Below are 60039 nucleotides of genomic sequence, written 5' to 3' on the forward strand. Positions count from 1 at the left end.
CAGAACTATTTTCATATTTTAAAAATTACCCACACATATATGAATATTCATTATAGTGCTGACAAGTACAATTCCATTTTCTCACACCAAGTCAGCCAGCACCGTACAGAAGAGAGAGCGCCACCTACCCTATGCTTTCTTCCTTACTGTGTTCCTGTTCGAATGATGCCTGCTAGTCCATTTACACCGCTGCGGTCTCTCGTTGCGCCGGTTTTGTGATCCAGTGTACAGCTTGGACACGTGACGAGGGACAGTGCCTAGGTGCCACAAAGGCACCACAACACTACTGCATTAAGAGAACAAATGTTATGCCCGAGTAGCCTTCCAAGAAAGGATCAACAAGCAGTCACATGAAGGGCATCACAAAAGCCATTGCGGCCAGGAAGGATCCACCAGTAATATCAATTACAGCTCAAAGAAACTACAGCTGAAGGATGTCGAGAATTAAAAATGGTAGAGTAAGTAAACCTCAATTTCCCCTACCTCACCTTCCCCCTTTGTGTCCCTTGCGGTTTCTCCTCTCCTCCGACGCTGGGTGCTCTTCCTATGCACATTCACTCCCTGGAGAAGCAAACCCAGTCTTGTGGCTTTACTGACCCTCCATCCAAACTCGTCCCTCAAATCAACTGGGCATGGACTTGCATTCCTAACAGATACCTGTAACTTAGTATGTCCGCAATCCAATTCCTGATCTCCCTCCCCTAAGCTGCTCCACCCACAGCTTCATCCTGGTGCTGCAGCAAGTCATACCCGACTCCCCCCCTTTTCCTCACACCTCTCGGAAACCCAGCTTGCTCTAAACTAGAAACAATCCCTGAAACTAACCAACTATCACCAAGCCCATTACTACTACCCTGGCCTAAGTCCCCATCACCTCTCACTCCTTTGCAGTCACACTGGTCTCCTCTCGTGGTTTCAACACATCACACATGTGCTGGCCTCTGCTCATGCCATTTCCTCCACCTAGAACACTCTTCCACAGATACCCACTTAGCTAACTTCCTCACCTCCGCCTAGTCTATGTTCAAATCTCTTGTCAATAAGCCCTACCCTGATCACATATTTAATTCTGCAACTGCACTCCCTAATCCCAACACCCTTACTCTTTTCCCCCCGGAAGTCACCATCTTCTAACATACTATATAGAATTCATTTACTCCTATACCTTGTACAGTTAGTTTATTGCATACTTCTGATAGAATGTCAGCTCCTTATTAGTTAGTTATTCACTGTCATTCACTGTTACTCAGTGATGTATATGTACCAAGCAACGGACTAATCTGAGAGTAGACAATCAATAAATATGTTACATGAATGAATGTACATTGTTGAGAATTTACCTCCACAAAAATCTTAACAGCCTTACATATATAGCATCAATGTACCCAAATTATCTCACTACCCAGATCCCTTTTTTTCATTTCTTTTTATTATTTCTTTTTATTTATTTATTTTGGCTGCATGGGGTCTTGGTTGAGGCATGCAGGCTCTTCATTGCTGTGTGCATGTTTTCTTTTCTAGTCATGGCGCACAGGCTCCAGGGTGCGTGGGCTCTGTAGTTTGCAGCATGCAGCCTCTCTAGTTGAGGCGCACAAGCTCAGTAGTTGTGGCACATGGGCTCAGCGGCCCCACAGCATACGGGAACCTAGTTCCCCGACCAGGGATCAAACTTGCGTCCTCTGCATTGGAAGGTGGATTCTTTACCACTGTACCACCAGGGAAGTCCCTAGATCCCATTTCTGACCCTCAAACATCCCTCTGCACTAAGGCTTCAAAAATCCCAAACCTGAAGCCTCAACATCTACTTACATCAAAACATACTAATATACTCATCTATGCCCAAAAAGAATTTACTTTTACAAATTAACCTCAAATATCGCCACCTATTTAGTATTCTTGCCAAAAAACATTTAAATGAGAATCTAACCATAAGGAAGCAATCCGACAAACCTGGACTATAGGACATTCTGTAACACAGCTTAATTTATGTGGACTTAAATATCAAAATCATGAAACACACACAAGCGGGAATGGGGAATATTCTGGATTAACAAAGCAATGACAGCCAAATATAATACGTGATCCTTGATTTGATCATGAAGAGACGGTTAATTATTAAAAATAAAAAAGCTAGGAAGAAAAATTAACCTCAAAAAAGACACCACCACATACTCAAAACTTTGTTGTCTGGATTAGGAGTGGAATACCCTGAAACTAGAAAAGTCTTTGCAACAAGTTTGTAATTTAACTCTGGATTTGTCTAAAACAAGAAACAGTAAGCAATTACTACCGTTCTCTAGGTAGAGCCAGGTGCGGGGGAAATCTGACCCAGGCCACAGGACATGGCCTGAGCCATGGGCACGTGCACCCTGGTGACTGCCACCACAACCTCGGGTGGTGGGAGCGCGGCCCTGCCAGGCGGGGCAAGAAACAACCACTAGCTCCTAACAAAGTTCTTGGTTCCTTCACTTTGTTACAAATGCTAGATTATCCAAAAAGCCTTGAAAGCATTTATCTATTAATGCTAGTGGAGTAAGATGATTTTTTTAAAACCTTCACACCACAAGCACAAACCTGTGGCTGTGTTCCCCTACATATACCACAAGACAAGCACTGGGTAAAGATGAATATTTATTCACTTTACAAAGAGAATGGTATTAAATTGCCATAAACAGCTCCATTTATAGACAAATATAACTATACATTACACCAGTCGCTGACTCTAACTTTCCCAAGATGCTCTATATGGCTCCAGCTCTATTAGTTGAGCACAGAAATCTGTCTGCCACCGATATCAGAAGTCCCTCAGAGATAATGGTTTTATGTTTTACATATTCACACGTGGGAAAAATAAACCCATCTCCCCAGCCCTTTCTTAGAGTTGAGCTTCCATCTGCATGTTCCCTAGAGAGCACTAAGCAAATACTGGCTCATTCTTTTAAAAAAACAAACAAACAAAAAAAAATTACTGATAATTTGAGAAGGCTTTTGTAGCACACCAAAATATTTCTTTACACATACATAAAAAATCTTGAGTCGGATTTGTTTTAAGGTAAACATACCCTAACACTGCCAAGAGTGGGTAATGAAAAGGAACACATTAAATTATGGAATTATAAAAATATTTTCTTTGGAAAAAAATTCCAACAAGGTTATCATTAATATCTAAAACCAAAGAGAAAAAATAAACAACTGTTCTTTGACCCATTAGTAATTTAAATAAAAATGAAAACCTCTTCAAAAGCAGCTGTAACTGAATCTTTTAAAAAGTTGCAGGTAACGAGCACTTCTACATCTATACACTGATGATTCTTTACAGGCAACTTGCAGTCAAGAAAAATCCTCAATATGGCTAATTCTTTAGTTTTTAAATTATCATAATTTTTCTGTGTTTTAAAAAAATACTTCACATGACAGCTTAAAAAATAAGTGGTTGTTTTGGGGAAGCACTCCAAATATTCAATCTGACTCAAATCAGATTACCAGTCAATAGAGAAGCTAGGGATACTGGTGATTTTATTTTTTTTAGTCACAATCATTTTTACTCCAGTCTTTAGTTTATCCCTTCACATTTTATGAAAATGTACCAAATTAAAATTTTTTCACTAGTGCTGCTTCATACCAGGATGTGATGAAAGATACCAACCTGAGATAAGAGCTGACTCCTTCACAAAAGTCCAGTTCTTGACCCTTACATGGGAAATGTCTTTATCTTCACTTACATCAATTCTTGGCATAACCAATCATACCAGGATATTACATTATAAAAATATACCATATATTGGACACTCATGTCAGTACACTGCAGAAAATGTATCTATTTGCTGTGTAAAGTTTATTAACATTTGAATGAAACTCTTATTTACACAGTTAAGTCTGGGGTGCTCAAGACAGCAAAGTGGCATGGGAGCCACCATTAGGAATTTGGAAATGTGCAGCGGTCCTTGGCATCTGTCACGGAGACAACCCTCCATAGGAGAACTCGGCAGCAGTGGGTAAGGTGAGCCAGTTTCCATAGTTCATTTGACTTGTTCCTCTGTTCATTCTTCTTCACTTTCATTTTCAGGATCTAAATCAGAATCTCCATTTAATTCCTTTTCACTTGCCACGTCTCTGTCCTCACCATTTTCTTCATCTTTTTCTTCAGCATCCTCTTCTTCCTCTTCGTCAACATCCTCATCTTTTTCACCTCCTTTCTCTTCCTCATCTTCATCCCAATTATCCTGGTAGAGATATTAAGCAAGGAAAGCATGATTGAAGGCCTCGTTCTTACAGGGTACAAAGATATGAGGCAGATTCATGTACCAGGAAACAAATTACTCACATCAGAATCCTTATCTGCTATTTCATCATCAGACTCCTCTTCAGAAGATTCTGCAAGAAGGGGGAAACAAGCTTTAACTTTGTGATCAAAGCAGAGGACAGAGCCCAGAAAGCTAAGAAGAATCAGATTCCTGAATTTATTTTTAGAAATATATTCAGCTATCAACCAAGAAGGAACATTGTTTATATTCTTATCTGCATAAAAGTACATGTATTATACTATTCCATCAAGATCTCATTGATCAGGACAAAGTATCAAAACCCTAACAAAATCCCATCTAAAACACTAAGTCGCTGTACATTAACTATACTTCAATTAAAAAAATAATTAAAAAAAAAAAACAAAAAACTAAGCCGAGGATGTGGAGAAAAGGAATCCCTGTGCACTGCTGATGGGAATGTAAACTGGTTCAGCCACCATGGAAAACAGTATGAAGACTCCCCAAGAAATTAAAAATAGAATTACCATATGATCCACCAAGTCCACTTCTAAAAATATACCAAAGGAAACGAAATCAGGATCTCAGATATAACTGCACTCCCATGTTCGCTGCAGCATTATTTACAATAGTCAAGACAGGGAAACAACCCAAATGTCCATTGATGGAAGAATGGATAAAGAAAATGTCACACACACACAAAATAGATTATTATTCAGCCATGCAATAATAGGAACTCCTGCCCTTTGCAACAACATGGATGGACCTTGAGGGCTTTGTGCTAAGTGAAATAAGTCAGATAGAAAAAGGTAAATACTGTATGATCTCACTCACATATAGAATCTACAAAAACAAGATTCAATGATACAGGGAACAGATTGGTGGTTGCCAGAGGTGTCAGATAGGGGTGGAGGAAATGGGTGAAGGTCAAAAGACACAAACTTTCAATTATAAGATAAGTCAGTCCTGGGTAGATAATGTACACCACGGTGACCACAGTTAGCAATACTGTAACGTTTATTTGAGAGCTGCTAAGAGAGTCAACCTTAAAAGCTCTCATCACAGGAACAAAAGATTTATAACTGTGTGGTGATGGATGTTAACTAAACATTGTGATGATCATTTCACAATATATACATATAGGATCATTATGTTGTACCCCCCTAAAACGAGCACAGTGTTACATGTCAATTATATCTCAATAAAACCGGGGGGGGGGATCACAAAAAGTATAATTAATTAATTCAGGTATGCTTTTATGTCCTTCAGTTATATTTTATAGTTTTCTCTATAAAGGTTTTGTTTCATTTTTTAGAGGTATTTCTAGGTACTTCATAGTTTTGGTTGCTGCTGTGAATAAGATCTTTTTTCCTAAGACATTTCTAACCGGGACATTATGGACATACAATACATTATTGAGACATAATAATGCTACTGATTCCTTTTTGCTAGATCTTGGTATCCAGTAAACTTGCTTATCTGAATATTTCAATGGTGTGACTAGATTATCAAATAATGAGATGTACTAAGACAGAATTTCATTGAATTATTTTTCTATATCTATTAAAATAATAGACAGTGCTCATGATAACCTGTTAACATGGTAATAACTACATTAACAGATTTCTTGATGCTAAATCATCTTACAATCTTTAAATAAATTCTACTTGGTAATGACATATTATTTTACTTAAGCACTTCTGTAATCAATCTGCTACTTAGGATATTTGAGGATGGCCTGAGATGTTATTTTCTTGACTATACTTGTCCGATTTTGACTCATAAAATGTCTAAATTGTTTGTACGTGACAAAAATGACTTGTTCCTTAAAGACTGGTAAAAGTCACTTATAAAACCTGTGTCTGGTACCCTACGGGGAAAGGTTTTGACTAAATCAATTTAAAGCTATTAGCTTGTTCTAGGTTTCTATTTCTTTTTAAGTCAATTTTGGTCATTAAAGTTTCCCAAGAAATTACCTACACCATCTAGGTTTTTTGTATTGACATAGTTTGTTCATAGTGTTCTTCAAATCTCTTCCATACCTAACGCCCTTTTTTGTTTCTGTATTATATTTGTGCCTTCGCTTTTTTTAATTTGATCACATTTTTGCCAGTTTTGCCACAAGCTTGCCCGTTTTATTAGGGAAGGTGTGTGTCAAAGCATGATCTCACACTGATGTTTTTACAAAGTCACAGAACTGAGTCAATGTGAAAAACTAAATGTTCAGCCTATGCCCCAAGCTTTACCTTCTTCATACACCACCTTTGCCTTCTGTGCAGGACAAGTCGGTCCCTTCGTTTTTTCTGATGCTGTAACCTGAAAGATAATCAAGTGCTATTGTGAAGCAGAGTGTAAGTTTATCTCAAGTATCACAACGTTCCCCAACAGTAAACTCATCCGCAACCACTATAACAGATGACCTTAACACGATGTAGATCAAATACAGGGCAAAAGGCATATTCGTCAAATACAAGAAAGAGTTACTCCGTAAAGGCTGAAAATACTTTTAAGGTAATCCAATTTCTTTCTGCGACAAAAAGCTGTAGAAATACCCTGTGACTCGTTGCTCATAGCACCACAACCACTCTAACTGTATTAACAACTGAAATATGACGGTGAGAACCTCCGAGTTAAAGCTGACACAGGCAGAACTAAGTAAACTTACTGTCAAATATATAACATTTCCTAGTCAAAAACTAGGTCCTGATTTACCAATTTTTTGCTGAAACAGGGTGCTTTCAACATTCAGGTAAACAATCCTTATTCCTCTCTCCATTCCCATCGCATTCAAAAGTTTAGCACAAAACAATCTGATTTACTCACTTGCGTGATTAGAAGGATGAGCTTTCCGTGAAGGTGGGAGAGTTTCTGAAAAGTTTTTACTCTGCTTTCCATTAACTGGTACAGTGTCCCCAGCTGGGGTACCAGGTCAGGCAACTAAGGAACAACAGCAACAAAAAAATGATACTTTGATACTATTATAATAAAACATGGATGACAAATATATAAATCATGCTCAGATATGCCTGAGTATTCAGCCCCCACAAATGCTTGCACTTCCAGTGGCAGTGGCAGTGTACACACAGCCTAGCAACGTCTCAAATTTTCAGAGGTCTTTACTGTCCTAACAGCAAAAAAATAATACATTAAAAAAATAATGATGCAAGGTCCGAAGGAGAAACTGCAAGAAGAGACAAACTGCAGGGTGGGACTTCTTTGTGTTGATCTTATTATTTCAGAGAAGATCAATATAAAGGAGACACTAAGTAAAGAGTAACCCCAAGCACATACCTCTGGGCTAAAAAGGGCTTCACTCTGAAACTTCCTCTCTGATGATATCACACTATCTACCTCCATTAGGTCCCAGCAGCTGGAGGAAGCTTTCACAGCTTCCAGAGACCAGCAGGACAAAGTGACAGAATACAAAGCTGACCTTATGGTATTTCAAACATACTTCCTGTTAATTAACCCTCTGAGTTATACTTCAGAAATTAAAGCAGGAAATTTTCTTTGTCCCTCCAGAGCTTCAGAAAAAGGGACCCCACTCTTTGCCCTTTAATTAGCCTTTACTTGCCCTCCTATCTCTGACACGAGAGTAAATAAGAGTGTTTCATTCAAATGTTAAACTTTAAACAGTAAAAATGAGAGTGTCTGTACATTACTAAAGCCCCCATGCCTAGCACAGTCCTTGACTTAGAGAAGGTACTTAAAGATATCTGATAAGGAAGGAAGAAATGAAGGAAAGGTGGGGGAAGAGCACTGTTTTCTGAGGAGAGAAAACTGTTTTGGACTGGAGTCCACCCTGTACCATACTTCCATGGTCTATTTTGCCCTGACCTAGAATGTTATACGACTACTACTCCAGTAGTTATAACTTAGGGGTTGATTCCAGAAGGGATTTCACTACAAGTCCACCTAGGGCTCTTTTTGCTTCTAAGCAATTCAATGAAGTCACAAAATGAGTGTCATCCTATGCTTGTGGTAATCTTTCCATGCCCATCACCACGCCACTCAGACACTGCCCCCAATCCAACTCCCAAGATTTCTGTAAGCAGGGAAACCCAATATGCATTCTTACTGTTTCCTATCTCTTCCCCACATTTTAACATCCTGACAGAGATCTCCACAGACATACAAAGAACGAACTGCCGAACTCAAAACAGGTTAACCAATGGTTTTTCCTATCTCAGACTACTGAAGGAAAAGGATCCTGAGACAGAGAACAAGGGACAGTGATCAGGCAAGAATTGGGTGAAACTGTTAAGAAGGATAGAGCTATAGTTTAAGGAGTAATTAAAAATTTTCAACTATCCACTAAAATCTTTCAAGAAAACCTATTGTAAGGTTCTAGATAACCAAATAAAAGAAGAATGAGTCAACTGCATAATTTTATTTCTAGCTTAAACTATAATTAAATTGATGATGTGGCAATAACCCAGCTCATATTGTGACATATAAAACTGGGGTTTTTTTGGTGTTGCTTTATGATTTTATGCTCCCTCCCTTCCATCTGTATAGGTAATCAAGAGCTGACAGCCCCAGCAAAATGTCAGGTATTAAGATATTTATTTCATTTTTATCACAAGGTAATATAGATACGTTAGCATAGATATAAACTTTAAAAAGCTACTAAGCTTTTAGAAGAGGATGGGAGAGATACATACAATGTAAAGATAATTTTGCTAAACAGGTATGTATATAGAAAAACACCTGAGGACTAGTATGTAACTTTTGTCCTTTCTGTATTTTTCAAGCTTCTCTACAGAATATATATTACTTTTAAAATCTGGGCCAAAAAAGGGCCAGTTTATAAAAGGTAACAATGATGACAACATGACATTGCACCTGCGGAAAAAACAAATTCTTTAAAAGCAGCAGCTGATGGTTAAAGGGTAGATGGAGAGAAAATGGTTTTGTTAAGCCATCAGTTGATGATCCTTATCAAAGCCAAACTGTTCAGCAACTACAGGTGAAAAGACTTACTGTGGATAAGTAGGATGCATGGATCGTTAGCACGCATTTTAGCCACTGAACCATTATAACAGCACTGAAAAAAAAAAGAACAAATCAACTGATATTCACAAATTCAAAATTAAATACAACGGAGTTATAAAGATCTAGAAAATGACTCTAATAAATAACCACTGTGAATATGACAGTCGTTCATTCTTTCACTGGGTCTATTTGAGGTCTGTGTAATATACTCATCTTTTGAGGAAGGGAGGGGGTAGTAGGATGGACTAGATAACAGGACAAAAATCCCTTCCTCTAAAATAATTCAATTCCAGATATAAAACCTATGCTTTACTTCGTAATTAGCTGATACCAAGGCAGTAAACTGGGCTCAGCTGACTTTGCATTTTATGCTCATATCTGAGCCCATCATCTACTCATCATCAGGTACAAACAGCAAAAGATTTCCACACCAACATTAAAAGACAAATATAGACCAAAAATGTAAGCCGGGCCTAATTAATGAAATCTTTAGATTTCCTCTGTGAGTTCCAAAGGCTAATGGAGCCTATCACGAAAAAAAATTTAGAAAAGAAAAACTATATTATAGACTCTGATAATACTATAGTGCAAGCTGAGATCTTTGAGATATCAACACCTTATATAAATATTTAATCATCAAATTAGCAAAAAAGACCCACAAAATTTAGTTATATAAAATCTTTCCTTGTAGCGTCTTAAGCAACTACCAGAGGCTGAGCAAGTTCTACAGATGTCCAGTTTTACACATCGTGATTAGGCCTGAATTATTAAATCAGACTAACCCATTAAATGACCTGATATATAAAGCTGAAAAACCTCCAATTTTCTGAAGGAAGGAAAAACTATAATACAGTCTGAGAAATAAGAATCATTCAATTTAAAATAAGTGCAGAGAGCAATATCTGACACTTTGAGTTTTATTAGTTAGAATCTGAGGCTACCTACTATGTAATCTCATGCTGCCAGACACTGCTGTTTTTAAACAATCACATTTAAAATATTTATAAAATCAAAGCAATTTAAGTCGCCTAAACATCTTACCTATTAGGATGTCCTTGTAATCTCTTTGTAAGCTGAGGAGGAGAAAAACAGTATTAGCAACAGTACTTCAGAGGCAGCCAATCTCCATGAATTCCCATGATAACACATCCGTAAGAACAAGGGAAAGAAAGACTGTATTAGGAAATCATTATTCTTAAATTTGCTAACTCCTAAATGTTCAACCAATTTAACATAATCTAGGAATACATTCCCAAAATAAAAATAATTATCTGATAAAAATCTAGGCTAGGATTTATATGAATGAATGTCCAGAACACACACAAAGACAGAAAATAGATTAGTGGTTGCCAGAAACTGGGGCTAAGGACAAATGGGGAGTGATTAGCGGGTACTGGATTTCTTTTTGATGTGGCAATTGCACAATCTGTAATATATTATAAAACACTGAACTGACACCTTAGAGGTATGTAAATTATATCTCAATTTTTAAAATACATAGAAAAAAATCTAGATTAGGCAAATTTTGTCTGAGTAGATCTAGTGATCATCTATCATCGACTCTAAATACCCTGCTTGCTTACATACAGCAAATCCATTTCTCTGAATACTGGATTTTGTCTTTGAGTCATAGCATTAGGACCTTAAAATGAGAAGCGTACTCAGTTACCTCTTGCAACAATGGAATGACAGCATGCAGGGGCATCCTTAGTACAGTTCTCTTTATTAGGTTTAAGTTTCTAGTTTGAAGTACTTTCTGTGAGAAAAAAAAAAAAAATGTAAATAAGCATACTCAGAAACTAAGGACACTACAGGGAATACTGTCACTAAAAATTATCTTAAAAACCAAGCAATACTCAACTGTAGCAAATAAAGATTAGGAATAAATGGAGAATGTTATATTATGTCTTATGGCTATCAGACAAGTACAGGCTTCAAGTATCAGGACATTTACTCCATTAAACAAGTTTCTGCTCCACAAATTCTAAATTCTTATAAGCTAATTTTTGATATAAAACAGAAAAGAACACCTCTCGACATCTAAATACAGGTATATACACCACTTTAGAGAAGTTCTCAAACCTTTGTTTTATGAAACATATCTTGTCATATCAACACAAGAATGAGCAAAACACACTAAAATCACATTACAAGGAAACATACCTTTTAAATGTTTTTGATAAAATTTTAAGCCAATCAAAAGATCATATAATGAGTGCTTGAGTCAAAAACTTTAAGGGTGAAACGCAGTCTCCACCCCACGTTGTATGGATAGAAAAGGAGATAGAGCAGATTAGTCCAAATTCTGGCAGGCCTTTCTGTTTCTCCAAACCCCACCCAGATGCTTCATCTATAGGAGAGGGTGGGAAATGAGTCCTTTCAGGTTTCAAAATCCAGATACCACCCCCTTCCTCTTTAATACTTTTAAATATTTATCTTTCAAAAGAGTTTACAACTAGAGGAACTTCCCTAATGGTTGGTGCATGCTATGTTTTGGCTGTTGTTGCTATAAAGATCATGTTCAGGATATGATCAGTAGAGGTATTACAGGGCAAAAACGCGGAAAGTTCATTTTCAACCTACTTTAATGGTCTTAACATACCCTTTCAAAATTCCCTATGGATTTTATTTGCTTGTAAAAATATCTTTATACCAAACCCTTCTTAAATCTATCAAGTACTATTTAACAACTATCACTGACATAATTACAAAGTTTATTATGCAAAAGAAAGATTATGTATTTTTATACATAATCACTGGGGAACTGACGGATGGACTGTCCTAATATTGTCATTTTCAAATAATCAGAACACAAGGTTCAAAGCAAAGTATGCTGAGAAGTTAAACAATAATTCACAAGGTGTCTGATGATACTAAACATCCCTCAAATCAAGTCTTTGTTATAGATCAGCTATCACAAAGTTCCAATGATGTACAAGTTACAGGGAACATTGTCTGAACTAGTCTACAAATACTTTTTTTTTTAAATGAAGTACAGTTGCTTTACAGTGTTGTGTTAGTTTCTGCTGTACAAGGAAGTGAATCAGCTATATGTATACATATATCCCCTCCGTCTTTGACCTCCCTCCCACCCATCTAGGTCATCACAGAGCACTGAGCTGAGCTCCCTGTGCTATACAGCAGGTTCCCACTATCAATTTTATACATGGTAGTGGGTATATGTCAATCCTAATCTCCCAATTCATCCCACTCCCCCTTCCCCCTGTGCCCACATGTCCATTTTCTATGTCTGCATCTCTTTTTGTTAAGGTACTCAATTTTCACAGCATGTTCACCAAACTACCAGGCTTCGCTGTCTTAAATGGCCAAGTAGAATAGTAACACTTTAGGTCAAGGAATACAATCTTGAACTTGCTGCTGCACATTATTTATACCAAAAGCTTGGTTAAGAAACATAATGTAGGGCTGAAGGTTTGAAAAATACATGGTTTGTGAAATCCTCTAGTGCTCTAAATGTTAAGTGATCAGATAATTTGTTGTCCAAACTGGGACACTTCTGTGAATGAAAGGAGTCACTATTAGTAATTACACCAAGTTAAGAGGTGTAAACCAAAACTGTCACAGGCAAATAATGGTATGTATGGCCTAGCTATTTAGAAGTTATTCCAAACTGCAGGACAGAAAAATGTAACAAGCTCTCAGATAATCCTTGTGCTCACTAAAGACAGAGGCTCTATGATAACAATTTTCAAATTAAAAATACACAAAAAAAATAAGTTATCCCAAGCCAAGCAAAATGATAATGAATAGAGGAGTTAGCATTATTAACTTCTGCCAAGACTATAAACCACAGCTACAAGTAGCAAGAAGATGATACTGAAGATGGGATTTTTTTTTAAACTTTACTGTATTATAACTGAAACATAACAGTGCACAATTTAAAGTGTACTATTTGATCAGTTTGACATACATTTACCCATGAAACAAACACTGTAATAAACATTCTATCACCCTCAAGTCTCCTTGGACCCTTTACATTCTATCCTTCCCTTCCACCCCACCGTCCTCAGGCAACCACTGAACTACATGCTGGTTTGCATTTTCTAGAATTGTTCTATAAATGAAATCAAACTGTATGTACTTTTTTGTCTGGCTTCTTTCTCACAGCCTAAGTTTGAGATTCATTCATGTTGCTGATGAAGCAATATACATTCTTTACATTGTTAGATAACAATTTATCCCTTCATGTGTTCAAGGTTCTTTCCAGTTTGGGGCTATTAAAAATAAGGCTGCCATGACCATTCATGTACAAGTCTTTGTATGAACATTTGTTTTCAATTCTCTTGGTAAACACCTAAGAGTAGAACGGCAGGATCTTATGGTAGATGTGTCCTTCACTTTTAAGAAATGGCCCAACTGTTCTCCAAAGTAGGCGTACCATTTTACATTCCCCCAGCAAGATATGAGAGTTCCAGTTACTCCACATCCTCCCCAATAGATGGTACTGGTCTTTTAAACTTTAATCAGTCTATAATGGGTATGTAGTGTTGTCTCACTGTGGTTTTAATTTGCATTTGTGATGATTAATGATGTATAATACCTTTACATGCACTCACTGGCCACTGGAATTCTTTTACGAAATGTGTGTTCACGCATTTACCAATTGTTTTTTATTTGAGTTGAGTCTCACTACTGAGTTAAGAGTTCTTTATCAATTCTGGATATAAATCCTTTGATGTATAAGTTGGTTTTTTTTCCCCAGGCTGCGGCCTGCCTTTTCATTCTCCTAACAGTGTCATTTCAAGAGAAAAGTTTTTAATTTTTATTAAATCCAAATGACCAATTTTTCCTTAAGTGTTTCATGCTTTTTGTGATGAACCTAAGAAGGCTTTTTCCATGCAAATCTGCATAACATTTTCTCCTATTTTCTTCTAGAAGTTTTGAGGGTTGGTTTATACATTTATGTCTGTGACCTATTTTTGTGTAGACTTTTGTGTAAGATGTGAGGAAAGAGTTGAGATGCATTTTTTTCCATATAGATATTCAATTGATTCAACTGCAACTGTTGAAAAGACTTTGCTTTCCCAATTGACTCAACTTAGAAGCACCTTTACTGAAAACCAATTGCATGTGGTCTATTTCTGGACTATTTTTGTTCCTTAATCTATATTTATGTTTTCACTAATACCAAACAATCTTGATTACTACAGCTTTTTCTTGAAATCAGGTAGGGTAAGCTCCCTAGTTTTGCTCTTCATTTTATAATTACTTTGGTTATTTCATGTCCTTTGAATTTCTAAAAGGTAGCTGTGCTGGAATTTAATTGGGAATGTATTGGATACATAGAATAATTTGGGGGGAATTGCTCATCTTAACAATATTGAATCTTCCAAGCATGAACATAGGCCTTGGTTAATTTCTCCCAATTTTTGTAATTTTCAATGTAGAGGTAGAAACATCTTTTGTAGATTTATCCTAGGCATTTTTTGGTACTACTGTAAATGGGAACTTCTAAGAAATACTTAATTTAAATAAAAATTTTAAAATATTTAAAAATCTATAACTCCTATGGGTGCCATGAATTATATAAATGACTAAGCCTATCTTTTTTGCATAAGCTATAGACTATTTCTTTAGGTCAAATTGCCACTTTCCTAAAAAGCCACAAACTTTAATGTCAAGTGTTCTACAGCAGGGATTTTTAACCACACCTTTGGTCCTATGTTGCATACCTGACACTGCTCACTTTCTTCTTTCTTTCTTTTTTTTTTAATATTTATTTTGGCTGCACTGGGTCTTAGTTGCGGGATCTTTTAGTTGCGGCATGTGGACTCCTTAGTTGTAGCATGCACATGGGATCTAGTTGCCTGACCAAGGATCGAATCCAGGTCCCCTGTATTGGGAGTGCGGAGTCTTACCCACTGGACCACCAGGGAAGTTCCCTTTCATTCCTATTTTTAATGACCTCCTATTATATTTCACATATCCTCAGAAGGTTATCTTTGGAAATGAGGAACACACTTTCCAGGGGAAAAAGTATTTGGTTTATTTTTTTACTTGCCTCTTTCTCTTTAGAATGCATGATATCCCAGGTAATACAGTATGGGAATACTCCTATATTCTAGTTTTTCTTTCTTTTTTTTTTTTTAAAGGTTATTGACTTCTACTTAAACAATATGACGTATCACCTCAAAATCCTGAATAATGAAAAGATCTTACACGTACAATTCTTTACAATTTAAGAAGTGCTTTCACAAACATCATTTCCTTTACTCTCCCAACAACTCTATGACACCTAACAAAAGTACACACTGTCACATCTGAAGTGCCAGATGATTCTAATCTGAATCTCTTCAAGCTTCTAGATCCAACTACCACTGTACAGGAATATGATGGACAAGAAGTATATTAAATGATACTTGTTGGGTTAAATGACCCAGTAAAATGGATTTGCAGGAGGCAAAATCCAGAATGTGAAATCTCTTTAGAGCAAATAACCTAGCTTCCCCAAATTGCAAAAGACAGAAAAGCAAATCCACCAAATAGTGTGGACTTCGTTGGGATCCAGTTTTGAAGAAAGCAAAGAAAAAGAAACTTTACAAGACAATCAGCGAAAGATAAATACTAACTGGATATTTGATGATTTTAAGGAATCACTGTTCACCTTTTTAGGTGTGATAATGAATTGTGGTTATGTTTTTTAAAGGAATTTCTATTGTTACAGTTGAACAGGGATATATTTGTGGATGAAATAAATAATAGTTCTGAAATTTGCTTCACTGTAACCTGGGTAGGGGGTGAGCAAACAGATAAAACAATAATAGATAGACTGGCTAGTGCTAATAATTTTTGAAACTGGGTGATGGGTTCATGGTGGCCCACTGTACTGTTAAATGTTTTGAAATGTTTCTTAGAAACAAAACAAAACAATAACTGGTTCACTTGTACTACTGAAGAAGTTTTCAAAGCACAGTTAAGTAAGCAATGATGGCAGATAAGTTATATTTTAAAAACACTGTCAATTGTTTTCTATAGCTTATTTCTCAGCAAATCCTCACCTAGGTTTGTATGCCATGTTAAACTAAAATTGACCTCCCAAAATACATACACTCACAAACTATTTTAAAGGTAAGTTCAGGTTTTTAGATATGCCTGGTTTCCCCCCTGCTGTTTTGCAAAATCCCCTTAAACACAAATATAAGATATTCCCATTTAGATCAAAATACAAGTCAGAGAGACCTTATTCATAGGCTGCATATTAAAGTCACATCTACACTAAGTGGCACCATAATATCACTACGAGTCACTAGGAATAAATGCACTTAGCAAATATAAACTGCTTTAATCTGATCACGCAGTGCTTAAGTCCAATTTTTTACACTTAAATTTTCTCTACAGACCACTTTCAAATTCTGGAATTTAAGAGGACTAAATTAAGCAACATCGTACAAGCAGTCACCAACTTACAAACACAGAAATCGTTAAGTGCCTCCCTTTTATATACCCCCAACCCTCTTGAATTTTTCCCCCAAACCTCCTATCCATTGCCAAGGTTCCACCTCACCGCCCCCTCTCACGGCCAGGGGGAATTAAGTTTCTGGAATCCAGAGTAAAAACTCAGGAACGCATTTTCCTACAGAAAAAAATATAAATTGTGATCTAGAATGCTGAGTATTATAATTCAGCTACACAATGTTTATAAAGGCTTTTGTGAACTAAAGCCTAAGAGCCTAGTAACAATTCACAACAATATTTCTATGAGAAAATGCATTCCAGGTTCAAAATAATTTAATACAATCCCTTTGTAGGTTGGTGACTGTCTGTATAGTGCCACCAAGTGATATATATTTGACTAAACTCACAAAACATTAAATTCAAGACAGCTACATAACATGACTATTCATTCTGTAAATGTGCTGTCAATCACTTTCTAAGAAAAATTAACCATCTTAATTCATTTAAAAACTGCTATAATACTTACATTTAGCATTTCAAAATCATTACTTTCTAAACCCTGTGTGAGGAGAACTGGAAAACTGTTTGTCTGTGGAAGGGTGTCCTTTTCTTTTTTCGCATCTATATCCAGTGCTCCCAGGCGTTCTTCAATGCTAACCTACAGAACAGAAATGACCAGTTAATGTTATATGAGACAACACCTAAAGCAGTTTGGTCAAATTACTTTGTGCTTATGTCTCAGAAGACAAAAGCCACTGACTGATTCACACCTCAACACTGAAAAACACAAATACGCTCTTCCTCATTCCAATAGAATCTCATCACCATAAGGCCAATGTCGTAGACAAGTGTAATACCTGCAATCCAAGTTTCCAGACTCCAGTGAAAAAAAATGAAAACCATGATTTGAAGATGTAATTCATAAAATCCCCTCTATATGAAGATTCAAAAAAGACAAGGATCAGGCAACTGATTACTAAAGCACAAGAAAAGACCTATAATCACAAAAGCTTCCCCTTCTGTAATTATCCCTTGCCATCAACCTCGGATCTTTTGCTAACAAATATTATCAAAAGAGCATAAAGACAGTTACGTTCCCCCCAAAATTTATAAGATGTCTTCCTATTTTTCTGTTTGTTTGCTATACAAAAACTCACTTGTACATAACTAATCCCTTATGAAAGCAAATCTAACAACTACGTTCTGCCAGCCCCTTGGAAGCTCAATCAAAATACGAACGTTCTATTACTACCAAAGCAAACAGAGAGGCTTTGGTAAAGCCTCCTGTTTGGGTTATGTTTTATGAAAAACACTAAAAAGGTAGGAAAAAATTAAAGGGTAGGATCTAGGCCAAACTAGAGGAAGTTGACACCTTATTTTTAAATCAGATATCATGTTATTGAGAAACAATTTTTAAGAACAGCAATGTTATTCCCCAACCCCCCACCCCCAATAAAGCAAGACATTTAAAATCAGGTAAAGAAACACTCTTTCTCTAATGATAAAACAGTTAAAATTCTAGATTACTTAGACAAGAGTGACAAGTGAATGGAAGACAAAAAAGAGGATTTTTCACAGACAAGTACAGTAATCACAAGAGGGTTTTAAGAGTTGAGAAAAAATGAAATTTATAAGCACTTTAAGAGGTTATAATGACGATCACTTTTAAAGGCTAACTAGCATTAAACCAGCCAGGAATGCTCAGACAGCCAAGAGACAAGGCATCACTGGAACTCAGCAACATGCGAAACCCAATGAAAATCATCACAGCAAGTCCTGGCTTAATCTACAATTACCTTATCCAGCTAACAATGACCAAATGGCCAGAAGAGCACCCTCTTCAGTTAATAAGAGTTTTGTCCTCTCCATTTTCTGAAGTTTCAGCTTTGGCTCCATCCAATATAATTCTTAGAATCTCCCAAGTAATCTTAAATTTCAAACTCAAAAATGGTCAGAATGAGTGGATTACCTCCTTTTCCCCTAATTTCCTCTTGCTCTCTATTTCCTCAGTCTGTGGAGAAGCAGGCTTGATAGCTGCATGATGACCAGGTATCCCAGGCACCAGAACTTTTGCTTCAGAATTCATCACTGGTGTTCTCACCTGTTAAACAGGAATAGTAGGGGTGTGACAAAGGAAACTGTCTTACTCTTTGCAAGATTTATCCCCAATGAGAAAACTAACAGCTTTTAAAAGGTTTTCCTACTGAAAAACTTAATGTAACTAACTCAATAGGATATGAATTAAAGATATATTTTAATTGAATACTGGCATTTAAGTATAATCTGAACATTCATTGTTTTAAAGCCTGCAACATGTAAGAGTAAGAACCAAGAAAAACAAAATCTACAGATCACGCAATGACACACTGACTTAAAAATTCAGGGGACAGGGGTTCGATCCCTGGTCCGGGAAGATCCCACATGCTGCAGAGAAACTAAGCCCATGTGCCACAACTACTGAGCCTGAGCTCTAGAGCCCACAAGCCACAACTACTGAGCCCACGTGCCACAACTACTGAAGCCCGTGCTCCGCAACAAGGGAAGCCACCACAATGAGAAGCCCGCGCACTGCAACGAAGAGTAGCACCCGCTCGACGCAACTAGAGAAAGCCCACGCGCAGCAACAAAAACCCAAAGCAACCAAAAATAAATAAATAATTTTAAAAAAACGTTAAAGAGTGAAGCTGTACATTTTATGACTACCTCCAATAATTGATCTTTGCCAGAAATGCTCAGACAGCCAAGAGAAAGGTGTCATCTCTGAAACTCAGCCAGAAGCGAAACCATTTGAATGTCATCATAGCATGTCTTGGCTTTCCTTTTTTTCATTAGACTGCCAAACACATGTCTCCATGTAGATGCCACATTATATTCAAAATAAAGCATGACAATAATGTTCTTATATCTGGTATTTAATTCCAGCCCCATCATGGATTTAGGTTTTATTCCACCCTGAAATACAGCATTCCTCTCAACAAAGTTTTGCCCCTTTAAGTATATAAATTGATGAAATAATTTGATAAATTTGATACTGATATTTACTCAGTGATCCTGCACTGGGGGTGGGGTAGAGGAGGAAGAATTAAATAAATCCAAGGTCTTCAACTTCTAGTCACCTATTCACTCATTCGTTCAACAAATCAAGAGCACAGAAATGAAAAAAGTTTTACAGTCTTAATATCTAAAACCTAATCCCACAAAATTTGTTAAGACAAGATCATAAAGAGGATTTTAAGAGTTTAAACATAGTATTACATAACAATTCAATTCACTCAAATATCTTTTTTCTTAACTTCTAATATGAAATGCACTCACCTTTGTTATAGCTGTTTCTACTTTTGGGGCCCAGCAGATTGAAATATCTCTTACTAAACACATATGAGGTTCTTTGGAATTTAAAGCCTGGGAATAGAATTTTAAAGAGGGAAAGGGGGTGGAAGGTAAAAAAAAAAAAGTGTCAAACAAAGTAACTGAGAGTAAGAATAAAGTGAAAAAGAAATGCATTTTTATAAAAATACAAAAAAGTATAGAAGGCTTCCACAGAAAACTCCTGGTCACTCAGACTGATCACCATTCAGATTGATGCCATATGAGGAAAATGGGTAAACTCTGAAGATACCAGGCATAATGTTTACTTTCTTCAGTTATGTACTGCTCAAATCTTTCACATACGCAGTTTTAAAAGACTGACATTTAAAACGTAACAGATTTTAAAGAAAACATTATTAGCTCATCATCTTATAATCTATCCTAAAAAAGACTGATCCTACCCTAAATTTCCTACTGCTATCCTTCCACAAGCTAGTCAAAGACAAGCAATGCTGATTAATAAAATGCTCTAAGGTGAATCTCTATGTCCTGATATGGTATTAAACAGGAGGGGAAGTGAGATGCAGCTAAGTACATATGTACCTACAAGGCTTTAAAGTTATAGGTAATTCTCTATACCCACCTAATCAATATCTGGAAAGACACAAAGCACACAGGAAACAGGCTGCATCTGGAGAGTGAGGTTATGAGATCCACGTATGGCAAGGAGACGTATGTTTACAGTTTAACACTTCTCTCCCTTTTTTGTCACACCATAACCATGTATTACATTTTTTTAAAGTAAGAAGTATTTTTAAATAGACTCAACAAGAGATTGCTTAAGCAAGAGATATTCCTCTCACAGTCTCTCACCTATTGGACATGCTCATAGTAACTCACCAAAAGTCTCCAAAGAAACTTCTGTAATCAAAAAACCTAAACCACTGCCCCACCCATTACATTTCCACTTAGAATACTCAATGCATGCTATTACTACAGGATCTCTTATTAAGATTTACCTGTGGCTACTGAGCACCTGAAATGTGGCTAGTCCAAACTGAGATGGGCTTGTAAGTGAAAAACATACACCAGATTTTAAAGACATAATACCAAATAAAGGAAGAAGGGGGGCAGAATATCTCAAATAACGTTTTATACTAAACATTAAAACGATATTTTGGATATACTGGGTTAAGTAAAATTACATAGTTGACCCTTGAACGATGCAGGGGTTAGGGGCGCCGACCCTCTGTGCAGTCAAAAATCCACTTATAACTTGTTCATAGTTATAACGTATCCATAGTTCCGCATCTGTGGTTTCAACAACCTTGGATGGTGAGGTACTGTAGTATTTACTATTGGAAAAAATCCATGCATAAGTGGACCCACACAGTTCAAAACTGTGTTGTTCAAGGACCAACTATAAACAGAGTTCTCACAAGTTAAAATAAACCATCCACTGAAAAGTCCTTCAGTTAAGTGGAAACATATGACATCTTCTTAAGTATTCCAATAAGCAGACCAATATATCATTTTTAAATCATTCTCTTCCACAGACATGTTGATGTTGCACTGCTTTACTCCAGAGGAGCAGCTACGTACCACTCGCTCAATGGTGGGCTGAAACCAACTGCCATATACAAGCAACAATGACATTTTGTCGGAGCAGAAACCAGCTGCTAGAATAGGGACGGGTTTTGGTGTTGATTTCTTGCCTTTCCCAGGCGTTGCTATCTGAATTGTGCAGTTTGAAGTCAAAGGCTTTTTGCAGTATCTGGGAATGGAAAAAAATGAGATTAGAAAATGTGAAAACAGCATCTCACACTAATTCTTTGAAGTTGGTGTCACGAAATGTGACCCTCCCCCGGCCTCCACATCATCAGGAGTGACCAGTGTCCCAGAGCACTAGTGTTCCTGTCAAGACTTCATCTATCCCCACCCTGCCAACATTCAAGACCTCACCACCAAACCCTGCCTTGAGGCACAGCTGCTCTTCTATCCCACTCTGTCAACCCTTACAAATGGCCCCAAGCTCCCAAGTGCTCTCTCACCACCCCTCTGAGCTTCAGCCCCAAATGGCTCTGTTCTTGCCCTACTCTAATCAGCCCCATCTCTAATTGCTTCCAACCCCTGAATCCTCACCATGACCTCTGCATCAGAGTTCCAGGAGCAAAATGATCAGCAAAATATAAACAAAATTAGATCCTCAACTTCTCTAAGAGCTCTCCTCACCTTGCTTGCCTCGGCAGCCTTCCCCACACCCTTAGTGCCACGACCCTTGGCAATGATTCAAGTACGCTTCTTGTTCTTCACTAACACTTCAAGACAAGTAGTCTCTCCCTCCACCACCTCCAAAACCTTTGAAATTGCCGTCACCAGCTACCAGCTACATTCCCCTCCTGCCGTCATCCAATGGCCTCTGGGTCACTCAGCATCTCTTAAAGATGTGAGTGGCTGTCACTCTGTCCAACAATTCCACTGAGGAATCCCTTTCTTAGTGATTTCCATATACAGCATGCAGTCTGACGATCCTTCTGACACCCTGCCCTCTCAGTTCCTTTAGCCTTCTACCTCTATCAACCTTGTCCTTCCCTGTACCTTAGCCACACGCTCCTCACACCACAGACATCTTATCACCACTAAGTACACACCCTCCATAATCCCAACTGTAAGCACCCCACTATCTTTCCAACTCACTCTTCCTAGTTTCCCAACTCCACATCCATCTCTATCCAGGATTTTTGGCCTCTGCTTTGGGCTTTACCCTTCTGTGGTCTATTCTCTTCACATCAGATAGAACGACTTAAAACTTAATGTCTTAAAACTTAGGTCAAACCTCATCAATCCTCAGTTTAAAATCCTTCAACAGCTTACTACTGCCCAAAGAGAAATGCCCAAGCCCTTACCATGGCCCACCACTTCTGGGCCCTCAACTATACATTCCATGCATACATATGACTATATAAATAAAGGCCTCAAGTGCTACACATCAAAATGTTAAGTTACCTCTAGGGAGTGGAACTCAATGGAGGGAGACTTGAGTTTTATAATCAATTGTCTATGCATCCTGAATGTTTTAAAATAAGTGTATATTACTTTCATAATCCCTATATAGAACTGTAAAAGGAAGAGCACCAACTGACAATAAAAAGTTGAAACCATTTTAAAGTTTAACATAATTCTGCACATGACTGAGTCTCAGACCATGTTTATAGCACATGCAAGAGTTGGCAAACTTTTCTATAAAGGGCCAGATAGTAAATATTTTTGTTTGGGGGGCAGGGTGGGGTACATGTGGTCTTTACTGGATGTGGCCTGCAGGCCATAATTTACTGACCCCTGGTCTATGACTACTACACATCATATCAGCAACTCCCCTCTGTCCAACAAAACACAAGCATTCACTGATACACAAATGTGTGACAAATGTGTGACACTATCAAAGTTAGAAATTAAGGCTTCACCAAAGTTCACAAGCAAAGCTTTCCTACTGAACCAATTTCTTTTAAAATAAAACTTGAGTTCTCACTGGGAATGTATGTAGTCATATGGACAAAGAATTAAGAAGGCTTTCAGAACAATCTAAATGAAAAGTAACATAAAGCAAAGAATATTGAGGTGGGAGTATAAATAAGTAGCAAGTCAGGGAAGGAAAATAAATTTCTGACTTGAGAAACTTCTTACTTACCCATTTAATATGTGTTCAAAAAGATGAACTTGACCATCTCTGCAAACAACAGCTAACTTGACAGGCTAAAAGAAAAATGTAACATTAATAGGTAATATACTTCGGTCTACTCTAATAATTACTTATGAAAATCCAACTACCCTCTCCACCCTTCAAATAACAAGAGATAAATCAAAACAGTAAGGATGTTCAACTCTTGAATTTAAAAATAATCACTGCCACCAAAATAACAATTCAAGTAGTTGTTGTCAAGCCTATAAATAAAAGTTTAGGCTAAGAAGACAGCACAGTCCATGAGAACGCAGCATGGAAGTTAGAGGAGCTAAGTCAACAACCAAGTGCACTGGCTGACAACAGGGAACCAACCGGCAGGCCCACATGTCAGGATTACTGAAAACGCCACTGCGCCCTGTCCTCTCCCCTCATGAGCACTCAATACAGAATCCAATGATTACTTCGAATAGTCTAAGATTTTTATTTTGTTCTCTCTTTCCTGAATCATCGAATCATCAAAACCCTGATTTTAAAAAATAGTATTTGTGAAGTCCAAAAACAAATTCTCTAAGAAACAAGCTATTTACCTCTTCTTTATTTTCTGACAAAGTCAAGTCAATATAGACAGGTTCGTCTGTAACTGTAAAAGACATCACTGCATTCTTCTCTTTGTTTTCTGAACGGACCTGCCTAGATAACAAAACCGATGATTAGATAATGAGACATTTAAAAAAAAAAAAAAGGCAAACACCTAAAGGGAGTTACAGCAATCAGCTCCCAACAGCATTTTCATCTTTTGAAAGCTAAATAAGGTAATTAAAGATCAAAATAAGGGAAGCATTTGTGTCACTACCATGTGACATGGTTATATGGGAAAAGAGAAAGCACTAATGCATTTGTGGCAGACTTAAACAATGAGCAACGTTCTTTTCCATTAACCTATTTGTCTATCTTGATGGCAATGCCAACTGTCTGGATCACTGCAGCTTTGCAAGTTTTGAAGTGAGTTTTCCAACTTCTTTTTCAAAGTCATTTGGCTATTCTATGTGCTTTGCATTTCCAATTGAATTTTAAAATCAGATTGCTGGGATTTTGACTGGATTCACTTTGAATCTATAGATTAATTTGAGGAGGATTATCACAGCAATACTGAGAAAACAGAGTCCAGAAATAGATAAATAGATAGATAGATAAATGATCCTCACTATTGGCTGATTCTTTGAGAATCTGCCTACTTGCTAAAATTGATTTGTAGACCCCGAAATCACTATTTGTGGTGATTTCATGGTCTTTAACAGGTATACATAGAGCAGTGAGGCATATGAGCAGCCCAATGCTCATGAGGTTTAACAAGGCTATGCTCTGCCTTTTTACTTCAGCTTTCATACTAAGTATTCTTTTTCCAGCCTATTTAGCGCCACACTTTTTGCTTCTATGCTTTTGGTTGGTGATTTCACTATTTAAAATGGCCCCCAAGTATAACGCTGAAGTGCGGTCTAGTGTCCCTAAGAGTAAAAAGGCTGTGATATGCTTATGGAGAAAATGTTTAAGTTCGATAAACTCTGTTCTGACGTAAGTTAATCAGCTATGTGTTTGTGTGTATGTATATAAATAAACTAAGGTATCTTTAAACAGAAATACACATAAAACAAGGTTATGTATTAATTAGATGACAAAAATGTTATAACCAGAGGCTTGCAGAAACCAAACCCTGGTGTTTCCCCAAGGAGTAAGAGTTCAGTATCACTGAATCAGTGCTCCTGAGGACTTCATACAACATAACTACTGCAAATAGCAGGCAATTGACTCAACGTGTATATATGCAGCACCAATTCACTGGAGATAGCACTGGGAGTACTGGGACCACTGGATATCCAAAAAACAAAAACAAACCCATGAACCCCAATCCGTTCCTTGAACCATATACACGAATTAACTCAAAACAGATCACAGAACCAAATAAACACAGGACCTAAAACTAAAAAACTTCCAGGAGAACACTTTTGTGACCTTGGGTTAAACAAAGACTTCAAAACATGATCTGTACTTCATCAAAATTAAAAACTGCTTCGTTTCAAAAAAAAAAATCACAAGCCACAGACTAGGAGAAAATATTTGTAAAGCATATACCTAATAATTTATTTATATTCAGAACATACACAGAACTCTCAAAACTCAGTGAGAATACAAACAACCCAGCAGAAAATAGGCCAAAATATTTGAACACACACTTTGTCAAGGAACATATCCAGATAGCAAATAAGTACTTAAAAGATTCTCAACATCAATAGTAATTAGGAAAATGCAACTTAAAACCGCACTGAGATACCACTACACACTTATCAGAATGGTTGAAATTAAATGACCATATAAAGTGTTGGTGAAGATGTGAAGGAATTAGCACTCTTACGCACAGCTGGTGGGAACGTAAAATGGTACAACCACTCTGGAAAAAATTTGGCAGTTTTTTTTTTTTATTCTTATTTATTTATTTTTGGCTCAGTAGTTGTGGCATGTGGGCTTAGTCGCTCCACAGCATGTGGGATCTTCCTGGACCAGGGTTCAAACCCATGTCCCCTGCGTTGGCAGGCGGAGTCTTAACCACTGCACCATCAGGGAAGCCCCTGGCAGTTTTTTAAAAAGTTAAATATACACCTATCGTAAGATGCAGCCATTATACTCCTAGGTAGTTACCCAAGAAAAATGAATCATATGTCTGTAAAAAGACTTGTACACAAGTGTCCTTAACAACTTTATCTGTAATATGCCAAACATGTCAACAAGCCTGTAGACTGAGGTGGGGAGGGGGATTACAAAGGGATACGAGGAAACTCTTGGGAGCAATGCAGGTGGCCACTGTCTTGATTGTGGTAATAATCTCACATTTGTATACATATGTAAAAACTTAATTATGCTTTTGCTTTAAGTACATATAATTTATTATGTCAATTATACCTCAGTGAAGCTGTTTAAAAAATCTGGGCACAAATTTTAAAAATTAAAATAAAGACTGAGTAACAGAGTAACAAGCGTGGCTTACAAACATGATTCAAGATCAGTTTCTTTTTATTAACTACTGAGACTTTATACATTTACCAGTAAACAGTCTTTCAGTATTTTTGTGTCTAGAAGAAAACTAAGAGTTGATTTGATAAATTCTAAATATTTCATGCATAATAACTTCGTAATAAAACAAGATTCATTCTAAAATTAAGTTACTCATACTATATACATGCTCAAAATCACTGCTCTCACACGACTACACACAGCAGAAGCTGCTATTTTAGCACATCAACAGGAGACGGTACTTCCTCCTTGCAGTAATATGAAAGGGTTTTTCAGTTGTTTTTTAATTTTAATCTTCATTCAGTGGCAAGAAGCCTTCAAATGTTATTTTCTTTCAGAAATGTGTCTTTCAAAGGTAATTATAAGGGAACCCTCGGCTTGCTCTACCTAATAAAACAAAGTTTTCATGAATGGCCTTTGGGGGCAGCCTTTCAATATGCATTTTAATCTGTTTGTTTTTTATGGTTTACTCCTCTGTTACTAGGAAGCCTCAGGTATACACAAACTATTTTCAGGATCTTAAGACAGCAGAAATCAACTTTTCTGCTATACAAAAAATTTTGGAGCTGGAGACCCCTAGTCTCAGGAGCCAAAGAGGTGAGGCATTAAAGACTGAACCACCTCAGTAATGTCAGGAGATTGGGGTGGCCGATTTTAACTTTTTTGGCATTACTAATTTCTTATGTTAGGGATAAACCCTCTAGAACCAAAATAAGATATTCCAATAGGCGCTCCTCAAAAATGAAACACAGGACAGAAAACCAACACAATTTGATTATAAGAGGCAAAATTAGGAACTAAGCTGATGGTCTGGAGGTGAACAGAGGTCCACCTCCAGACTGACATGAACCTTTCCCCACACTACTACTTTAAGAAATACATATTTGATGAGTATCATTTCTGAGTATTATTTGGTATAAATTTACAGTAACTTTATACAGTCAAGAGCATGCTCAACTAACTGATCATTAGGATAAGAAACTACTTCTATTTTTAAAATATCTACGTATTCTGTCCATGAACATCAGGTAAAAGAAAAAAAGTTAATTTCACCATTAGATGATGTTATAAAATCCAAGAAATTTCTTATTATTTCTTAAATTTAAAAACTTTTTGATGGCTCTTCAATACCAAATAGATTTTTACTTTCAAAAGTAGCTTCAGGGCTTCCCTGGTGGCGCAGTGGTTGAGAGTCCGCCTGCTGATGCAGGGGACGCAGGTTCGTGCCCCGGTCCGGGAAGATCCCACATGCCGCAGAGCGGCTGGGCCCATGAGCCATGGCCGCTGAGCCTGCGCGTCTGGAGCCTGTGCTCTGTGGCGGGAGAGGCCACAACGGTGAGAGGCCCACGTACCGCCAAAAAAAAAAAAAAAAAAAATAGCTTCAAAGGGAATTAGTGACAGCAACCACTGCAAGGAAAGGCTACTGGGATTCTCAGACACAACCAAGGAATTTAAGGTCCTCAGTAAACCATCAAATAGGCATTACTGCACTAACCCTGACAGTCATCTCTTTCAACAAAATCAGAGATTTTCCTAAAAAAATTTTTTAAAAAGGTTTTTAAATTGCCCAGTCACAAAAATATTCAGCACACTCTATCTCTAAACAAGCATGGAGGAAGTTCTATTATGTAATGCTCTTAAATTTTTCTCATAAAGATCTGATTTTTAGGCAGGCTCAATTCCTCATTACAAGTCAATATAAAATAAATCTAACATTAAATACAATAAAGCAAATCTCATATTCATCTTTTACATTAACCATATAAGCTATGACCGATTCTTTCAAGGCAATGTTACCTCCCAAAATCCAAAAGACTACATACCAGACATTAAGTAACCGGTCATGTACTGCTCCAGATAAGAAATAAAGACCTGTAATTCCATCAAAGGGTTGGCTCTCATTAGGAGGTCTGATAGTTGTGAACATAAGTGATGAAACCGGCGTTGCATGTCCCGTGAAATGCTAGAGAAAGTTAAATCTCATTTAGGAGAGGGTGTAAAGCAGTAACAAAAATTAAGAGTTCATATGTATCATAAACAATATACATGATACACATCTGAAATCAGAGCTCCAGACTACTAAGGTTATTTGTGCTATATTCCTCTCACTTTAAAAAACTCCATCCAAAAAAATCTCAACATTAAAGCCGTCCCTTCCAACTCCCGTGAGCCTACCCCACAATCTTTACTTCTTCCATATTTGTGTTAAAGATTCACTTCATTTTATCCGTTTTAAAAGGGGTGCCTAGGTGCTCAGACACAGCCAAGGAATTGTAGGTCTTCATGTTACTCTCAGTGAGTTGAAACCACAATTTTGAGGCATCATCACAGCACCAAAAGTTCAGTAACCCCTGAGCACACTCAAAATGTAATTCTAAATCTCCACAGCTAAATACAGTAATATACCAAATGCTGGATGCAAGCTAGAAATAAAAAATTACTATCATTATTATATAATTATATTATTATTGAAGAGAGTAAGATACTTAATTCAAATTCCACTCATTTCATTTTCCATTTACATTCATTCTTCCAATGCATGCAAAAAGGACATGTCTCATCTATTTAACAGATTTGGAGGACTACTTTTGTCTATTAATTGTACTATTTCATATGCTTGAAAATAACACATCTGTATTCTTAAAACAATATTCTTTGGCTCAGACTTCTGCCTTTCTCCATACTTACTCTAGACAACTGTTATGCTTACAACTAATTTGATTCACTCACTCTGTAGACTTCTTTGGTCTCCAAAACCCATAGTTTGATTGTTCGACCAGCTGAAAGCAACATCTTTCCATCTGGGCTGATACACAGGGAACTGACGCTGCTATTATCACCTTTCCATTTGCTGTATTGTGAAGAGAAATAAAAACATCTCAATGAATGGGGAGGAAACTTTACTCAAAGCAAAAAGAAAACAAAAGGCAAACTAGGAATTAAAAATACCACTCAAGGGGCTTCCCTGGTGGCGCAGTGGTTAAGAATCGGCCTGCCAATGCGGGGGACACGGGTTCGAGCCCTGGTCCAGGAAGATCCCACATGCCATGGGGCAACTAAGCCCATGCGCCACAACTACTGAAGCCCGCGCGCCTAGAGCCCATGCTCCGCAACAAGAGAAGCCACCGCAATGAGAAGCCCGTGCACCACAACAAAGAGTAGCCCCAGCTTTCCGCAACTAGAGAGAAAAAAAAAAAATACCACTCAAGGTTCTATGCCAAACTGCATTCCCTAAAATCCTGACTCAGGTAACCAACCTTGGACATATCATCAAGGTAATGCTTCCCCAATAGGACAGAGAATCTTAAGAGGTACCAGGAAATGGGTTAATAAGAGTTATAAGAATGTAAAATGGATAGCTGTGTCTCCTGTGATCCATGGTGATCCTGTTAATGCCCAGGAAACTATCATGCTGGCTGGACCTCTACGTAGAACCCATCCTATCCCCTCCATAGTTCCTGCATTCTCTGGAAGGTTGAGAACTTAATTTACTTAGTAACACAAATGATCTCTCAACCTACAGTACAAAAAGATTATTTCTACCCCAAATCCACAAATATACGCCCCTAGCTGATAAAATAAAATAAATTAGGTAAAATGATCCCTTTCTAATACCACAAATATGATTAACAGCAAGAGTCTTTATAGGCGGTTGCATACGTTAATGCTATTTATAAGCAACAAGGAGCCTGGCTTGGCTATTCACTTATAAAATCAAGAAGTAACAGTAGCACGGCTTCCCTGGTGGCACAGTGGTTAAGAATCCGCCTACCAATGCAGGGGACACGGGTTCAAGCCCTGGTTCAGGAAGATCCTACATGGCATGGAGCAACTAAGCCTGTGCACCACAACTACTGAGACTGCACTCTAGAGCCTGTGAGCCACAACTACTGAAGCGCATGTGCCTAGAGCCCATGCTACACAACGAGAAGCCACCGCAGTAAGAAGCCACACACCGCAACGAAGACTAGCCCCTGCTCGCTGCAACTAGAGAAAGCCCATGTGCAGCAACAAAGAGCCAGTGCAGCCAAAAATAAATTAATTTAAAAACAAAAAACAGAAGTAACAGGAGCAATCTTCTTACGAAAAAAGGTTAGTTCTAAAGTGGAAGAAAACATATTGCTCTGCCAGTCACACTGGAATATGTCAAATTACTCATTTGGAAAAACAAAATTAGATTCCTGTCTTATATTACATACACACTAAACTTAATAAATTAAACCAAAACTAACTGATTAAAAGTATTAAAAAATTACTGGGGCTTCCCTGGTGGCACAGTGGTTGAGAGCCTGCCTGCCGATGCAGGGGACACGGGTTCGTGCCCCAGTCTGGGAGGATCCCACATGCCGCGGAGCGGCTGGGCCAGTGAGCCATGGTCGCTGAGCCTGCACGTCTGGAGCCTGTGCTCCGCAATGGGAGAGGCCACAACAGTGAGAGGCCCGCGTACCGAAAAAAAAAAAAAAAAAAAAAAAAAAACCATGGAAACAAATGACAATGAAAACACGATGACCCAAAACCTATGGGGCGCAGCAAAAGCAGTTCTAAGAGGGAAGGTTATAGCAATACAATCTCACCTCAAGAAACAAGAAAAATCTCAAATAAACAATCTAACCCCACACTTAAAACAACTAGAGAAAGAAGAACAAAGAAAACCCAAAGTCAGTAGAAGGAAAGAAATCATAAAGATCGAGCAGATAGAATCAAAGAAAACAATAGCAAAGATCAATAAAACTAAAACCTGGTTCTTTGAGAAGATAAACAAAATTGATAAACCCTTAGCCAGACTCATCAAGAAAAAAAGGGAGAGGACACAAATCAATAAAATTAGAAATGAAAAAGGAGAAATCACAACTGATACTGCAGAAATACAAAGGATTATAAGAGACTACTACAAACAACTATATGCCAATAAAACGGACAACCACGAAGAAATGGACAAATTCTTGGAAGCGTACAATTTTCCAAGACTGAACCAGGAAGAATTAGAAAATCTACACAGACTTATCACAAGTAATGAAATTGAAAGCGTAATTAAAAATCTTCCAACAAACAAAAGTCCAGGACCAGATGGCTTCACAGGTGAATTCTATCAAACATTTACAGAAGAGCTAACACACATCCTTCTCAAACTCTTCCAAAAAATTGCAGAGGAAGGAACACTCCCAAACTCATTCTATGAGGCCACCATCACCCTGATACCAAAACCAGACAAAGATACTACAAAAAAAGAAAACTATAGACCAATATCACTGATGAACATACATGCAAAAATCCTGAACAAAATACTAGCAAAGAGAATCCAACAGCACATTAAAAAAGGATCATACACCATGATCAAGTGGGATTTATCCCAGGGATGACAGGATTCGTCAATACACGCAAATCAATCAATGTGATACACCACATTAACAAATTAAGGAATAAAAACCATATGATCATCTCAATAGATGCAGAAAAAGCTTTTGACAAAATTCAACACTGATTTATGATAAACTCTCCAGAAAATGGGCATAGAGGAACCTATCTCAATATAATAAAGGCCACATAAGACAAACTCACAGAAAGCATCAGTCAATGGTGAAAAACTGAAAGTGACCACTAAGATCAGGAACAAGACAAGGACGTCCACTCTCACCACTATTATTCAACATAGTTTTGGAAGTCCTAGCCACAGAAATCAGAGAAGAAAAAGAAATAAAAGGAATATAAATTGGAAAAGAAGTAAAACTGTCACTGTTTGCCGATGACATGATACTATACATAGAAAATCCTAAAGATGGCACCAGAAAACTACTAGAACTAATCAATGAATTTGGTAAGGTTGCAGGATACAAAATAAATGCAGAAATCTCTTGCATTCCTATAAACCAACAACAAAATAGCAGAAAGAGAAAGTAAGGAAACACTCCCATTTACCACTGCAACGAAAAGAATAAAATACCTAGGAATAAACCTGCCTGAGGAGGTGAAAAACTTGTACTCCGAAAACTATAAAACACTGACGAAAGAAATCAAAGATGACATAAACAGATGGAGAAATATACTGTGTCCTTGGACTGGAAGAATCAATATTGTGAAAATGACTATATTACCCAAAGCAATCTACATATTCAGTGCAATCCCTATCAAACTACCAATGGCATTCTTCACAGAATTAGAACAAAAAATTTTACAATTTGTATGGAAACACAAAAGACCCTGAATAGCCAAAGCAATCTTAAGAAAGAAAAATGGAGTTGGAGGAATGAGCCTCCCCAACTTCAAACTACACCACAAAGCTACAGTAATCAAAACAGTATGGTACTGGCACAAAAACAGAAATATAGATCAATGGTACAAGACAGAATACCTAGAGATAAAACCATGCACATATGGGCACCTAATTTACAACAAAAGAGGTAAGAACACACAATGGAGAAAAGACAGCCTCTTCAATAAGTGGTGCTGGGAAAACTAGACAGCTACATGTAAAAGAATGAAATCAGAACACTACCTAACACAATACACAAAAATAAACTCCAAATGGATTAAAGACTTAAATGTAAGACCAGACACTATAAAATTCTTAGAGGAAAACATAGGAAAAACACTCTGACGTGAACCACAGCAAGTTCCTTTTTGACCAACCTCCTAGAGTAATGGAAATAAAAGCAAAAATAAACAAATGGGACTTAATTAAACCTAAAAGCTTTTGCACAGCAACAGAAACCATGAACAAGACAAAAAGACAACCCTCAGAATGGAGAAAATATTTGCAAATGAAACAACGGACAAGGGATTAATATCCAAAATATACAAACAGCTCATGGAGCTCAATATCGAAAACACAAACAATCCAGTTAAAAAATGGGCAGAAGACCTAAATAGACATTTCACCAAGGAAGACATACAGATGACCAAGAGGCACATGAAAAGATTCTCAACATCACTAATTATCAGAGAAATGCAAATCAAAACTACAATGAGGTAACACCTCATGCTGGCCAGAATGGCCATTATCAAAAAATCTAGAAACAATAAATGCTGGAAAGGGTGTGGTGAAAAGGGAACCCTCCTGCACTGTTGGTGGGGATGTAAACTGATACAACCACTATGGAAAACACTATGGAGGTTTCTTAAAAAACTAAAAATAAAACTACCATATGATCCAGCAATCCCACTACTGGGCATATACCCTGAGAAAACCATAATTCAAAAAGAGACATGTACCACAATGTTCACTGCAGCACTATTTACCATAGCTAGGACATAGAACCAACCTAAATGTCCATCGACAGATGAATGGGTAAAGACTCAGCCATAAAAAGAAACGAAATTGAGTTATTTGTAGTGAGGTAGATGGACCTAGAGTCTCTCATACAGAGTGAAGTAAGTCAGAAAGAGAAAAACAAATACCGTATGCTAACACATATATATGGAATCTAAAAAAAAGTTGTACTGATGAACCTAGTTGCAGGGAAGGAATAAAGAGATAAGACATAGAAAATGGACTTCAGGACATGGGGTAGGAGGGTGAAGCTGGGGCGAAGTGAGAGTAGCATCAACATACATACACTACCGAATGTAAAATAGTTGGCTGGTGGGAAGCAGCAGCATAGCACAGGGAGATCGGCTTGGTGCTTTGTGATGACCTAGAGGGGTGGGATAGGGAGGATGGGAGGGAGGCTCAAGAGGGAGGGGATATGGGGACATGTGTATGTATATGGCTGATTCGCTTTGTTGTGCAACAGAAACTAACACAGTATTGTGAAGTAATTATACTCCAATAAAGACCTATTAAAAAAGAGAAAAAAATATATAGGCAAAGAATACTCAGAATACATAAATAGCTCTTTGTATTCAAGAAAGAACTCCTTGAGTTTAAAAAAAAACTCAAAATAAAAATAGACAAAGGATATATAAACAAGCAACTCATAGAAGAAACACAACTGTCAATAAACATGAAAACACCCAACCTCACCAATAATCAAGGAAATGCAACAATAATGTATGAAAACTTTTCCTTTACCCTCATTGGTTCCTAACATTCTTGACAATTTCTCACCAATTCCCAGAGCTTCAACACTCACCTGTATTCCTTATTCAACATCTACTCACTGAATTGACACACTTTAAAAAAAAAGACATGATCACCATCCTGACAAGCTTCCTGAATCTATTTCGCCACTGAGCACTGAAAAGGCCAGCACAGAGCCAACACCACCACACCCCTGTCCCCTGTTACTTGTGCAACCCTCCTCCATCAGCAGAAACTGGGAACTTGTTAGAATTCCCAAGCCCCAACCTAGACCTACTAAATCAGATCTGTAAACATACATAACATATGTGCACCTTAAAGCTTGAAAAGCACTAGATCAGAAGATTCCTCTCTGGGAAATGCGACAGGTTCCAGAGGAATGACCTACACATCCTGATACTGAAGGCCTCCCAATCACTCTACAAATGAAGCCCAGCAACTGAGCCACACACCCACAATGGCTTTCCAATCAGCTTTTCAGTGTTTCATTTTCGAAAACCAACAGGCAGCTGAGGATCTCCAGTCACTTGAAGAATGCCTTTAACATGAAAGAAACCAAAATCAAACAAAAATTAAAACACATTCTCAAGAGGGAGATGACGAAAAGTAAAGTTTAAATCCTATAATATCTTCAGAGAGTTAGAAAATATTATACACATGACAGAAACATGACACAACAAAAAAGAAATACTCAAAGAACGAAAAACAGCTCCCAGAGGTTAAAAATTTAGAGAAACTTAAAATTGCAATACACGATTTAGAAGGTGAAATTGAAGCAATTTCCCAGGTAACAGAAGAAAAAGGCAAAAGAGAAAATGAAAATAAGGTTAAGAGACCAAAAGGATTAGTCCAGGAGATATAACACCTAAATAACAGTATGTAGTATAAGAGAAAGATCAAAGAAAAGAGAAGGAATGAAATTATCAAATACACAGTATGAGAAGAACGCAGAGCATGAATTCCCAGGCTAAAGGTCCCTCAAGTGCCAACATAATTCACTGACTGAAGAAAAAAAGCACAGGATATTATAAAATAAAAAATAATGAACAATGAAAGCCAAAAAACCAACGAACCAATGCTTCAAAATCCTGAGGGGAGGGCTTCCCTGGTGGCGCAGTGGTTAAGAATCCACCTGCCGATGCAGGGGACACGGGTTCAAGCTCTGGTCTGGGAAGATCACACATGCAGAGGACAACTAAGCCCATGCACCACAACTACTGAGCCTGCGCTCTAGAGCCCGCGAGCCACAACTACTGAAGCCCAAGCGCCTAGAGCCCGTGCTCCGCAACAAGAGAAGGCACTGCAATGAGAAGCCTTCGCACCGCAACGAAGAGTAACCACCTGCTCGCCGCCAACTAGAGAAAGCCCGCGCGCAGCAATGAAGACCCAACGCAGCCAAAAATAAATAAATAAATAAATAAATAAATAGTTTTTTAAAAAATCCTGAGGGGAATTATTTCCAACCCAAAAGTCTGTATCTTCAAATTATCAATTGAGATTTTGCTTGTCTTCCAGGAAGCTACCAATTTGTGTGTGTCACCAAAAAGAAGGAATAAACCAACAAAGAGAAAAATGGGATCCAGGAAACAGAGGCTCCATCTGGCAAGAGAATTTTCAAGATGATGAAAGGAAATCTCAGGATAATCACTGGAAGAAGGCAGAGAAGTCCGCCAAGAGATAAATGAAACTGGAGGGAAGCCTCCAAAGATTAAATAACTGATTGATTAACTGATGTGTCTGAAAATAAATGAGATTTACACTATTGCAGGAATGAGACTGAACTAATGACAGGTATATACAAAACTAAGCAAATGAACAATAAAGCAATTATAAACCCCAAGAAAAGCAAAATTCTGTGCCAGAATATAAACAGTACAGTCCAAGTCTCATCTGTAACAATAGTTAATTAGGCATAATGTGAACAATGAATACTGCTTAATCAAAGTGTGACATTACAATATCGGGAAAATGGGGACAGAAAAAGGTAGAGGCTAAGAACTAAATCCTCATCCTCTATAGTAGGAAATCAACAGATAATACCTAAAATGGAAAATAAACTCAGTTACCTATAGCATAAGAATGCCAAGAATGAAACTGGAAACAAAATATTGTATGAGACAGCACAGTTTGGATGAAAGCTCAGGCTGTGATTCAACCTATTTCTTAACTGTAAAACAGGGATGGAGACCACCTCGCAGTGTTACAAATACAATACTGTGTATAATATGTTGAACGGTGCCTTGAACGTTATTAGTCCCTATGTGAAGAATGTGACTTGGTGAACTCTCATCCAGACAGCATTTAAAAAGTACAGCTGTGGGCTTCCCTGGTGGCACAGTGGTTGACAGTCCGCCTGCCGATGCAGGGGACAGGGGTTTGTGCCCCAGTCCGGGAGGATCCCACATGCCGCGGAGCGGCTGGGCCCGTGAGCCATGGCCGCTGAGCCTGCGCGTCCAGAGCCTGTGCTCCGCAACAGGAGAGGCCACAACAGTGAGAGGCCCGCATACTGAAAAAAAAAAAAAAAAAAAAAAAATACAGCTGCATGGGCCCCACCCCTGACCTAGTGGATGAGAATCTCCACAGGCGTCTCTTTACAACTATGAGTATGGAAACTACCACCGCAGGTAAATGGAATGAACTTACTGAACCTCTAGGCAAATGATTATTCTCTGCCCCTCCAGCCCCAAACCCTCCTTAAAATTCTAAGCCTCTATCACCACCCCTTCTGCTGGGTCTTGCCTTTCATGTGTTACTTCAATTTGCTTAGAAACTCTAAAACCACTTCCCTCTTCTGAGTTTCTATTAACTGCACCACTAGACACCTAGTAAGTTCAGAAAGCTGTAAACTTAGTTACATTTTATTTAACTCCTTTCTTCACTCAATAGCACCCCCTCCCCCAATCCTACCCAAGATTCTTCTTGGTTGGTACCTTTTCCATTCTTTCTTCCCACTCTTACCATCCTACACCCGGACTATTACAACCACCACCTGGGATCTAGCTTCTCTGCCTGTGCACTAGCTCCTTCCCATATATTTTACACAGTGCTAGCAAATTTTCTTCCTAGAGCATTATTTTGGTTACTCTGTTCCCAAGACATTGACCTTCAGTGTCTCATGCTTACCAAACAGAATCTAAAACTCCACCAAAGAAGTTTGACTACAGTAGAAAAACACTGTGCCAGAATTCAAGACAGCAAGGTTAGAACTCCCCTGCCACTTATTAGCTGTAAGACCATGGGCAACATTATCCTCCTTAGGGTCCTCATCCACGTAAGTTCAACCGCATTCAACTGTCCACATTCATTGAGCATCTACTATGCAGTCAATCACAGGATTAGGCGCTTGAACTAAAAGAGCTGTCTGAGATTTTTATCTATGACACTTAAGGCCAGACTCTCTTATAAGCTACTTTGGCTCATATCCTCCACCAACCATTATTGCCTAATATGGGCCTCCTCTAAATGCCTCTACTGGGTTCCAAGTAAATCTTTAACTTCCCTTTTGCCTAGCCTTTGTTCCTGCCACATCTCCACCCTCAAAAGGATCCTCCCACCCTCTTCTTTCCAAATCTTACCTCTCCTAGAAGACCCAGTTGAAAACCCTTCTCTTCCACCAGGCCTTCCCAACACTATCCTAATCATTTGACCAGTAATTACTTGCTACCTTATGGCATCTCTTGTGCAGTTATTTTACTCTTGTACCATTATTTAACTTTTCTGTTAAAATCTTCCATGTCCAATTTGATTAAATGTTCCTTGAGAACAGTCTGTAACCTTACTAGTAGTGTCTACATTCCCCACTGTGTCCAATATCAAACTTTACTTACATCAAGAATATAGTCTTGATTTGTCAAACTCTAAAGCATTCCCAAACAGTAACCAAGTTACCCCAGAACCATCAATGTTACTCACCACTTTACTTTGCACGTCTGTGTGTTCCATTCCACAATATGTTTGTCATCTGAACAACTATACAAACAGCCATTGTCTTGATGCCACTGTATGCAATTGACTTTGTTGTCATGTCCACCACTCTGCAGATTTTTTAAAAAATTAAAAGAAAAAAATAAAGCTCATCTGTTATGACAATATGCACCCTAGAATCATTACTAAACACTTAACTAAAATGTTAGGCCTTAACCTAACTAAAAAAGCCTACCCATTAACCTAACTAAAATGCATCTATCCATTTCCAATATCAAAAATGAGATAAATCTTCTATAACTTTATCAAATGTTAACTTTCCCTTCTCCTCTGCTAGAAAAACATACTTCTACATCATAAGTCAAACGACACTAGTCCTAAATGCCACCTGCTTTTGACAGGAATGCCAGCACTAAGCATGATAAAATGCTTCATGTACAGTGGCAAAAAGTTTGGGACACTTGAGTGAACTAATAAAGTCAAATCTTAAAGGGTTTAAAAGCATGTCTAGTTAAAACTATCCTTGAAAATCCCTTTATACCAAAACTATCTCTCAACTTTAAAAATCAATGTTCCTTCAGGGAAACACTAAATGTTTCCTTGTGTTGCAGCTCATACCATATGAAACTTTAAACACACTCAGCACAGCAAGATGCTGGCTCACTCAGAGGCACACAGGAATGGCGAAATCAACTGGGAAAGAGCAAATTCAAGTCTCCTGTCTCACACACATTCCAGGACAAGCTCATTCAGCAGAATTAAGGTGCTAAGTCACCTACGCTGTGAGCAATTATTTTCATTCTTTCCATCTGAATTCACATTAAATATACATACAATGAGTCACCACTGTGTACACATCTAAGCATAAAAGTTAAAACTCAAAATCACTACTTCCATCATACAGATTGCTCCCATCTCAAAAGAAAAATATTTTTCAAAAATATTTATTTTTTGGCTGCGTTGGGTCTTTGTTGCTGTGCGTGGGCTTTCTCTAGTTGTGGTGAGCAGGGTCTACTCTCCGTTGCGGCGCGCGGGCTTCTCATTGCAGCAGCTTCTCTTGTTGCGGAGCATGGGATCTAGGAGCGTAGGCTTTCAGTAGTTGTGGTGCACGGCTCAGTAGTTGTGGCTCGCAGGCTCTAGAACACAGGTTCTGTAGTTGTGGCACACGGGCTTAGCTGCTCCGTGGCATGTGGGATCTTCCCGGACTAGCGCTTGAACCCGTGTCCCCTTCCTTCCTACGAGCTATCTACTCAAAGAACTAAGTTCTACATTATAGCCACACACACAAAGAACTGAACAAAGGATATGAACAGATAAATTCCATAGAAAGAATTCAGTAAGAAAATTTTTAATAGTAATTCAAGAGATACAAAGCAAAACAAAGTGACATTTTTAGTCTGTTCATCTACCAATTTGTTTAGTATTATAATATCCACCCTGGTAAGATTACAGGGCACTATCATACGTTGCTAGGGGCTAGCGTACCTTTTTGGAAAGCAATCTAGCAGGTGTCCACTCATTCATTAGTTACTCATTCAACAAACATTTACTCAATACCAATTACATGCCAGGCACTACACTAGGCACTTTCAATATATAGTTATGTCTAAATCTCAAAGTCATGCAACGTAGGTTATATAATACTGAAGAGATGAGAAGTTATATTACTTATCCTTGATCATATAACTAGCAGGATTCAACCTCAGGATAGACTAGTTCCAAAGCCTGGGCCCTTTCTACCTCACCACGTCATCCCAACACTCCTTGCCCTGACCCTCTTGGTTCCTTTCTAATAAACTCATTCCCTGCTAAAGATTTATATATAATCCTGGGAGGTATCAAATTGATCTAAAAAGGAGTTCTAGGCTCCATCAGCATCATGTCTGCAGCCACAGTAACTGAGTAAAGCAGCTATCACAGTGCACCAGATACTAGGTACGTACTGACCACAGAAAACTGACGAGATCAAAGGATGGGACCCAAACTATAGTGGGGTAAAAGCCCACGAGGACCACACTCAACTTGGAGGAAGGAGGAATAAAGGGAGATTTCCTTTACATATACCTCTGAATGCTTTAAATTTTTTTCAGTTGTATATTATTTTTATAATCTTTAATATAAAAACAAGTGTTATATTTTTATTTTTATTTTTTAAATAAATTTATTTATTTATTTTTGGCTGCATTAGGTCTTCATTGCTGCGCGCGGGCTTTCTCTAGTTCCGGCGAGCGGGGGCTACTCTTCGTTGCTGTGTGCGGGCTTCTCATTGCGGTGGCTTCTCTTATTGCAGAGCATGGGCTCTAGGCACGTGGGCTTCAGTAGTTGTGGCATGCGGGCTCAGTAGTCGTGGCTCACGGGCTCCAGAGGGCAGGCTCAGTAGTTGTGGTGCACAGGCTTAGTTGCTCCGCGGCATGTGGGATCTTCCCGGACCAGGGCTCGAAGCCGTGTCCCCTGCATTGGCAGGCGGATTCTTAACCACTGCACCACCAGGTAAGTCCCAACAAGTGATATATTTTTAAATGCAGATATAAAATCAGATAAAAATTTTCACCTATCAAATTAGCTGGGTTTTTTTGTTAGCCTTACTGCTGCTTTAATGGAATAATCAACGATGGCAAAAACACCACTGAAATACACGTACCGTCCTTCCACTGCTGATACAAGTACAAATTAGAAAAGCTTTCAGAAAATTGTTATACTATGTATAAATAGGCTTAACACTCACACCTTTGACTCATTAATTACAGGTTAGTAATTCTGGGAACCCGTGTAAGAAGAAAAGAGTTTTATAACAAAAAAATCGGAAACTACCTAAATAGTAAGAGTTAAACCACCAACGGACTACCCCATTTACAGGATTTTATGCAGTCACTGAAAACGTTTATAACTAGTTCTCGACAAATATGAAAATTACTCATGTTGTAATTTAAAGGAAAATATCAGAATACAAAATAGACAGAACCCAACTGTATTTTTTAAACATATGCATAAAGCAAAGAAATATGCAATCTATCAAAAGTGGTTCTCTCGGTGATAAACTTAGGTATAATTGTTTTCCCTTTTCAACTTCAGGTAGTTCCAAATTGTCTATGGATAGATGTTACTTAAAAGAGAAAACATTCTTTTATTCATATATACAGAAAGCATTCCTATATACAGACAGGAGTTAAGTGAACACCAAAAACATACTGTAGTAGACACTGTCTGAAATACATTATGCCAGTTAAGTTACTGTCTTGCAGCACCAAGCCCTCACTTCTCTGCTCTGGACGCTGGGGCTGGGACTCTGCAAACCCCATTTCTGCTTTGCCAGCTGGATCGTTAGTAGGCTCCCCCAATAAGGGTGCAGGAGGGAGACAAGGCTGGAGTAGGAACAACGGAGGTGTTCCTTCCTGTCTCCCAGTTTGCATCACCCCAACATTTCTTCACCCCAGCAGGGGCAATCCTTTTGACAGCAGCTGAACCCAATATGCAGTTTTTTCAACACCTGGAGAACCAGAGACACCAGCAGTCAGCTAAAACCCCCTCCTCAGAGGTCTGGACCTTAAGTCTATGGGGCCACTCTCCCTCAAGAGACATCAGCACAGAGAGCAATACCTGCTTCTCAAAGGTCTGAGTTTCAGCAATAATTCCACCACCTCCCTCGTTCCCTAGCCCTGGAGGTGGTGCGCTCCTTCTGCAGCTGCTGTCTGTGATACTCAGAATTCTTTCTACCCTTTCTTATTTTAAGCCTAGTCAATAGTTCTTCACACTCTTCATATCCTGACCTATAATAATAACTAAGTTACCTATCACAGCTTTAACAAATATTACTGTTCAAAATTTTAAATATGGAAAGGGCAGAAAAATGCCCCCATACTGCAGATCCTATAGCATATCCTGAGCTGCTTTGTTTTTAATAAGTCTCTAATAATCAGTTTCCTGTCATCGCTCTTTTATATAATACACACACACACACACACACACAGACACACATACTTACTATCAATTTACTGTGTAATTCTCCTTTTACTGTACTGTATAATAAAATACTACCAACTGCTGTACCAAGAGCCAACAAGTCAACCTGGTTACTTGTCCCTATAGCTTCTGATTTCCTTTTTTTCCTCTGTGGACCTTCCTGGAAAAAAAAGAAAAAAAAAATTTTTACTTTATTATTTCAAACACTGAAACATCATTAATGCATAAATGCAAATGCCCACTAGCCCACAAATGAATGTGACTGCTTCTAAGAAAATTTTTTTTTTAAAGTGGAGATGTGATTTGCTCTCAGATGATTTCTTTCTCACTACTTAGAAAATAATTACTCCAATGGAAAGAACTCGTAATACTCTGTCCCCATCTCCTACCTCTCTGAAAAGAAGGCAAATAGGATAACTGAGCATGCTCTTGGTAGTATTCTACTCTTAACAAGTCCGAACAGCCTCAATGCTGCTTCCACTTCTCGGAAACCAACCATTCCCAACAGGTCCAAGTGAAGACTCCACTCCGAAGCAAAGAGATTACAGATCCATACACAAGCAGCCAATGCTTTCCCCCTCCTCCCTCCCCCAAAAGCTTTCCTTGCATTCTGGCTTCATTTTCAGGAAAAGGGACTCAAATGTTTTTATATTTATAAACATACAATTACCTCACTTAAGAGTCAAAAAATGGTTGTAACTCGTACAGCAGTGCAAAGCACACACTAAAGAAGTTGTTCCAGTGACTCTTTAAGGGTCAGTATGAAAGTTCCATGTTGTCTTCGTGATTCTAATGACTTAAGAGGCACAAGTTTCAATCTAGTGTCAAACAGCCCAAGACTTCTTTGATTTAATTCAAAAAATGAAACGAACAGCTCATCTATCCATCAGAAAGACAGCCAATTGGTCACAACTTTAGAGTACTACTTTAGAGTTTATAATGCTGAATAATAATTTATAATTTTGAAACTTTTCTTCCATATGTTTATAATTTTTTAAAATTAAAGCTTGCTAGCCTATGTTTTAGCATAAAGAAGTTCTGAGAAATCCATTCTTTTAGTGTAAAAGAGACCAATATTACAGAAAAGAGAACATTTTCTCCACAGTGGAAGATCTTTGCTCCACAGCACAAAAAAGCAGCCCAGGATACATAAAATCTGCCCAACCCAGAAAACCACCAATGAAAACTACGATGTTACCAGTGCATAAAGAAAATCAAGGAGCAAATTTATAAGGCATTTTCCATTTTTTTTCTCTTAGTTATCCTCTAGAGATGTTACATTTGAAGAATTTGATTCATTGGACGCTCTAAGTCAACAAAAAGTTAAAAGATTTAACAAAAAATAAGATAACTTTAAATACAGAAAAAATAATGAACATTTTGCAAGTCCTGAGAAACGTATCCACATTAATAAACTCAAAAGAGAAGTCACAATTAATAGCCAAAGTATAAAAACGTCTGATGGTCCCGTCCCCTCAGTAACATTCTTAGTCAGGAAATGTCCTAGGCCCCACCTTCAGTTACATGAATTTCTAAAGCCGCCTCTGAATGATTCCAGAGGGCAAATGTGGTTTCTGCATAAGGTTATGGACATAAACACCTATTTCAGGCAAGGACAATAGAGGAAATTATACCAACCTACTACTACCTCATCAGAAAACTCTCCTCTGAAAGATTCTAGAAAGTATTTCTTCTATTCTTGGTTTTCCCCAAATCAAATTAAAATTATCTACAATGAGGTTTCTAACGTATGAAACATAGGCTGGTCCAAATATGTATATGTTTTTCTGCAGATGTGAATTTGCATTAAAAAGCACAAAGAAATTTTAGAAATTAAACGTTAACATATTCAAAGCCCTGATTTCCCTATCAGCAAAATCTCTATTTTTAGGAGAAGCAAGCAGAGGCTAGTGGTAGGAGTATCACAGAATCTATGCCCAATTTTGAGGATCACTGGTCTAAACCTAAATAATAATCCAATTAATTAACCTCAAAGAACTAATGACTCATGTATGTTTTCTCCGAGTTGGATGATCTTTTTAAAAATAACTTCCCATTCAGCAGGATGTGCATGTCCAAAAAAGTAAGACATCAACCAGATAAGAAGTTTATATAACCAATGTGCATTTTAGTGAAATCTAATATTTTAACTATTACCCCATTACTAAATATTTCTGAAACCAAGAGTTTAGTGGTACTGATGATTATAGATTATGACAGACTTTTGTTGGCATTTTCTATCAGAACCTGTTATTTCTGTGATCAAAAATTTCAATGACTCCCCAGAGAAGAGTAAATCAAAAAAACTGTTTGGTAGGGCTTCCCTGGTAGTGCAGTGGTTGAGAGTCCACCTGCCGATGCAGGGGATGCGGGTTCGTGCCCCGGTCCGGGAGGATCCCACATTCTGCGGAGCGGCTGGGCCCATGAGCCATGGCCACTGAGCCTGCATGTCTGGAGCCTGTGCTCCGCCACGGGAGAGGCCACAGCAGTGGGAGGCCCGCGTACCCCAAAAAAAACAAAAACAAAACTGTTTGGCATTCAAAAGCATCCACAATTTGCCTCCAAACCACCTTTTCCAGTCTTATTTCCAATTCCATCCTTACATTGCACTCCCTAATCACGAATACACTTTCCCATTTGCTTTTTCCTCTTTTGGGAGGGGCCTTTTTCTATCCATCTCAATTATCAATTTGGTTAAAAATCGATCCTTGCTTCAAGGTCCACCTCAAATATGATCTCTCCACAAAAACCTCTTCTTTCAGACACAGTATATCTGAATTGTCTGTATTTCTTCTTTAATGTCTTAGTCATACTGCTTTGTTTCATGTCATGTGCACATTAATTACATGTGTAAATATATACAGTGAATGGATAGGGTAGGCTAAAAATTTAGTTCATATATCTGTAATCAGAAAATCTGAGTTCCAGGGAACTCCCTGGAGGTCAAGTGGTTAGGACTCTGGCGCTTTCACTGCAGGGGCCCAGGTTCGATCCCTGGTCAGGGAACAAAGACCCCACAAGCCTCGTGGCGTGACCGAAAAAAAGAACAAAAACAAACAAAAAAAGAAAATCTGAGTTCCAGAAAGTACCAGGAACGAAGACCAAAAGGATTTGGTCTATTACTTAGACTAAATAGTCTTTTCCAATGTGAGGGGCTGACCGAGCTAAGCAATAAATGCCAACAGCGGTCTCAAGAAAGCAGTATTTGATCCAGAAGGCAATCAGAAGGCTGAGTGAGTCTAAATGTGCATGATTTATAAACGCAAGGCATAGTACAAATGAAGTGAAGACAGAGGGGAAAAGCACATCCAATTAAGCCCTGACTCTTTAGACTAAGATCCCAGAGTAAGAAAAGAGTTTACATGGAAAACCAATACACACACTCATAAAAACGTGTATATAGCTGAAACAAGTTTCACCAAAAAACTTATCCTTTACCATGCAAAATACACTCTAATATTGTCTACTTCATCACTGTAATGCTGTCACAACCCACCAAATCTATTTCACGATCCACTAATGGTTCAAAACCTATTTGTGAAAAATATTGACCTCTAGTCACTGAAAATTATGGCAAAGTTTCAAGTTTCACTCTGCAATTAGTCTCCTATGCCATTTCTTGGCCTATCTTAACTGTCACTTACTCTGGCAAATGTCTAAGTTTCATAGGTAACAATGAACAAAATGTGTGCATTTTACATGTAATTACCTACAGTATGTACATCAAAAACAAATTCTAATACACAGGAACTTCTATTTCTGCCAATAAGATTTATTAGGCAAACCATAGCCTTTTGAAGTTTAAACACTGGAGAGACCGTAAGACAGAGCATTATACAGGAACACAACTGGATTGTGCTGCGTCCCTAAGGGTTAGGACTGGGGATGCTCAGATTTTTCCTAGAAACATCCTTAATGCTGCTGTGCTTGCCCTGTCCAATGCCTGAAATGCCATGTGCCTCCTTTAATAAGCACTAAGCCATATGGGGTCATTTTAACTACAGTGACAGCAAAGTAACATAAATGCATTTATTGTGGTAGCCAGTCTGTTTCTTCAGGGCTCTACAGCAGTTAGAGAAGGAAAAATTGAAAAGTTTGGAATTAAAGGAGCAATGAAAAAGCAGGGTCAGTTCCTGGGTAGCTCAGCCACTTACTGTGTGCCTCTGGCATATCATTTACCATCTCAGCCTCAGTTTACACACATAAACCTGAGGAACTCTAAAAACAGCACCCATGCATAGTCCATCAATCCATCTCCTTGCACTTTTCTCATCATCATCTGAGGTCCTCTTCCCCCCAGGCTCCATCACCCAAATAAAATGCTCAGCTATATGATATATACAAAAATCTTCTAAAACCTACTGTGACATAAATGCAAAGAATTATAATCATTTTGTGACCAAGAAGCAATCTAATTTTTATAAAAATTTATGAACCACTGCTTTAGCTCCTGTTACCCAAGAAACCCAGCACCAACTCATTTTTCTCCACTGATAAGAGTAATGTCACCAAACTTTGTCCTTGGGTGGCAAACTGCCAGTTACTGAACCAGATGCAGAATACTCCTACAAACTGATTTACACGTAAAATAAGGGCTTAAGAGAGCATCTTAAAACTTAAGTGGCAAGGATCATAACCCAGGGACCTGGGAGCAAAGGCAGAAAATGAAGAGTGATTTGTAGCAACCGCTATCTTTAAAAATCACATCCTCCCAACTCTCAATTCTGTGACTGAAGATCTAAGGTTACAGTAAGAGCACTGGCCCAGGAGTCAAAGTACTTTGACTCTAGTGGCTACAGCTACTTCATTGGTTAATAAGGCTTTGGAGAAGTCATTTAAACTTTCTTAGTTCTGATTCTCAGTTTTTAAAAATGTAACAATTACAGGGCATTTCACAGAGTCAGGTGACTAAAGTGAGAGCATACAAGTAAAAGGACACTGAAACCTGTTAGAACTTTTTTTTAATGTAGTCCAACTCTTTTTCAAGGAGGCCTCCAAAAGTAAAGTGACTTGCTCAAGGTGACAAAACAAGTTTGAGTCCTGGGTATGAAACCAAATCTAGGTATTTTTCTATTGTATCAGACTGCTATAAATAATCCAAAACTGACTTTTAACAGGAAATTTAAGACCAGGCAAAAGTTTTACTCCTGACACATACAATATGATTGTAAGTCAAGAGAATATCAAGTGGGTGACAAATATCTGCCAGCCTAATATGAATGATTTGTTCCAGATAATAGAGTTGGGCTCTAAATACCTGCATTCTAGTCCTGGTTCCATTTTTGGTTTTTCGCAAGTTGCTTAATTTTCCAAAGTCTCAGTTTCTTCTTCACGAACAAAGCAAAAAGTTAGTCTTTATCTACCTTGCAGGACTAACCATGCAAATAAGAGGTAATAACAACAATTAACACTTGCAGCACTTACATACCAAGAACTACTCTAAATGCTTTATGCATCATTAAGTATGTTAACCTTCACAACCACTCTATGAGGTGAGTACTATTATTCCCATTTAGAGGCACAATTCCTACGATGAAGCCAAGCCTGGGTTCAAAGTGAGGAGGTATAGTTTGGGTCCATGCATCTAACCACTGCTCCACATTTCCTCTCACCATTAGAATTATTAACACTTTACAAGACCGTTAAAATACAAACACAGAAATTTGAAAAGGAGAAATATGCAGAGTGCTGTCATCTTAATGACAACTGATTTTTTTTAAAGTCCTAGTTTTGTGCTTGACTTAAGGTCTCTTTAATGATCAACAGGAGTCACTTCATCCAGAAACTTTGAAAATCAAGCTTAAGATCTGAAAAACACCTAAACATACTCATCCAAAGTATAACAAGTTAGATGTATCCCTACTTTCAACCTAAAAAGTTAGCAGAAAGTTTCCTAGGATAGTCAGGTGGAGTTAAGATCTATACTAAACACTAACTTTTTTTTTTCTTTTTTTGTGTGTATGTGTTTAAATACTAACTTTTTAAGGTTTACACACAGTGTCAGCTAAATATCACACAACTCAATACCTGATGCTTCCAAATCACACTGCACTGATTCGGGTTGGCTACCTTATACACGCAGTTCCCACGTGCGTGTGAAATAGTGCTGATGTAGCCAAGTGACTCCACAGTGAATGACGTCTTTCATTGAATCCCTAAGAGTGAGAAGCCTTCCCTAACTCAGCAGTGCCCCGTGTAAGAGAAACTTCACCTGGACTCACGTTCGTTAAGTTAAACTACAACTTCACTTTACCTCCATATCCTAATGCAGACTTCAGACTTGGGGAAAAGGGGATGTATAAAGGGGGAGCCGAGCAGATGTTAAAACTTTAAAAGCAAGAAGGTTCAGATGGCTTACAATGGAAACGAGTCTGGGAAAAGTCAACACTTTCAAATAGTCACATCCTGGACGTGGAAGAGAACACGTGGTGAGCCGGCCCCCAAGAGTGGGGGGTGGAGGGGGGTGTCCGGAAGCAAGGAAATAGACTTGTTCATTCTAACTGCCCAGCGCAAGGCCGATGAGCTGGGTAGGGGTCGGAGAAGAACAATACAGACCCAAGGTGGGGCTCTGTCAAAAGCCAGAGCTCTGAAAAGCGCAAGCAGGAGAGCCAGGCCTGGTAGCAGGAAGCCGCTCCTGGGGGACCCGGGGCCTCGGCGAACATGGCGGCCCCCGCGACGGCTGGACCCAGACGACATGGAGCCCGCCAGGAGGGCTTCGGTCCGCTGCCCGTCGGATCCGGCCGCGCCCTCTCTCGTTGCCCTCAGGACAGGCCACGCACGGGGCTGACGGTGTGGGCCCAGCGCGCGCCTCCACCGCGCTCTGTGCCTCCTCGCCCCGGGCCTCGGAGGGCCACGCGCGATGACGGATCGCGCGCCGCCGGGCCGCGAAGCGCTGAGGCTGAGCGGCCACCCGCCCCGCGCCATCCAGCTCGCTTTACCTTGGCCTGCAGCCGCGCTGGCGCCCAGGCCAGGCAGGTGCAGGTACCGCTGAGGTGCGCGGAAGGCACGTACTCCTGGTGCAGCCGGTTGCTGGCTGTCTCCCACACTCTCAGGTGACCGTCTGTAGACGCTAAAGCGAAATAGGCCTGGCTTTGCGGCGAGAAGGCGCAGGGGACGCCCGCGGGAGAGAAGGGGTCCGCAACACCTCCGCCACCCGCCGCCATTGCTGCTCTGGCTCCGCGGCAGCCACGTGTTCGCCCGTGCGCAGGCGCACCGGTACGGGGCGGGGCCTGGAGGGGGAAGTGGGGCGGAGGGAGTGCAAGGAGCAGAGGGAGCGGCTCTTTGCGACGCAAGCGAGCGTTGGACGGCCTACCTGTGGACGGTGGCCCAGTGGGCTCAGTACTAACTTGTTCTGGGGACGTGTGAAGGGGCTTGACAAGACTCCTTCCTTTAAAAAAGAAAGAAAGAAAGAAAAAGTTTTGGGTTTTTTTTTTTTTAATTTAAATAACATGATTGAACGAAATGTTTGAAAGAACTGTTTACTTATAATTCCGTGATTGTGACAACTGTTTCCATTTTTCCTTATCCACTTACAGGCTGTAATCATGTGTTCACATAACAATTTATTCAATCATACCAGTGTGAAAGTAACGGTGGGAGAGGCTATTCCCTCTTCTTTCGTCAAGATTTATCCCATGTTACTGCACCAAATAGACAGTTTTTTTAAGGTCTCCGTAACATTTCACCAAATCTATGCATTCTGATTCAAGAAATGGCAGGTACTGTTCAGCCCACACACAGCTTACTGACCAGCAGGAAAGCCATAAAACACTACCCTCAGGGCCATGGGAGACTCTTGAGTCTTTCACAAGTAGGGAAAGCCATGGTAAAATTTGCAGTTTATGTTATTTGGAAAGACATAAACTGATCTACATTTTATTTTATTTATTTATTTTTTTTTGCCGTACGCGGGCCTCTCACTGTTGTGGCCTCTCCCATTGCGGAGCACAGGCTCTGGACGCTCAGGCTCAGCGGCCATGGCTCATGGGCCCAGCTGCTCCGCGGCATATGGGATCTTCCCGGACCGGGGCACGAACCCGTGTCCCCTGCATCAGCAGGCGGACTTTCAACCACCGCGTCACTAGGGAAGCCCTGATCTACATTTTAAAAGGCCTCCTGGATGCTGGATGGAGACTGTAGGGGGGCAAGAATGAAAGCAAAGAGACAGGAGAGAAGGAGGATGGTGGGTTGGACTCGAATGACGTGGCAGAGGTGGTGAGAAGTGGTCCAAATCCAGATTTAATCTGAAGTTGGAGCCAACAGGACTTGCTAAATGGATTGATTGTGAAGGATGAGGAAAAGACATGAGTGAAGGATGACTCTAAGGCCTGAGGGAATAAGTGAATGGTGATACCATTAGCTGAATTGAGGAAACGGGTCTGGGTGGAGTAGAAATCAACTGTTTCTGTTTTGGACAGTTAAGTTTGAGATGTTCAGTAGACATCCAAATAGAGTGGTTCAGTAGGAAGTCAGATATATGAGTAGATCACATTAGCATACAGATGCTATTTGAAACTGTATGGTTAGATCATCTTGGGTGTAAGTATAAATAGAGAAAAAAACTTAGCCCCAAAAATGTGCCAATTTATCAGGAATAGGAAGAGGACCCGGCAAAGGAGATTAAGAAGGGATAACAGTGATGAAAGCCCAGGAGAATGAGATGCCCTGGAAAGCCAAAAATTTTATAAGGATTTCAGAAGCAAGACATAATCAAAGCCATGTCAAATGCTGTAAGATGAAGACTGAGAATTAATCAATGAACTTGGCAAGATCAAGACCATTGGCGACTTTTCAAAAGCATTTTTAGCAGAGAGGTAGGGGGAAAAAACTCATTTTAGAGAGTAGAGGGGGAAATGGGAGGTGAGAAAGGGCAGAAAAGTATAGACAACTATTTCTAGGATTTTTGTTATAAAAGAACATGCATGAGGGACTTCCCTGACGGTCCAGCAGTTAAGAATCCACCTTTCAATGCAGGGGACGTGGGTTCGATCCCTGGTCAGGGAACTAAGACCCAGTGTGCCGCAGGGTAACTAAGCCTGTGTGCCGCAAACACAGAGTCTCAACAAAGATCCAACACAGCCAAAAGTAAATAAACAAATAAATATTTTTTAAAAAACCACGCATGAGTCTGTGTGAAGATAGGTCTGACCTAGAGTTATGCATTTGTTAGTCATAAATATACAAATAAAAATAAAAGCTTATTTTGCACTTACTATATGTCAGGCACTGTTCTAGGTGCTTTATGTGTATTAATTCATTTAGTCCTCACAACAGCCCTAGGATGTAGAAACTATCAACATCTACATCTTTCCGATAAGAAAATTGACATAGAGCCGGGCAATGGAGGAAGAGCTTGATTTCTAACCCAAGTCATCTCTGAGCACGGCAACCTGATCCAATGAGAGTATGTAGTGTTTATATAGATGACCCTCCAATACCCAAGCATATCAATTCCTTGACCTCATCCCTTTCAGTAATCTCTATGCTACACCAGCCACTCACTCCCATGGTCAGGTAGCAGACCTTGCCATCCAAATAACTGCACCTCTTCCATAATCTCAATTTCTACACACTACTCTGTAACCACCAACTCCTATCTTTCCAGCTCACTCCCTCTAGCTCTCAGCATCCAGCCAGTCCTTCCACCCTACTGGACCATCAATTCATTTGATCCTACAGTCTTTTCACCAGCCCTCATCCCTACTCCCCGATGGCTGCACTTCCCCCTTAATTTATCCTAACCTCTGTCATTACAACCCTCAACTCCCTTGCCTCTTTCCCACAAAATAGTCTTGGTAAAAACCACAAGCTTGGGGAATTCCCTGGTGGTCCAGTGGTTAGGGCTCTGAGCTTCCACTGCTAGGGGCCCAGGTTTGATCCCTGGTCAGGGAACTAAGATCCTGCAAGCCACGTGGCGCTGCCAAAAAAACAAAACAAAACACAAGCCTGGTAAAATCTAACTCTCCACCTACAAGCAGCTGAACATGATTAGAGAAAGCCACAGCCACTTTATTAGGACTCTCATCTACTTCGAATTCGTGACCACAAACTTCACATGGCAAGTCGATGCTAACAGATTATCGAACAGTTGTTCCCTAATCCATTCACTCTTCCACTGTCCTAGACATTAGGACAGACTGTCCTATTACCCCAAACCTCCTCCTCCTCCATCCTCACTCTCAGTGGATGATTTTGCTTACAATTTCATGAGAAAACAGAAGCAATCACAAGAGCACTTTCACAAGCTCCCAATACCACGGAATCTACCCACTTGTGCTCCATCTCTCCTGGTCCTATGGATGAACTTGCCGTGATCTTAGCAAAGGCCACCCTTCCACATAAGTTCTAGATCCCAGCTTCTCTTGCCCATTCAAGGATATTATTCCCAAAAGTCTTTCCTCTATCAGTGTCAATTTTTACTTCTCAACTTAATCCTTCTCAAGGATATTATTCCAGAAAGTCTGTCAATTTTTACTTCTCAACTTAATCCTTCTCATCAACATATAAACATACTGTTATTTTTCTCTTCTTTAAAAACAGAATTCCCTTGACCCCTCTTCCCCCTCCATTACTGTCCCAATCTTTTCTTTCCTTTAAAACAAAACTAAAAGAAAAAAGAATAGTCTAATTTTCTCAATTTCTCTCCTGCAATGGGACTTTCAGCCCCACCCACCACTACACCAAAACTCTTCTCAAGGCCACCAGCAAGCACCACATTGCTACCATATGTGTCCATTCTAAGTCTACATCTTACTTGACTTGTCATTAGCATGCTTGTCTTCCATGACGTCACACCCTCCTGGCTTTCTCTTACTTCTCTGGCTGCTCTTCTTATTCATTTCTCATGGATCTTCCTCACGTCCCACTCTCTAACATCAGGGTTCCTTACAGCACTACTTCTTTATCTGTGCATATGTCTTTCCAGAATAAAGACTGCATTCTCCAGCCTTCTTTGCAACAATGGTAGGCCATATGACTATGGGCCAGAACAAAATATCCTTAAAGTGAGAGGGTATGCTATTCTCCATGGCTTTTTTCTTCTTAAACCCTGGAACTGAAATGTAATGGCCAAAGCTGAAGCATCCGTGTTGGACTTTGAGGAGAAAATAACATGCTAAGAATGGTAGAGCAGAAAGATAGCAGAACCTAGGGACCCTGAAGCATTATATATGTCCTAGACCAAATCCTCAGGACTTCTTTTATACAACAGAAAACAAACTTCCCTCTTGTTTAAACTACTACATTTTGGGTTATGGCACATGCAGCTGAATCTAATTGTGCTGATTCTTTTCTATCCTTTGCCTCAGTTGGTGATACCACCAGCCACCCAGTTAGCCACTGTAAAAAGCAAGGAATCAACCCTGATTATTACCCAGCCCCACATCTTACTGCCACCCAAACCATACCCACATGTGATCAATCAGCAGTCTTTTTTATCTCTGAAGTAATTCCACATTCAATTTCCTCATTTCCATCCAATTCTACCACCTCTGTTCTTGTTTGAGCCTTATATCTCTCACCCAAACTGCCACCACTGCTTTATTTGGACTCCCTTTCTCCAGGCTGCTACATTTTTATGATCTTTGCAAATCATAAATGTGACCATTCTACCTCTCTACTTAAAACCCTTCAGGGACTTCCCTGGTGGCACAGTGGTTAAGACTCCGTGCTCCCACTGCAGGGGGCCCAGGTTCGATCCCTGGTCAGGGAACTGGATCCCACATGCATGCCACAACTAAGGAGCTGGCAAGCTGCAACTAAGGAGCCCGCCTGCCATAACTAAGACCTGGCACAACCAAATAAATAAAAATAAATATTAAAAAAAACTTGATTACTTTACAAAACAAAAACAAAAATCTTCACAAGCTTGCTGACAATTATGGAAGAAATTCTATGCTGCTCAATATATATGGACTACAGAACAATCTATAACCTGGTCTCTGTCAATCTCCCCAGCATCATCACTCACTCACTGTAGACTGCCTCAAACATCACACCCCAGGCTCTGATCTGATCCTGGTTTCCTGCCCTACCACCTTTGTTCTGGCTTCTGCTCTCTTACTCATGCCCATAATTTACGCTCTTCCAATCCTCTCTCAGGCCCCAATGCCAACCCTTCATCCAACCTACTAACTAACAATTTAACTTAACTAATTCCTATTAGTCCTAAAGATAATAGGAATTATTAAAGATCCTACCTATCCTTAACAAAAGATTAGCAAATCAACTCCAGTAATATATAAAAAAGATTATATACCATGATCACATGGGATTTATCCCAGGAATACTAGGTTTAACATTCAAAAATCTAATATGCCATATTAATAGAATGAAGGATTAAAAACACATGATAATCTCAAAAGATACAGAAAAGAATTTAACAAAATCCAACACCCACTCATGATTTAAAAAAAAAATTTAACAAACTAGGCATAGAAAGGAACATCCTCAACTTCATACAGGAAAACTACAAAAAAAACCCACAACTCACTTCCTACTTAATAATGAAAGACTGAATGCTTCTCTCCTGAGATTGAGAACAAATCAATACTGTCCATTCTCATCAATTCTACTCAATATTTTACTGGAGGTTCTAGCTAGTGCAATAAAGATGTTAATAATAATAATAATAATGGCATGCAAATTGGAAAGGAAGGAGTAAAAGTATCTATTCACAGATGACATAGAGAAAATCTCAAGGGATTCACAAAAAATTCTAAAACCAATAACTGAATGTAGCAAGGTCATAAGATACTAAATCAATATACAAAAAAATCAGTTGTATTTCTACATACTATCAATGGACAATCTGAAAATTAAATTAAGAAAACGATTCCATTTGAAATAGCACCAGAAAGAATAAAATACTTGGGAATAAATTTAGCAAAAGAAGTTCAAGACTGGTACTCTGAAAAGTAAAGACATTGTTGATAGAAGTTAAGGGAAACCTAAGTAAATGGAAAGACATTCCATGTTCATGAATTGGTAAACTCAGTATTGTCAAGATGGCAATTCTCTTCAATTCACCCTATACATTCATGCAATCCCTATCAAAATATTATCAGGAGTTTTTTGTAGAAATTGATAAGCTGATCCTAAAATATATGTGGAAATGCAAAGGACCTAAAATAGTGAAAACAATTTTTTAAAAGAAGAACAAAGTGATGCAGCCACAGTACATGATTTCAAAACTAACTATAGTGACAGTAATCAAGACAGAGTGATAACGCAAGTATGGACACATGGAGCAATGGAACAAAATCAAGAGTACAGACATAAATTTTTACTTCTAAAGTCAACTGATATATACAAGGTGCCAAGATATTTAATGAACAAAGAATAGTTTTTTTCATAAATAGTACTGGGCCAATTGGATATCCACATGCAAAAATATACATAAATAAATAAGATGACAAACTACCAATTAAAAAATCTGCAAAAGACTTGAATAGACATTTTCACCAAAGAAGATACATGAATGGCTAAAAAGCACATGAAAAGATGCTCAACATCATTACCTGTTAAGGAAATGCAAATCAAAACAACAATGAGATACCACTTCATGTCTACTAGGATGGTTATAATAAAAAAGACAGACAATAACAAGTGCTGGTGAGGATGTGGAGAAACCAGATCCCTTATCTATTTCTTGTGAAAGTGTAAAAGGGACAGCTTCTTTGCAAAAGAATTTGGCAGTTTCTTAAAAGAATTAAATATGAACTTCCTTTGCAACCTAGCAATTGCACTCCTAGATACGTACCCATAGAAATGAAAACATATGTCCATGCATACATTTCATAGCAGTATTATTATTCATGTGGCCCCAAACTGTGAACAATCCAAATGTCTATCAAGTAGTGAATGGAGAAACGAAATATGGTATATCCAAACAATGGAGTATTATTTAGCAATACAAATGAAGTACTATTGTTACATGCTACAACGTGGATGAGCCTCAAAAGCATGCTAAGTAATGCTAGTTTTGTTTTCAAGCCTTTAACTTCTGCAGATCTGTCAATAACTTTAGCAAAATTGATCTCCGCATATTTATGTTCAATAGTTAGTGCTGCTAGATTTGTCAATCTATATTTGCTCCCAATTGCTAGACAACATTTTGTAGTAATTTAAATTTTAAACGGTTTATTTTACATGAAACAGCATACACACAAATAGTTAAGAAAAGGCTGAAACGTAAGGTTGAGTTTGACGTAAGGTTGAGTTTTGTCATAAAAATCATGTTTCATAAGGGATTTCAAATATCGTAATACTGTTCATGCCTTTGTTTCTTTGAGTAGCTAAGTAGTTTTTGGATGTCTCTGCAGCTGAAACATTTTAAACACAAACAAAAATTTCAAGTAGTCTTGGAATGACCAATTGAAGTTCTGCTTCTTGAATTTCCAATTGAAGTTCTGCTTCTTCATCTTTATAACTGTTGTGCAGTCATTGTTTATTTTAAATATCCTGTTTTAACACAGGAATATGTGGTACCACAGGGGCTGGAGATGTGAATTATTCTTGAATGATTCTGAAACTTTCGGAACTTAAAAAGAACTCTTATAAGTGAGTCCACATGTGTCAGGGCCAACTATATAATTAGGAGTTCTTGGAATTAACTTTCTTATACACTATAATGTTTATCAGAGCACAAGTAATAAAAATGTGCTAATTTGAAGCATACGTACATACATACATACACACATACATACATATGTAATTAAAACCCTTGTTTAGAACTTGAGACAATCAAATATTTGGGGGGAGAGAAGTATCTTACTCCTGACATTGTTCAGAACAGGTGACACCTGGTGATAAGAGGAAGCCGACTGGCTTTCAGTTGGTTTTGGTATTGTTTTTGAATTCCTCACAGACAGTACACCTCTTTAGTGCCTGGATGCTGGGCAGAGAGCTCCCACCACTCTGACCTTGGAAAGCCACTGTGTTTCCCCTAATGGACTGTGAATTCTCTGAGGGCTAGAACTACTCCCATCCCCCTCTTCAATCTCTGTACCCTCAGCCTAGCAGGACGCACGGCACACAGTGGATACCCAACACACATTTATCGAATAACTGAATGAAACAGTGTAGGATAGGAGTAGGGAGGCTTCAGATGCAGGTAGTCAGATTTGGTGGTGGCTAAAGGAAATGGACAGGAAATCCATGGGAACTGACCACTGATCAGAGGTTGTGAATGTATGTCTGTGAGTGTTGGAAGAGAGTGCTGCAGAGAGAAGAATCACAGATGACCTGGAATTTTCTAGCCTGAAAGTAACAGAAAATCATGTGACTTTTAAACTCATATAGGGAATATAGGAGGTCCAGTGTTCCAGGGGATGGGACAAAAGGTGGAAATGACGACTTAGTTCAGTTTGGGCCATGCTGTTGAGGTACCAGCAGGTCAACCAGAGATGGTGTCTAGTAGACAGCTGAAAACACAGATTTTGTATTTAATTTTTTGTTTAAATGATGCAAGTGGCTTGTTAATAGTTTTCCATTGTCTTTTTCAATAGTGAACACTGCTTCAGCTACTTTATCCCTAAATAGGCTTTTGAGCAGAGCTGGGAACATAACTGTTACTTGTACAAGATTGCAAACATCCTACTGACAAATTTTAGGAACACAACACATTTTTTTAAAATGGGGATTGCCTCAACTAGCTAGCATGCACCTGGGAAAGAAAATGCTAGTTGCCTTCTAATCCATTTCCCCCTTCTTCAATATTAATAGAATTTCAGACTTTTGGTTAGGCTGATATTCAGCTGTAATAAAGACTAAATTTCTCAGCTTCCCTTGCTACTAGATCTGGCCATGTGATTAAGTCCTGGTGAATGAAATGTAAGCAAAAGTGATATGTGTGTTTTTAGGGAAGTGTGTTTAAGGAGAGAGGGCATGACCTTCTTCTCTCTTCTCTCTTCTTACTGACTGAAATTGGGATGTAATGGCTGGAGCTTGAGCAGCCATAAGGTAAGCTTTGGAATGGAGACCACACCCAGGAGTAGCTGACACTTCAGAGGACCATCTTAGCTCTGAATTTCCTACCTTCACTTATAGCCAAACAGTATCCTAGTATACAGCCTTACAAAATAGTGTGAATTTACAGAGCACAAACAAGAGTCAATTAGGCAGGATTTCCTATAGTATGAAAGCTCACAACAGTGACACTTGTACATGGTCTTGCTAAGGTTTTACTATTGCTTATGCTCATTCATAATCTTTGATACAAAGAGCTAATGTGAGAAAAAGATTAAAGTATGACTACAATTTTACAAAAACTAAATAAAAAGCAATACATAGAAGAAAGATTAGGGACTTCTCTGGTGGCACAGTGGTTAACAATCCACCTGGCAATGCAGGGGACACAGGTTCGAGCCCTAGTCCAGGAAGATCCCACATGCCACAGAACAGGTAAGCCTGTGCACCACAACTACTGAGCCTGCGTGCCACAACTACTGAAGCCCACACACCTAGAACCTGTTCTTTGCAACAAGAGAAGCCACCGCAATGAGAAGCTCGCACACTGCCATGAAGAGTAGCCCCGGCTCACCACAACTAGAGAAAGCCCGTGCACAGCAACAAAGACCCAACGCAGCCAAAAATAAATAAATAAATTTATAAAAAAAAGAAGAAGAAGAAGAAAGATTATAACCGTATTTGTCTTGGGTGTTCAGGGGAGTCCCCTCGAGTGAGCTAAGCATGATTACAAGTCAATTATGCAAAGTAAATAAATGAAGGAATTGCGAATGAATAGATGGATGGATATGCCCAAGGTTTTAGGTTTTAAAAAGGTTTTAAATTTTGAAGAGTTTATGAGTATTCATAAACAAAGAGAGTGAACATAAACACAAAGTTTAAATGCTTCACAATTTAGAAATCAGAAGATTGGTTATTGAGTTCTGCAGTGTGAGTTGACGACAACTGAGAAAGAGATGGAGGGTAGAAGGGAGGGGTGCAGTGTAGAGGTACTCTGAGGCCCAGACTAGCACTGGACCCTGACCAGCAGTAGGGCTGGTGGGATGGAGGTGACAGTCAGGCCGTTCTCCAAAAGAAGGACCCTGAGGAGAAGGAAGGAGGATCTAGGATCCTCTCCAGGAGTTCAATCCCAAGGAGGACTGATCGGTTCTCAACATTCTAAAACGATGGCTCACAAGGTGCTAACAAACTGGTTCTGAATCATGCTGTATACTGTCCTTTACTTTAGGAACCAAAAAAGGTGTTTAGTGAGTGGTGGTGGGTGATGATAAGTAAGAAGCTTCTCCAAGTCTAAATATCATGCAATTTTTCTTTAAAACTATACACATATTTAAGAAAATTTTAAAATTCTCTAGATTTAAATTTGCAATTTCTAGTAATACAACAGTAAATCATAGAGGAGTTCTACAGGGTCCAGATTCAAGTTAGCAGCAACTCAGGAA

General features: G+C 38.7%; 1 protein-coding gene and 3 non-coding genes across 4 annotated transcripts; all 4 read right to left on the reverse strand.

The window, feature by feature from the left end:
* Window positions 1-2618: 2618 nt before the first annotated feature.
* Window positions 2619-49827, reverse strand: WDR43 (WD repeat domain 43). The gene is made up of 18 exons (XM_019943012.3): window positions 49570-49827; window positions 42654-42791; window positions 38660-38781; window positions 29461-29581; window positions 28554-28693; window positions 24252-24354; window positions 23671-23735; window positions 21585-21756; window positions 19989-20075; window positions 18643-18774; window positions 17200-17331; window positions 10927-11013; window positions 10299-10330; window positions 9246-9309; window positions 7086-7199; window positions 6509-6578; window positions 4325-4374; window positions 2619-4223 (listed from the first exon to the last, which is right to left on the reverse strand). Exons 1-18 carry the CDS (start codon window positions 49792-49794, stop codon window positions 4041-4043), a joined length of 2037 nt encoding a protein of 678 aa, XP_019798571.1. The 5' UTR covers window positions 49795-49827; the 3' UTR covers window positions 2619-4040.
* LOC117307955 (small nucleolar RNA SNORD53/SNORD92) lies at window positions 18371-18446 on the reverse strand. Its single transcript, XR_004521896.1, has one exon. It is a non-coding gene; the product is annotated as a small nucleolar RNA SNORD53/SNORD92 (small nucleolar RNA).
* Window positions 19402-19479, reverse strand: LOC117308012 (small nucleolar RNA SNORD53/SNORD92). Its single transcript, XR_004521951.1, has one exon. It is a non-coding gene; the product is annotated as a small nucleolar RNA SNORD53/SNORD92 (small nucleolar RNA).
* Window positions 28980-29064, reverse strand: LOC117307956 (small nucleolar RNA SNORD53/SNORD92). Its single transcript, XR_004521897.1, has one exon. It is a non-coding gene; the product is annotated as a small nucleolar RNA SNORD53/SNORD92 (small nucleolar RNA).
* Window positions 49828-60039: the final 10212 nt, after the last annotated feature.

Source organism: Tursiops truncatus, chromosome 14, assembly GCF_011762595.2.
Source record: "Tursiops truncatus isolate mTurTru1 chromosome 14, mTurTru1.mat.Y, whole genome shotgun sequence".
Lineage (NCBI taxonomy): Eukaryota > Metazoa > Chordata > Mammalia > Artiodactyla > Delphinidae > Tursiops > Tursiops truncatus.

Excerpts from the sequence above, each read along its gene's own strand:
- WDR43 (XM_019943012.3), bottom strand. The coding sequence starts at position 49,794 with ATGGCGGCGGGTGGCGGAGGTGTTGCGGACCCCTTCTCTCCCGCGGGC. Across the intron at positions 20,076-21,584 it reads AGCCCACCATTGAGCGAGTG|GCTTTAAATTCCAAAGAACC; the intron begins GTACGTAGCTGC and ends TTCTATTCCCAG. Across the intron at positions 9,310-10,298 it reads TTACAAGGACATCCTAATAG|TGCTGTTATAATGGTTCAGT; the intron begins GTAAGATGTTTA and ends TTTTTTTTTCAG.